General features: G+C 45.5%; 1 protein-coding gene and 1 long non-coding RNA gene across 14 annotated transcripts; one reads left to right on the forward strand and one right to left on the reverse strand.

Annotated features, from left to right (window-relative positions):
• Positions 1-120: 120 nt before the first annotated feature.
• Positions 121-45,824, reverse strand: LOC102164320. Of its 8 annotated transcripts, none has more exons than XR_002341239.1 (10): positions 45,654-45,824; positions 44,640-44,730; positions 41,851-44,457; positions 32,862-33,012; positions 30,130-30,210; positions 25,810-26,012; positions 25,017-25,256; positions 6,904-7,028; positions 4,253-4,333; positions 132-2,501 (listed from the first exon to the last, which is right to left on the reverse strand). It is a non-coding gene; the product is annotated as an uncharacterized LOC102164320 (long non-coding RNA). The 8 variants fall into 8 exon arrangements; XR_002341241.1 differs by lacking the exon at positions 44,640-44,730 and having other exon boundaries at positions 137-366; positions 2,372-2,501; XR_002341240.1 differs by lacking the exon at positions 44,640-44,730 and having other exon boundaries at positions 129-2,501; positions 41,851-43,198.
• LOC110255218 (myomegalin-like) lies at positions 25,818-48,104 on the forward strand. Of its 6 annotated transcripts, none has more exons than XR_297339.3 (11): positions 25,818-25,943; positions 28,686-28,875; positions 29,768-29,892; positions 33,305-33,547; positions 41,945-42,061; positions 42,628-42,860; positions 43,745-43,888; positions 44,960-45,098; positions 45,407-45,453; positions 46,310-46,370; positions 47,058-47,192. XR_297339.3 is itself a non-coding variant. In XM_003125807.6 (11 exons), exons 4-11 carry the CDS (start codon positions 33,448-33,450, stop codon positions 47,192-47,194), a joined length of 969 nt encoding a protein of 322 aa, XP_003125855.5. In that variant the 5' UTR covers positions 25,818-25,943; positions 28,686-28,875; positions 29,768-29,892; positions 33,305-33,447; the 3' UTR covers positions 47,195-48,104. The 6 variants fall into 6 exon arrangements, 5 of the variants coding, with proteins under 5 accessions (XP_003125855.5, XP_005653141.2, XP_005653144.2 ...); XM_003125807.6 differs by having other exon boundaries at positions 46,319-46,370; positions 47,058-48,104; XM_005653084.3 differs by having other exon boundaries at positions 46,319-46,370; positions 47,114-48,104.
• The last annotated feature ends 7,299 nt before the right edge of the window (positions 48,105-55,403 follow it).

A 55,403-nucleotide genomic window follows, 5' to 3' on the forward strand; every position in this document is an offset into this window, starting at 1 on the left:
AACAAATTATCAAAAAATCTGGAGATAGGCCTTGTGGTCCCCGAGGCATGGCCACCTGAGAAAAGAGTGGCTTGGTGGAAAAGGGTAGAAACAGACCACCATTTTGCAGGTGGCCGGTTGGGGTCATGTTCCATTCCCTACCCTGCCCCCCAAGACAGGCCAGTTCCAGGCTCCCTCCATTCCGACAAACCTTCATTGCAGCCATTCTGAGATCTGCCGTGCTTTCCCATTTGGGTATCCAGGATGTCATTTTGGACATCTTCTACTCTAAAGTGACTCTTCAAATCTTCTGCTAATTCAGAATTTACGGTGTCTATAATTTCTTGCGTGATGTGTAAAAGTTCTTCATATATTTTGGAGAAATTCCTTGTCAGATATATGCGTGGTAAATAAAATAGACTGCTGGTCAATGGACTGCCTTGTCACTTTTAAAATGGTAATGTATGATGACCTTCAAAATTTCATGTTTTATATAACTCAGCTGAATCATTTTTTTAGCCCATAGCGAACACCTTCATTTTAGAAGGAGAATGAAATTTCTGTCTATGCCTTAATTGAGAAAATAGTTCCACTATTTGTGAAAAGCTTTGAAATTTCAGTGAAACATCTCCAATTACCTTTAGAGGGCAGAGAAAAGTGGCTTTTAGTATTAGCTTATTCTAAGTGAAGAGTCATTTGTTCTAGGATTTTTTTAGAAAATACTTTTCATTACCTCAGTGAGGCAAAGTTCAAATTAATTGCACATGGGTGCGGGTCAATTTTCTATTCCCCAATCTTGTCTCACTGTTATCGCTGTGTTGTCTTTACTTGGACCAATACTACAATGTTTACATTATTATGGTTTTTACGGGCACACCTGTGGCACAGGGAAGTTTCTCGGCTAGGGGTCAAATGGGCTGCTGCAGGCCTACCCCACAGCCAGGGCAAACCTGGGTCTGAGTCCTATCTGAAGCCTATGCTGCAGCTTATGGAAAGGCTGGATCCTCAACCCACTGAGCTAGGTCACAGATCAAACCTACATCCTCCCAGAGAAAATGTCGAGTTCTTAACCCGCTGAGACACAACAGGAACGCCTCATGGCTATGGTTTCAACATGACTTTGGAAATCTCCTAGAGTAAGGCCTCTAACTTAATGCCTCTCCACAGTTGATGGGCCAATCCAGGTACCGTGGTTTCCATATATGTTTTATAAGGAGTTTGCAAATTATCCCCGGAATGCCTGGGGCAATATGATTTCAAATAATGTTGATTTCACATTCAAACAATATTAGGAGTTTCAATCTTTGAATATGATATGTATATTATATATATTTATTTAGGTCTTCTTAAATTTAATGGCCACACCCATGCCATAGGGCTGTTTGTGGGCCAGGGATTGACTTCAAGGTGCAGCTGTGCCAGTGCCAGATCCTTTAACCCACTGCAGCCAGGCTGGCATTGACCCTGAAGCTCCGCAGCAACCTGGCCGCTGCGGTCAGAGTCTTAACACACTGGGCCATGGCAGGACCTCCTATTTAGCTCTTTAATGTCCTCGGCAAGAGTTTTCAGGAGTCTTCAGTGCATATGTTCTTAAACATTTAATGATTAAGGATGGGAATCTCCAGTGTGTTCTATTGAATTTCATTTGCTAAATATTCACTGCTATTTAGTGAACATTCCTATATTCTGGAGGAATACAATACACTGTTATATGAATTCTCTTGAGGTATAATTCAGACACAACACACTATGTCACTTTAGAGTATACAATCAAGTGCACTTCGATAGCTGGTTACACTATGAAAACTACAGCTACCATCTGATACACGGTGTGTCCATGTCCTCACAACCTTTGGACCCCTTTGCTTTCCTTCACTCCCTCAACCCTCAGCCCCAGGCAACCACTGCCATGAGAGATGAATTTGCATCTTTAGCACCCTTATAAATGGAACTACGCACGGACTCTTTCCTGTCTGCCTGCCTCCATGCAGCTTGATTCAGAGAATCTCCACCATCTTACAAGCAACAGCAGTGCTTGCACATTTTTTTGCTAAGCACTATTCCTTTATATCGATACTTTGTGTCAGTTCATACATTCACCAACTAATGGATGTCCCTGTAGTTTCCAGAGTTCAGTTCTTTTGAAGAAACTCACTATGGATATTCATGTGCAGGTTGTTATGGGGACATACTCTGTAAACACCTAGGAATGGAAAGGCTGCTCACATGATGGGTGTGTGCTCCAACTGTCATTCAGCTTTTCAAAGTGCCTGAATGACTACTCATTCCCCCAAGTGTAAGAAACATCTGGTGGCTTTACCCCTTTACCACATGTGGTATTTTCAATCTCTTTAAATTTAACCATGGTAATGAATATATAATCGGAACTCACTGTAGTTTTAATTTGTTTCTCTGATCACTGACACTGAGTTGATTATCTTTTTATGTTCTTGTGGCCCATTTATGTATCTTGTTCTGGAAGAGTTTCTTCAAGTCTGCGACCAATTCTTGGACTGCGTGGCCTTACGAGAAAAAATATGTGTAAGAATAGTACGATGAACACCACAGATCATTACTTTCACAAATTAAACAATGAGAGAAATGGAGAATAATAAATGGAAAAGGTGCTGTAGATGAGAAACTCAGTAGGGCTCAATGTCAAGTCTCACTGTGATGGACACAACTACTGAATCCCAATCAAACTTCTAATAGGTATCTGGGAAGACATTCACACGCTAATTCTCAAATTTATATGGAAATTCAAATGTGCCTCATTTATCAAAGCAATTTACAAAAGAGGAATAAAGGTGGATGACTCACACTGCCTGGTTCCAAAATCACTACAGAAATCTTTTACTGCATTTAAAGGATTTTGTGGTCCTTTTAATATCAGTTTTAAGCATTACCAGAGAGTGTGCATTTAGGTCCTCAGTGGGGTTTGTGATTTACAAATATTTTCCACTATTTGCAACTTGACCTTTCATTTATTACCAGTGTCTTCAAGACCAATATGGTTTTTCAATTTTTATGAATATTTATAAATCAATGTATTTTCAAGCGGTTATATCTTTGGCCTCATCTAAGAAACATATTTCTAATCTAAACTCACAAATATTTCCCTCTAGGTCTTCTACAAATTTTATGGTTTCCATTTAATTTGGGGGATTTTTTCTCTTTTTTGGTCTTTTTGTATATTCTAGGGTCGAAACTGGGGTATATGGCAGTTCCCAGGCTAGGGGTCCAATCGGAGCTGTAGCCTCTGGCCTATGCCACAGCCACAGCAACTTGGGATCTGAGCCACGTCTGTGACCTACACCATAGCTCACGGCAATGCCAGATCCCCAACCCATTGAGCAAGGCCAGGGATTAAACTCCAACCTCATGGTTCCTAGTCAGATTCGTTAACCACTGAGCCATGAGGTGAACTCCTGGTTTACATTTAGGTCTATGATCTATCCTGAGTTCCTTATTGTACAAGGTATGAGGTATGGATTCAGCCCAGTAATATAACTACTTCTCACATGCATATAGACATCTATTAGTCAAAAAGCTGAAGTAGATCATTCTTTACCATCTGTTGAAAAGAATATGTTTTCTCCATGGGGTTACCTCTCTGCACTGGTCAAAAATATCAGTCTTGTTGTAGGTAAAGGTTTACTTTTGGACTCTTTATTCTGGTCCCTTGATCCCTTGAAGTATCATTGCAACAGTTCCATCCTGATTTGACCATGATGACTATAAACTAATTCCTGAGGTCAGGCAGAGCTAGCCATGCAACTTTGTTCCCTATCTTATACCAACTACTTTGACTAAGCTGTGTGTGGGTGTTTTGTTTGTTTGCATGTTTGTTTTCTGCAAGCGTAATGGCAGCATATGGAAATTCCCAGGCACAGCAAGACAGGATACAAAACGCATCTGTGACCTAGAGTGCAGTTTGGAGCAATGACAGATACTTAACCCACTGAGCGAGGCCAGAGATTGAACCTGTGACCTCATGGATGCTAGCCAGATTTGTTTCTGCTGAGCCACGATGGAACTCCAAAGTGAGGAAAACCAACATCCCCAACATACTGCCTCTTCTAACTCCTGAACAAAAACTCTTTCCATTGTGTTGCATTTGAGAGATTTGTTTCCCAAAGCTCCACCGTTTAGACTGGGCCCAAGACTCAGTATGACCATAGATTGCTTCTCGCTGGTTTGGGTTGAACCAACGTGAGAGTTAGGTCTTGCATGTCATTGTATACAGTGGGCTGACTGTCCCTTCCTCTTTTACCTCTTGCCAGTTGGGTGTCCGAAAGGTGGTGTCATGTCATTCCCCACTTCCACTGACAGTCCTGGATGCCACTGCAGCAATCTGTCAAAACAGGTGTTTCACATTGTTTTATCAAAATCATCAGAGCCCATGTTTAAGTCGGCATCATAGTCAGCATAGTAGTCTGACAGTCGAGTCTTCCGTTAGCTCAACAACGAAAATCAGAAAATGAGAAATAACTTCTTTATTAGTTTGACCTTTTCCCCAAAGACATACCACTTCCATTTCAGGTGTGTGTGCTGATATGAAGACTCCTGACCTCCTCGAACCAGTCACTACTCGTCTAATACAATAGAGCTTAGTTACATACACAATGACGGCAAATCATGGGATAAATATTTATAGAGCACGAGGTGCATAGTTTTGCTAAACATGTTTTCTCAGATGTGATGTCCCTCTGAGCCTACTCATGTGTGGCTTCAAAAGCCTCCACCATTTTTCTCCACCCCTTTGAGGCCATGGTCATAAAATCTCCTCTACCTCATCCTAGGTCACCTGCCATGGGATCTCCTTGATTCCATAGCCCTAGAGGAAGAGCCATGGTCCCAGCTTTTTTCATTAAACGGCCTGCTGTTCCCATAAGAACAGGGGAAGCCAGTGGCTCTCTTTGTTCTTTGGAAGGTAGGGCCATCACTGGGGTCACCTGAAGAAGCTGTTGCCTTCACAAGTCACCAGATGATGCTAACCGCATTGAATGCTCTCACATTACATGACACTAAAGCCCACCCATGCATTCCGTTCCCTGAAAGGTCACTTTCTGAGTGGGATCTTAAAATGTTTGAGATTCACTGTCCAACCACACGAGTCCAACTGTCCTAGTCCAACCCTCTGCTTATTCTTTGGAATGTGCTACACTCTACCCAGAAGCTATGAAATGAACACAGGGAGGGAGCCCACACGAACAACCGTGACACTCACCTAGGACAGTTGGCACGTGGGACACTTCCTGAGGGAGGGTCTCTAGAGGCCTGTGACCTGATGCTTCAGGAAGCAAAAGCCAGGCACTGTCACTGCTCCTGTTTATACCTCTCCTTTCACCAGGAGGAGCCTGGTGGTTTCTGCCATTGATGTTCTCGCCTACAGACACCCAGGCTGAGCTGGGAAATGCCATCTTCACACTCTTTTCAGGAAGGATTCCCACCCTCCCCTTCCATCCCCCGCAAGGGAATCAGCACAACACATCTCGCACAAGGGCGCACTGAATGCTTTCATGGAGCTCAATAGGGAGAGAATCTGCACGTGTGGAAAGTATTTAACTTCTCAGAGAGAAAACCAAAAATCACCAGTCATCATGACAGGTATGACCCTAGAAGACATACTAAACTTGCCTCATTATTTCTCCACTTCCCCAAGACATAGTCGGAGTTACAGATCTTTGCGGTTTTCTCTGGAGACCTGGGCAGTGTGGACTGCTTTAAGGCAACATGGAGTCTGGGTGTCATCTGCACCCTGAGAGCCTCGAATCTGGCTGGAATCAGGGCCATGGAGCCAGGAAAGGCCATGCAGCTGTTGGGAAAAAAGAGAAGGGAACCAGGACCACCCACCAGGTCATGCCTTGCCCAAACGGACCACTTGCTCCGTTGACCCCAACACCAATACACCGCTCATGAGTTCACTGCTACCAGACAGAGAACGCCACAAACACGGGGATAACCCTTTATCCACCTCTGTGTCCAAGAATCCTCACACCAGGTCAAGCACTGAGGACCTTCTCAGCAACATCCTGTCACTGATTGAATAAGACAGGTCTCAAGTCTCTGCTCACCTCAACTCCATTCCAACGGTCCTGACAGGGAGGCTCTGCTTTCTCCCAGGATGTAGCACGTCGCCCTCCGTAAAGAAGAGGCTGCCCTACACGCACCTTATGCCATCACCTTCACCTCGGGTGACTCTCAGGCAGACACACCTGTCCTCGGGGATTCCTCTCCTGGTTTCACTACCATCAGGAACAGATGGCCTCAGTCTAGCCTCCCATCCTCTGGGCTGCAGCAACGACCCAAGTCAGGGGAGCAGCAGGCACATTTTGGTGCAACTATGCACACTTGTGCCTTCCTCTCACTGCGGTGATCTCCCCAGGAGAAGCTTACTGAGAGCTGAGCTCCGAGGTGTTAACACAGCAGAAGGCACATTAAGCGCTCAGCATGTCTTGAAGAGACCCTGTGTGTAAAGCCTTCCAAACTAAAGGCACAAAAGGATGATTATCTCTGCTTCAGATGCAAGGGACCCCCTCACCCTGGCCCCTTCTGGCCATGGGGCAGACCTGTCTGAGCTGCCAAGGACCATCTCTAATTCTTCTCCAAACCTCATTTCTCTCTCTTAGCACACACTTCCGTAGAGGACGGCCACTGAGGGCAACCCCAAGGTTGTGGCTGAGGGCTCTAGGGCACAGCCTCCTGCTGCCTCCTCCTCCTCATGGAACTGGTGCTTCCCAGCAGAATAAACCAACCCTGATCCATCCTGAGCATTCCTGGGCAGCTGCACATGTTCACATGGAGACAGTGACTCTCCCAGCCTTCCCTGCTCAGCTCAGGCTGCACACGGAAACCTGGATGATGCTGCGTGCATCCCTCAGTTGCCTTGACTTTTTGAACTTATCTGGTCCTCAGTCTCACCTCTCTTGCAAAGCACCTCCTCTGCCATTACTTGGGTTCTTCTCATCCTCAAAACCTGTTGATTTTCTTTCTTCCATCTCCTCCTGCAGGTCTGTGAGTTCAGTGTGTGGACTCAGTTCAGGCTCCTGCAGGAAAAACACAGACAAGGGACCAAAGTCAAGACTTGGCTGCAGTTCCCAGGGCACATGCAACATGCATCTCAGACCCACAGGCATGCAGGGAAAGAAAAAACAAAAACAAAAAAACTCAGCAGGAGAGGAATTTCGAGTATTGGAAGGACTTTATCTTCCTGATGAAGACACTGTGGTTCATGGAGATAGGGAGATTCTCCCAGGTTCCCACACCACTTGGGGGCAGCAGAGCCATCCATGAGCCTTGGCCACAAGCTTTTCTGTCCAAAAGCTCCGGTATCTCACAGCTGAATGTCAGGGAACACTGGGTCAAACATACAATTGTTCACTCTTCAAACAAACAAACAAACAACAACAAAAAAAAAAACAACTGTGTTGCAAGACATGTTTCCTTGAAAACTCCATCTTGTCCTTCTTTACTTTATCCCATCTTCTTGTCTTATTTTATCCCATCTTCCTTCTTTGGAAAAACAAGTCACAGTGCTGGTAAATGACTTAAGCTTAAGAGCAAAGACCTAAAGGCATAAATGACTTAAGCTTAAGAACTGTTATGTGCCTAGAGGTCAGAGTAAGAGCTTAACCCTTTACCACCTAAGTGGCTTTTTAAATAGTAAAAGAACTTATATAATAGTAAACCCTGTATCATCCACCCATAGCCACTCCTCACTTAATCTCACAATAAAAGCAGTGTGGTTTCTTGAGGCAGTGCTCTTGGTCCCTGAGATCTGGAGTTCCCCGGCACTCTTGGTCCCTGAGATTTGGAGTTCCCCGGTGCTCTTGGTCCCTGAGACCTTGAGTCCCACGCTCTTGGTCCCTGAGACCTTGAGTCCCCCGGCTCCCACCTTTACTTAAGATAAATGTCTCTGTGTCTTGTTTTATGTTAACTATTTTTTCTTAAGTTCCACAGCACCCGTTCTTCCCCATCCTGCTGAGCTGGCCCCGGCAAGTGGCGCCCAACGTGGGGCAGGCTCACAAACAGGCAGGCACGAGGAACGAAGGACCGCGACTACAGTGGAAATTTTATTCTCTGGAAGTGCTGTGGAGCCCTGAGAAGAAGGGAGGAATTTTGTGTGGCCACACTAAAGAAATCCTGCAGATAAGTTCCCTCTCTCAGGTATTTACGGGGTAAAATGGGAAACTATAATCCTTACATTTGTTTGTTTGGACAACTCCTTAAAAAGGGGGGTGCAAAAACAAGTGAAAGTAAGCTTTTGAAACTTTTTCAGACTATTGAGAGACATTGTGATTGGCTTTTTACATCAGAAACATTATATTTAAAGATATGGGAAATGATAGGAATGGAATTTAGGATATTGCAGGATGAGGGCATTCGAATTCCTGAGTCCATTTGGAGTACTTGGAACTTAATTAAATCAGTTTTAGAACTTCCAGAGACCACAGAGGACTTAGAGGAAGAAGGGGAGTTTACACCTTTGTTGGAAGAATCTAAATATGCAGTCCCTGAACAAAATTATCATAGAGAATATCTGGCTCCTGAGCCTTCGGCTCCAATTGTTGATTCTGATATTCCTCAATCGCCTCCTATTAGGAGTAAGGTGACGAGGACTCGTCAAGCCTCTACTTCCAGGGTTGTAAAGAAAGTGAGCGCTATCCCTGAACACCACCTATCATCCATTCAACAGGGAATTTTACAGGCTCAAAGGGAAGGTGATTTGGATGCCATACATTTAGCCTTTCCAGTAACTGTCAGGGAGACAGTGGCTCCAGGCATTGATCCCGCCAACCCTGATGGAGTTTACGAGTTCATTCATGAGCCCTTTCCTTTTAAAATTCTTAAAGAATTAAAACAGGCCGTTAACGGCATGGGATAAAATTGAATCTACGGGTCAAATAAATATTTCTTTTCAAAAGATCCTACAAGGCCCTAAGGAACCTTATACTGAATTCCTAGCTCGTTTACAAGAGGCATTAAAACGACAAGTTACTAACTCTGAGGTGTCTGATACTATTTTTCAATTGTTAGCATATGAAAACGCAAACACGGATTGCAAAAAGGCCATAGGATTTTTAAAAGGAAAAGCTAACATAGCCGAATATATTAAAGCCTGTCAGGGAGTGGGGACGGAGTCTTTTAAGGCCTCAATGCTAGCCCAAGCAATGGCTAATTTAAAAGTTAAAGACAAATTTTCAGGAAAATGTTTTAATTGTGGTAAGACAGGACATATCAAAAAACAATGTCGTGCTCTTCCACGAGCCCGACCTTTCTTTCACGGAGCTTCAGCACCTTCTAGTAACAATAATAAACAGCCCCGACTATGTCCAAGATGTAATAAAGGAAATCACTGGGCTAACCAGTGCCGGTCCATCTTTCATAAAGATGGAACCCCCTTGTTGGGAACCACTGCTATTCCTTGGAAAATTAAAAAAGGGGATCGGATTGCTCAAATATCATAAATGGGAAGTCTTTTAGAGGATTGATTGATACTGGTGCTGATGTTTCAATCATTAGCCATTTACACTGGCCAGACACCTGGCCTCTTCAGCCAGCTGATATTGAAGTCACTGGGTTAGGAAAAGCAGAGGGTCTCAAAAAGAGTGCCCAATGGCTTAATTGTGAAGGACCAGATGGGCAGCCAGCTAGATTGAAACCTTATGTTGCTCAACTCCCTATCAATCTATGGGGGAGAGATTTATTACAACAGTGGCATGCAGAAATTTACTTACCACCAGTAGATCAATATAGTCATCCCAAAAAATGTTGCAGAAACAGGGTTACATTCCCGGATTGGGATTAGGAAGACATCATCAGGGGAGAGTGGCACCTATTGAATCTGAGATTAAAATGGACAAATCTGGTTTGGGATATCGGCCTTTTCATTAGCGGCCACTGCTTGTAAAAATAATTATGTTTCTCCTGAACCTATTCGACTGAAATGGACTACAGAAAAACCAGTTTGGGTTGAGCAGTGGCCTCTTTCTTCAGAAAAAATTAAAGGTTTTAAGTGATCTGGTCCAAGAACAATTAGAGAAGGGCCATATAGAAGAATCAAACCATATCATGAGCAAGCTTGTGAAGCATCCCTCGACTCTAGACCCCAGAAGGAAGATGATAAGGGCTCATCTTCCCACTTGAGGTCAAATCAAACATCTAACCCGAGAAGCTGAAAATCTACTAAGAAAAGGAAAGCCTCTCACTCCAAATAATTTGGTCCTAGCTCTCTTTACTTTGGTTTCCATTGCAGTGAGTATTCTCACAACTGGCATAGAAATCATTTTATTACTTGTATAGTACAGGGATTAAAAGCCTCATGAGTAAAACCCATTAAAAACTATTGAAGATTTAATGAGAGAGTCCATCAGCTTTCTTAGCAAGACTCAGAAGGGCATTGAGAAAACATACAAAGGAACCCAGAAACAATGGAGGGCCAAATAATTCTTAAGGATAAATTCATAGCTCAGCCGGTGCCAGATATATGGAGAAAGCTCCAAAAAATTGGCTTTTGGCCCTGATCAGGATCTGGAGCACCTCCTCAGAGTATGTTATAATCGGGGCCAGGAAGAATGAAAAGAGAACAAGAAGAGAGACTGAGAAAAGACTGAGGCTCTAGTTATGGCACTACAGGGAGTCAACCTGGGAGTTTCAAAGGTGAGAGGACTAGGGCAGAGACCTATGCCCGGAGTCTGTTTCCTCTGAGGAAAAGAGGGACCCTTTAAATGGGAATGCCCCAAGACTCAGATCACTGGAAGAGGGATTGCCCCTGAAGACGAAGGTCTCTATGGTTGACCCCTCAGGCCCAGGATCAAGACTGATGGAACATTTCCATAATGGCTCCTGTCCTTATCACCACTCAGCCCCAGGTGACTCTAAATGTAGGAATACAGAGCCACTTTTCAGTCCTCCTCTCCAATCCTGGGCCCCTCGCTCATGAATCTGCCACATTTATATTTCTGGCAAGCCGGTTACAAAATTCTTTACACAACCTTTGAGTTGTGACTGGGAATCCATTTTCTTTTCTCAATACCTTTCTGATTGTTTCAGAGTCCAACTTCTCTTTTAGAAATTCTTAAAATATGGAAGGTAACTACATACATGTTGTTACAGTTGTCAACATTAGGTATAATATATTATCGTACCTAGGTTTAATAGAAGTCAAATGAGACACTGAAACATCAGCTACTAAACAGAAACTAAAGGTCTTTAGAATGATTAACCAATATGATCAGTGCCACCCTGAAATGGTCTCTATAAGAAAAACTTGTTTTTAGAAATTATAAAAGTCAGTCCGTGGTTGCTTTAGAAAAGTAGGATATGAGTGTTTTCAATATAGAAGGAATGAGGAATGGAATTGCATCTTCAAAAGAAAGATAGTCTGTCTTCAGCTGATTGCTCTACTTGGAAAATAAGGGACAGACTAATATGGATAAGAGAATTTTGAACATGGTAGGGACTGTTTAGAATATATTTGAGTAAGTTAACTTTAAGGTGATGCCATAGATCATACTGTTCAAAAGGACATAAGGTAGCTTTCCATTGCATGCTGACCAAGGCATACAAATGTTTCATAACCAGCCAGAGAAATCAGAAGAATCATATGAGTTACCTGTGCTATTATAAAATCTAAATGTTGTATTCCTGATTGTTCACAGAATGTGTCTAATTCCCTGCTAGATCATCATCAATAGATTCATGAGCTGTCAATTCAGCTCCAGTTTTTGGAGCTGCCCTGTGGAACCAGCTGACCTCCTCCTCCTGGTGAAAATATTTCTTTGAGGTATCCAAAGCAATGTTATCAAAGCCCACTTGACCATTCCATGAGTGGAGACCTAACTGCTTTCCCTAACGACGCCCCTTTTCAGCAGGAAGAAGTTAGAGCGGTCGTCGCCCCTTTTCCCACAGTTAGAGTCTCCAACTCAAAGGGGGGGAATTAAGGTAGATTTTTAACTCAGGTAGTCAGTGTAGGGATATGGGCTTTGATACATTCTTTGTAGCTACTTATTAACATTTGTAAACTGAGGGTCGCATAGCAAGCCCAACTGCTATAAAGGTTGCGGGTATTGCCCCATGGATCCATCACATCAGAGTGAAGAAGGTTGCATCCGCTGCTGACATGGACACTGGGGAGGCTGTACAGCACCTCGAGAATCTCTTCATGGTCAAGTTCCAGAGACTCCTTTTGCCATCATCAGAGTGCTAAGCCCTGCTCTGGCCACCCGTGGAAGCTGGTCAGTCTATGCACAGCAGAAGTCCGAGGAGTTCCACGTGAGACTTAAAACTTGAACTCTGAGACTTAACTTGGACTGTGTTCTAAGCGAATAATTCAAGAAGAAGTGAAAAAAGTTTCAAGAACTATTTTTGTCTTCCCGCAAAAACAAAAAGGGGGAGATGTTGCAAGACATGTTTCCTTGAAAACTCCATCTTGTCCTTCTTTACTTTATCCCATCTTCTTGTCTTATTTTATCCCATCTTCCTTCTTTGGAAAAACAAGTCACAGTGCTGGTAAATGACTTAAGCTTAAGAGCAAAGACCTAAAGGCATAAATGACTTAAGCTTAAGAACTGTTATGTGCCTAGAGGTCAGAGTAAGAGCTTAACCCTTTACCACCTAAGTGGCTTTTTAAATAGTAAAAGAACTTATATAATAGTAAACCCTGTATCATCCACCCATAGCCACTCCTCACTTAATCTCACAATAAAAGCAGTGTGGTTTCTTGAGGCAGTGCTCTTGGTCCCTGAGATCTGGAGTTCCCCGGCGCTCTTGGTCCCTGAGATTTGGAGTTCCCCGGTGCTCTTGGTCCCTGAGACCTTGAGTCCCACGCTCTTGGTCCCTGAGACCTTGAGTCCCCCGGCTCCCACCTTTACTTAAGATAAATGTCTCTGTGTCTTGTTTTATGTTAACTATTTTTTCTTAAGTTCCACAGCACCCGTTCTTCCCCATCCTGCTGAGCTGGCCCCGGCACAACTGAAAGATATTTCCTGAAAGAACACTGTATCACTGTTCAACTGTCCCTTGTTGATACTCGGGCACTTGTCAGTCCAGCCTGGCGCATGGGACCAATGAACACAAAAGCATTAAGCACATCACAACCATATTTCAATATATATTATCTGTCAATATGCACCTTCTGTGCTAGAGATCATCTTTCTGACAGCAGGCACTCTCCCGGCCTGGTTCACCCCACCTCTCCTCCCCAGTGCCTCCTCAAGTGCCGGCCAGATCCAACATTTACTGCCCAGCAGATAAACACCAGGTACCAGGGCTACCTTTTATCCATGTCTTCTCGTCCCGTCACATTTCCAATCAGATCTTATCCTAGGTCGGTGCTAAACAGCGAAAGCACAGTCCTAGGAAAAGCAGTCCACCATGCAAATATCTGCTCCATCATGCACCAAAGTTACATGACATGAAGATTTCATCGCCCTCTGGGGCACAGTGATCTCATGGATAACAAACACGGAGGACCGTATAATGTGAAACAGACAAGGCCATATTGACCTGGGATGAGGAACCGTGCTGTCAGGCAGCCCACAGGCTCTAAGCCCTGGGCTCTATGCTCAGCTCAAGAAGGGCAACATCACAGTCGCTATGCAGCATGTGAAACACCTCAGGGCATAAGGCCCAAGAAACTGCATCCACATCAAGGGAAAAGCTCCACCATTCCAGGAAGAGCCTCAGCTTAAGTAAAGCCAGTCCCTTGCCCAGGTGCTCTCTCAAGGGGAAATGTCACCTTGTCCAGGATGGGTGCTCAGCCCTGCCCAGCCCTTCTCTCTTCAACCACAGAAATGGGTAGGGTCCTGCAGCCTGCACACCTGTGCAGCACTGGCCAGTGGGCCTTGATGTGGCCTCAGGAGGGCAGCATCCCTGGGGACCTGTCCTCAGGCTCCTCCAGCTCTCAGCTCAACTCCAAACCCACAGGTAAAGCACAAAGCCCTGAAAGGTCAGCCTGTTCACTGAAATCTCAGGTAGGATCCACCCTTTGCCTACCTGGCTGGCGTTTTTCATTTCTTTTCTAGTCCCTGGCCCGTGCGCAGAGGATAAAATGAAAGGGCCGCATCAATGATCAGTCCTTTCGAAGTGCATCCTTCATGCTCCCTGCCCAGGCCCTTGGTGCAGAGTGGGAGGTGTGAGAAAGTCAGAGGCCACCTCTGTGCTCTCACTTTCACGGCCTCTCTCTCCCCACATCCTGATCCCCTCACTGCTCCCTCTCAGACCTTCCAGAATGCCAGGCACGGGCCTTCACAGAATATTCCTCCATCAGTCAGGAGTTGTGACAGAAAGGGGGGCTGTTTCTACACACCTCCCCACCCACAAATAAATCCCAGTTCACACTCCCCCTCTCCCTCCTAGCTCTCCCAGCTCTCCTAGTCAGGTCATCTTCCCACCTGGAGCGGGGTGACTCTACAGGTAACGCTGGGATGCGGCTCAGGTCCAACAGGAAGAGAACTGTGATTTTCAGGACAAGGCTGCATCCAGAGCAAAGTGAGGCATCGCTGTGGTCTGTCGTTAGCACCCCTTCCCCTGCTCTCGACTGCACTGCTTTTCTTTCTCTGGGGGTGTTTTCTCCAACTCTCTGATGGGCTTTCAGATGCCGGGAGCAGAGCCTTACTGCCAAGATCAGGCCATCACGGGGAGATGTTATTATTCAAACACAGATGCAGTCATTTGTGTCAGTGAGGGTTGGGATGGAGAAGCACTGGCATTTCCTAATCACAGGTTCGTTGCCACGATGAAGGCAGAAGAGCCGAGACAAGCCATTTTAGTGATGTTTGCGAATGACGAGGACATCGAACAGGCTGTGACTCCCTGGGAGATGGCAAATTCACTTGGGTTACCTGCTTCAAGGACCCAAGATGGCAAATAGTCACAACTTCAGCAACCCAAGGCACTGGCCTTTAGGAGGCAATGGAATGGTTAGTGGAAACACTAAAGATCAGACAGAAATGCAGTCACTTCCGCTCCTCTCAAACAAGACCACGTCACATGTCCCACCAGAAAGAGTTAAGGGGGCTTTGCGCCTGCCGTTTCACTTATTAATCACCTTTTAAATTTGTATCTATTTGTTTTAGCTTTTTAGGGCTGCACCTGCGGCACGTGGACGTTCCCAGGCTGGGAATCAAATAGGAGCTACAGCTGCCGGCCTACTCACAGCTCCCACAGCATGGGAGACATGCTGCCTATGCGACCAACACCACAGCTCAGAGCAACACCAGGTACTTATCCCCTTGAGTGAGGCCAGGGATCGAACCCCCATCCTCATTGATACTAGTCGGGTTCGTTAACCACTGAGCCATGAAGGGAACTTCTGTGCTTGCCATTTTCAACGTGATTTGAGGAGTTCCCTGCTGGCTCAGTGACTTAAGGATCCAGCGAGGTCCCTGGCTCAGGTGACTGAAGTGCTAAAGGTTCAATCCCTGGCCCTGGAACCCCGCAGGCCGTGGGTCAGGAAACAAAGGTGCTTTGAGGGGAGCAGTCATTAACCACATAGGATGAGCTGACATAACCGACTAGCCTTTACCTTAGGTCTTCTCTCGAAGGGTGAAGGAAGGGCTTGTCTCTTGCTAAAGAACATCCATTCAAGGGGCAGTAAGAGGAAAGGTAGGATCCTAGGGTCAGGCCTTCCCTACCACACTCACTGAGCTGCCCAGGATCTTGTGAACCAGATGTTCTGGTCCCTGGGCAGAGGTTCCCGACTTTTGGTCACACATCCCGGGGGTTGGCCTAAGCCCAGTGCTGCCGAGCTTGGCCGTGGAGGCTGAGCTCCTCAGGCACAGCCATCTTATTCTCTCTCCTCTAAACAGGACCTGACCAGAGATGAAGGTTTTCCCGCATCTTAGTTCATGGGGGAAAATAGTCCATCATCGTCTCACACGGGGGCAGCCCCATCCTTCCCTGGCCTGTTGGGTGTGTGACTGGCAGGGATGGGTGAGGGGCTGGAGAGGAGCAGGGACAAGGAGACCTAGAAACAATAAAAGGCTGGTTGGAAGACAGAGGAGGTGGGGGAGGGGGAGGGAGAGGGGGAAGCAGACAAAGGAGGATGACCAGAGCTTGAATGTCACCCTCATCAGCTCTCTGGGCCCAGAAGGGCCTCGGCTCTCTCTTCAACTTCCCCTGACCTCAGGCTGGACACACACACACACACACACATCACACAACACACACACACACACCCAGGCTCCATCTCCTCCTCCAGCCTCCTCTATTCCCACAAGAGCAGCCTCTCATCTTCCCCCACCCCCTCCCATACCTTGACTCTGGGGAGTCTTTCCTTTGTCCCTACAGCTAGGCACACACTCCCCTCTAGAATCCAAACCCTTCTCTGTGCTTCTGGGGAGTCCAAGGCACAGAACTCTCCCAGGAGAGGTGGAACCACAGGCCCCGGGGGGCCGGGGGGGTCATAGGGTCACTGCAGAATCTGAATCCAGTGGTCCCAGTTCACAGTAGGCTGATTTTTGTGAAGATGTCAAACGTGCTCAAAAGAAAGAAAGCAGAACCTTGGTGCAGGTCATTCTTGCATGTCGCACATCATCCTATGGAATCCTCAGCCCCATGATCACTCCCCACTCCAAAGTCACAGAGGAGTCTTAACAAGGGCAAAGCAGGGCTGTAGGGAAGAAGTAGAGGAAATGAACGAAACCTGGGCCCATCCCAGAAAGGCCCAGGTAGATAAGCTACTTAACGCCACTGGCTTAGCAATCCACTGTACTAGTCAGCTCAGGCTGCCATTAAAAAAGAAAAAGAAAGAAATACCATAGACTGGGTGACTTTGGCAGAAATGTGCTTTCTCCATGTTCTGGAGGCTGGAAGTCCAAGATCAAGGTTGGCGGGTCCCCTAACTCACTTCCTGGTGACAGCTCCCTTCCTGGCTTGCACATGGCCATCGCCTCATGTGTCCTGACATGGCCGCTTCTCCTGGCTTGAGCTGGGCTAGGGCAGGAGCCCAAGCTCTCCGGTGCCTCGGCTCATAAGGACACTAACCCTATCAGATCGGGGCCTCAAGCCTGTGATCTACCTTAGTCTACGGGACTCCCTCAAAGGCCCCATCTCCAACGACAGCCCCACTGGGAATGAGGGTCCAAGATAGGAGCTGGGGGTGGGGGGTCGGATACACACACTCAGCTCACAACACCCTCCCCAGCTCCTCGCCCCCTCCCCCCAGGAAGGTCTTGGCAGCTCAGAGCTCTGGTGCCTGGGACCCTCCCAGGCCCTGGGGCCTCAGATGCCTCTCCCCACAGACTTGTCTCCTCCTCTCGCCCCGACTCAAATGCCCTAGCACGGGCACAGCTGTGGACTGGCAGGGCCTCACAAGCAGTGCAGGGAGAGGCTTTCCCCTGGCTGGCTTTCAGCAGGGAGGGGCTGGCGCCGACCCACAGGCTTGCAGAGGTGTGTCCACTCAGGAGAGTGGCTGTGCTAGCAGAAGAAGGCTTGCCCACAGACGTCCACGGCCGAATCCCTGGATCGCGAGACTATGTCATGTGACGTGGCCCAAGAGACGTTGCAGGTGCCATGAAATTAAGGACCTTGAGATGGGGAGATGGTCCTGGAGGGCCCAAAGGAATCCCAAGGGTCCAGACACAGAGGTGAAAGAGGGAGGAAGGAGAGTCGCTGTCAGAACAACCTGATGTGAGAATCACTTGATCAGCCATGACGGCCTGTGAGGATGGGAGGGGGCTGTGAGCCAAGAGCCTGGGCATCTTCCAGACACTGGAAAAGGCAAAGCAACAGTGTCTGCCCTGCAGCCCTCACAAGCAACCTCAACCCTGCTGGCACACTGACTTTACCTCAGTGAGCTGCATCTTGCATTTCTCATCGCCAGAACCCTGAGATGATAAATGTGTGTTGTTTTAAGCCACTAAGCACATGGCACAGTAACCACAGGACACTCCTACAGTGGTCGCTGGTGGATAGAGAGGATTTAAACCCTGCTCTGGTGGCTATTTGTTACCATGGCTTTAGAACAGCTACTCTATCCCCAGAAAGGAGAACTTTCAAACCTTTCCATCCTCAGTGGACAGGACTTCAGTAACGCTGGATGACAGAACATCATGCTGGGCTCAGGGATAAACCTCTAGCACACTCCGAGGTTGGGGTGTGGACGTGTGTTTGGGTGTTCGTTTGGGACAGGGCTGGGGGAGGGCTTGGGCACTGGAATTATGGCATTCTCCACAAGGCTGGCTGCATGGTGCTGGGCACAGCCTGGTCTTCGGTCATCGCCAGGCCGTCTAGCATCTGAACCCCCTTCCCATGTGTGAGGAACTTCCCACACTCTGGGTCACATACTTGCTTTCTTGGTTTTCCTCGGGACTCAGATGTGGGTCTAGTACCAAGGGCTGGCCAGTCCCCAGCAGTCACAAGGACTCCAGCTTTTGACGTGAGTTGAGAGACTCAAGGAGGAGGCCCTGGGGACATTCACCTCTAGAGCCGTAGTTTAAGACTGACCAGGTGCGGCAGAAGTCACTGGAGCCACTGGCGGTGTGTCGCCTGTGCAGGGCCGGTAGTGTCACCTGTGCAAAGTGACAGGGGTTGCCACTCAGCAGGGGACAGTGGTGTCCTTCCCAGGTAGTGCTACAGTGTGGCTCCGTCTGTGTGCTCCCTCTGATTGGCCTTTCTTATTCCTGTCTGTACAGCCTGGTTCTCACATTTCCTGGAGATTCTCTGAGCTCTTACTATCCCATGATACTAAGAATATTTCCAATGACTGAGTAGATTTCCACATCTACTTCTGAAGGTTGCATAGAGGAAGGAGGAGGAAAGGGGGAGAAGAGAAGATGAAAGGGAGGTGCCCCCCTGGAAGTCAGCTGGGGGCCCTCCGTACATCTGCTGTCAGCTCCATGCTTCCCCTCAAGAGTCAGCTTCCCCCTCAGCCCAGAGGCACCCCCAAGGATCAAGCTAGTCCACTCCTTGCTCTCTGGTCGGAAAACTCAAGCCCGCGGCCTTCTCCAGCCTCCCCCACCCCCTGACCTCAGCTCTCCCCCAGACTGTGATAGAAAATGACACAAACAAACAAGCAATCCAAGTTCCCACTCTTCAAGGAAACATGTCACCTTGCCAGCCCTTCATCTAGGCAGCAGCTCTTTTTCAGAATCTTCATTTCTTGTATTCTGAATGGTGAGGAAAGAAAAACAGGGTCCCTGGGATACAATGATGAGAATGAAGTAGGAAGGACGTGCACAGAAAAGACACTGAGCAGCCCTTAGTGATGTGACCCTGAATCTCTATGTCTCTGCACCTGACACATACTTAGACTCTTGTTCCTATTTGTAGCCATTGCTTTACGTGTGTGTGTGTGTGTGTGTGTGTGTGTGTGTGTGTGTGTGTGTGTGTGTGTGTGTGTGTGTGTGTGTCTTTCTGTTTAGGGCCGCACCCGGTGGCATATGGAAGTTCCCAGGATAGGGGTCAAATGGGAGCTCCAGCTGCCGGGCCACACCACAGCCACAGCAACTGGGGATCCGAGCAGCGTCTGTGACCTACGCCACCACTCACCGCAACGCCGGATCCTTAACCCACTGAGCGAGGCCAGGGATCCAACTGGCGTCCTCATGGGTACTGGTCGTGTTCTTTACCGCTGAGCCACGACGGGAACTCCGACGACTTCCTTATTCCTTAAGAAAGTTTTGGATCAGCGTAAAAACTCAATTCCAGAATTCCCTCCCTGGGCGCTTCACCCAAGAATACAGATAAGGAAGGACTCTAGGCGGCTGGCAAAAATCCGCCTTCACCGCAGAGTTAAGATCCGAGTTCCTTTGCCGCTGGTCGAAGGGCTCGGCCAGGTGGGCGGGATCGTGACGTCACTCCCCTATTGGGCCGCCGCCCCGCCCCTCTGCGGTCGGGCCGGGAGGGGCGGCGAGGGGAGGGCCCAGGGGCGGGGCTTGGAGGACAGGCGCCGTCTCAGAGGTCGGACGTGGGGGCGTGGGGGTTGGCTTATGTAAATCGGCGGCAGAGTCGGGTAACTTCCCGCCAGCCGCTTCCCCGGGTGTGGAATCCTCCGCAGATGTTGCTCCTTTTTCATTTAGAAGCGGTGTCCGTGGGGTGCTGAGAGGCACGGAAAAGGAGGGGCTGCGTAGGGTGGTGGAGGGGGTCGGGAGGGACGGGGAGCAAAGTGAGCGTGTGTGTACAGTGCAAGGCTCCGGCGGCCGCGCGGGGGGCGGGGGGAGAGGCGCTCATACTTACCTGGCAGGGGAAACACCATGATCAGGAAGGTGGTTTTCCCAGGGCGAGGTTCACCCATTGCACTGCGGGTGTGCTGACCTCTGCGATTTCCCCAAATGTGGGAAACTCGACTGCGTAATTTGTGGTAGTGGGGGACTGCGTTCGCGCTCTCCTCTGGCGTTTCTGCGTTTAAATGGCAGAGTAGTCTTTTGCGCCCAGTGTGCGCTGCAGTGAGTAGCGAGCCCCGTTACCGAGCAAAGATCCTTTTCCCAAGTGTGCTTTTTCGTTTTTTTTTGTGGGCAGGCCTGCCGGGCCGCCTGATTTCTGAGACAAGGGGCCGGGGGCCATGGTCCCAGCTAGTTAGCAAGCCCGAGAGCACTGTCCATTCTTCGCAGCGAGAACGTACTCCTCGCCCTAGACCAAGCACTGCCCTGGACCTCTTAGCACATCATACAAGCAAGGCCCGACAGGATCAAACTCTTTGCGAAGAACTCATGCATCCCTGAACCGGAAGCCCGACGTGTACCACAACACAAAACTCTCCGGCCTCCAACAAGGTAAAGTTCAGTGTCTGGCACTCCATCAAGAGATCGCCGAGTATCCAAAGAGGCAGCAAAAAGGACCCGTCATGAGGAGACGAATCCAGCATTTGCAAGTGACCCAGAGCTCACACAGATGTTCGGATCACCAGAGAAGAAGATGAAAACTTTGATTCCAACGGTGTTCATTCTATCAGTTCAAACAGTTATTCAGACACATGGGAAAGAGCAAACCAACCAACCAACAACAACAACAAAAAACCCAACAACAAATAAAAAGACCCAGTCAAACTTGAAGGCAGGAAAACCACAATGTCTGGGAGGAAAGGTACTGCAAGGGATCAAGGGTGTGCAATTAGAACGCGCAGAGGAAAACATTTTGACAGGAACTGTATTGACTCTGCACATCCCACTTTGAGTAGTACTACTGGCCTCTCAACTGCACTGAATCTTCCAGTCCCTGAAGCCTGTCTTTCCATTTCCTCGGGTCTTCTTTCATCTCTTGCAGCAGCAGTTTTCAAAACTATTTCGCAGGTATTTCATTCGTTGGGGTGCTAATGTAAATTGAATTTTTTTTTAACTGTTTTCTTTCAGATTGTTCACTGGTGATGTATAGAAACACACCTGATTTTTGCCTGTCGTGTGCCCTGCCACTATACACAGTTCGTTTGCTGACTCTGGTAGTTTCCTTGTGCGCGGGTTATTGGGGGTTTTTTTTTTCGTATGGGAGCACGCCATCCGCAAAGGTGAAGACCGACAGGAGATTCCCTCCTTTGGGTCTCTGCAGCCCCCCTGCGTCTTGGATCAGCACCCACAGCCTAGGCCGGGGAAATGGAAATCAGAGGGAGCCCTCTTTCTTTGCAAGCCAAGTTCCAGCTGGCAGGAACCAGGCGACCCCTCAGGCCCCTGCAGATCAGTGCTCAGGGCCTCCGGAGTTGCCCGGAAGCCTGAGGGCAGAAAAGGGCGAGAATTCCGGTAAAGGCGGCCAAATGTTGCGCTTTAGAAAGGGGCCGGGGGTGGGGTGGGGGGTGGAGGTGGGTGGAGAGCAGAGTTCCCGGCGCTCTTCTCCGGAGTCTGGGCCACCTCTGTTCTTGAGTCCTCGGGTGAGGTGCGCCTCCCGCTACCTTGCCCACCTGCTCTGTGGGCGGGAAGGAGGCAAGCCACCTGGTCCAAAAGGTAGAACCACACGGTGCTGCCCATGGTTATCAGGCACTGGCAGTGGGTTCTCCGTTAGGATTCGATGTCACACCCAAGCTGCCAGGGTCCCACAGCCCACACCAGTCTCAATCTCTCGCTCTCTCACTCTCTCCCTGTCGATCTCTCCCCCAATACTCCTAACCCTCTGCCTCCTTGCCACCTTTCCTCGTTCACCCTTCTCCCTGACACCTGCGTCCCCTGGCTGAGGCCGCCGCACCACCATCTTGGGTGGAGAGCCTGAAGAGCGGGTCGAGGGGGTGCCCCCTTAGCCTTTCTAAAACTTTTTGTCTGGCTCTAAATCTGCTGCTAGAATAAAGGTTTGGAAGAAGAGCCGATCTGAAAAATCTAGGTTCCTTTGGGACTAAAAATCTTAGAGGTGGCATAAGAATTCTTGTTCTGGATCCTGAGGTGGTGTGCATCCTTGGCAGAGCGTTTACTGGGTGGTTGCTGGGTGTCAGGCGTGCTCCGGGCGAGGGGCTGCGTGGCGAGGGAACGCTGGAGGCGCCAAGAGTGCGCGGGGCGGTGGGGACACAGCTGATTGGTGTCCTTCCTCTGCGCGACCACCCGGGCTTGGAGGGACTTGCGGTGAGCACGACGAGTGAGGCCGATGGCGAATGGGAAATGGGCGGTTGCGTTCGTTCACACGTTGAAGGGCCGCTCTCAAGGCGGCCAGGAGCAGAGGAGTATGGTCTGGGGCCTGGCGCTGTTTCGCTGGAGCCCCCAGCTCCCTTAGGTCCCTCGGGCTCCGAGTCAACTCCAAGACGTGTCCGACGACCAGGCTCAGTGTTCCCGGTGTTCGTGAGGTTGCACAAAATAGGAGACATTTGAATCTTTTTCCTGCTGGGGTGGGAGGCGACCGGGAATACATTCTGATTCCATGACCTTATTATAACAGGCCCTTGAGGCGGTGTGTCTCTGTGGCGCAATCGGTTAGCGCGTTTGGCTGTTAACAGAAAGGATGGTGGTTGGAGCCCACCCAGCCCACCTCTCCTGCACAGCACCTCCTCTGCTATTACTTGGGTTATTCTCATCCTCAAAACCTGCTGGTTTTCTTTCTTTCATCTCCTCCTGCAGGTCTGTGAGTTCAGTGTGTGGACTCAGTTCAGGCTCCTGCAGGAAAAACACAGACAAGGGACCAAAGGCAGGACTTGGCTGCAGTTCCCAGGGCACATGCAACATGCATCTCTGACCCACAGGCATGCAGGGAAAGAAAAAAACAAAAACAAAAAAACTCAGCAGGAGAGGAACTTCGAGTATTGGAAGGACTTTATCTTCCTGATGAAGACACTGTGGTTCATGGAGATAGGGAGATTCTCCCAGGTTCCCACACCACTTGGGGGCAGCAGAGCCACCCATGAGCCTTGGCCACAAGTTTTTCTGTCCAAAAGCACCAGGATCCAACAACTGAATGTCAGGGAACACTGGATCAAAAATACAATTGTTCACTCTTTAAAAAACAAAAAAACCTGAAACATGCTTCCTGAAAAAACCGTGTGTCACTGTTCAACTGTCCCATGTTTATACTCAGGCACTTGTCAGTCCGGGCTGGCATATAGGACCCGCGAACACAAAAGCACTAAGCACATCACAGTCATATTTTAATATGTATTATCTGTCAATATGCACCTTCTGTGCTAGAGATCATCTTTCTGACAGCAGGCACTCTCCCGGCCTGGTTCACCCCACCTCTCCTCCCCAGTGCCTCCTCAAGTGCCGGCCAGATCCAACATTTACTGCCCAGCAGATAAACACCAGGTACCAGGGCTACCTTTTATCCATGTCTTCTCGTCCCATCACATTTCCAATCAGATCTTATCCTACGTCGGTGCTAAACAGCGAAAGCACAGTCCTAGGAAAAGCAGTCCACCATGCAAATATCTGCTCCATCATGCACCAAAGTTACATGACATGAAGATTTCATCACCCTCTGGGGCACACTGATCTCATGGATAGGGAACACGGAGGACTGTAGAATGTGAAACAGACAAGGCTGTATTAACCTGGGATGAGTAAATGTGCTCTCCTTCAGCCCACAGCCCCTAAGCCCTGAGCTAAAGATCGGACAGATATGCAGTTACTTCTGCTCCTCTCAAACAAGACCACATCACATGTCCTACCAGAAAGAGTTAAGAGGGCTTTGTGCCTGCCATTGCATTTATTAATCACCCTTTAAATTTGTATCTATTTGTTTTAGCTTTTTAGGCCTGCGGCATGTGGAAGTTCCCAGGCTGGGAATCAAATAGGAGCTACAGCTGCCGGCCTACTCACAGCTCCCACAGTATGGGAGACATGCTGCCTATGCGACCAACACCACAGCTCAGAGCAACACCAGGTACTTATCCCCTTGAGTGAGGCCAGGGATCGAACCCCCATCCTCATTGATACTAGTCGGGTTCGTTAACCACTGAGCCATGAAGGGAACTTCTGTGCTTGCCATTTTCAACGTGATTTGAGGAGTTCCCTGCTGGCTCAGTGACTTAAGGATCCAGCGAGGTCCCTGGCTCAGGTGACTGAAGTGCTAAAGGTTCAATCCCTGGCCCTGGAACCCCACAGGCCGTGGGTCAGGAAACAAAGGTGCTTTGAGGGGAGCAGTCATTAACCACATAGGATGAGCTGACATAACCGACTAGCCTTTACCTTAGGTCTTCTCTCGAAGGGTGAAGGAAGGGCTTGTCTCTTGCTAAAGAACATCCATTCAAGGGGCAGTAAGAGGAAAGGTAGGATCCTAGGGTCAGGCCTTCCCTACCACACTCACGGTCAACTCAGGAAAGGGCCACCCCTTTCCAGGGCCTAGGCTGAGCTCCACGGTCCTCAGTGGCTTTTCTAAACCCTGGGCAACCCCGGACACTTCCCAGTTACCCTGGTAACTGTACACCTACACTGACAGCTCCCTTTCAGGTACCCCTGTATGGGAGGAGGCCCATGAGGCTGCCTTAGCACCCACTGTCCTGCATCTGAAGCCAATTGGCTCTTTAAACAGAGTCAGCTCAGCTCCTGGGTGCCCAGGTGAGAGGAGGGTGATGCTCAGGGAAGCTGCTGAGAGGCCAGGGAGAAGCCACACCCCCCACGTGGCCCCACTGTGACCAGAATCCTCCATCTCCCACCTCCTCCTGTCCTGGAGGGATGGCTGCAGGGGCTCACCTGCCACAGGAGCATCTTGGTGAAATCTGGAACCTTTGCCAGCGCCTGGAGGAGTCCATTGTATTCATGACCACCTGAGGGAGCAGCTGCAACACAGGCTTAGCTCCACTGCCCCCTGAACAGGAAGGAGAGGCCCAGGGCTTCCCACTCCTGGTCACAATGAGGGGGCTTCTGAAGGTCACCCTTAGGCTGAGCTTCACAGATGGCAGAGCACTGAGGTCTGCTTTCCTCCACTTGCTCCTAACACACAGACAGTCAGCAAGGCGGGAGGGGAAAGGACCATTCTCCTCCTTTGTAGACACATCTGAGCTGAGAGGTAACTCTCCTCAAGCCAGAACTAACCAGGCCTGGTCCCCAGAATCCTCTGACTTCTCCACCCTTCTTACTTAATCTGCTCACAGGCTGCCTGCTGACCTCTCTGTACCCTTGTCTTGTGCTTGGCTAGTGGCAGAGTCAGGTCTGCAGGGGCCTCCCCCAGCCTCTCCCCTGCCCCTGCTGGCTTCCTCCCCTCCCTCTCCCCCAGGCTGCTGACCCTTGCAGGCATCCCTCCCACCTGCCTGGGTCCTGCCCACAGCACAGCAGCAGCTATTTAAGGGAAAGAGCCTCCGGAGCAGCTGCAGCCAGGGCAGGAGATCAGGCAGGCAAAGAGCCCCCTGAGAGGAGGCACAGCCAAGCCAGGCATTCGGCCCCTCAGGCTCCAGGCCCAGGCCTCGAGTCCTCGGGGTTTTCTGCTGGCTGGGACAGGATCTTTGAGGTGCAGAATGGGCAGCAGCATTGAGCCTCTCTCACCCACCTGTGTAACCTGCCTTCTTGCATGTTCTGGGTCGGGATTCCCCTCGACCTTCTCCAATCCGGGCCTGGAGTCCACACCTCAGCTCTACAATGAGAACCAGAGCCTTCAGGCTCAGCTGGGTCACGTTTCCAGAGGTGAGTGTCAATAGCTGCCACGAGTGTTCAGTGTTGGGCCCCTTCTTGCCTGGCCACGTCAATCACCCTCTGGGGAAGCAAAGAGACAAGGTGGAGAGGACAGCCCTTCCCAGACCCACCACCCAAACTCCCAGAGCTCTTCTCAGCCTCCAAAGGATGCCTTCCTGACACATCCCAACCACGGGCCCTCAGGCTCCTGGGCTCCTGGGCTCCAGGGACAAGGAGCTCTAGGAAACCCACCCCTTCTGGGCAAACCTCCCCACACATACTCAGTCGTTAGCTAGCCAACTGGCCACCACTTAGTGTCTGTTCTACCTGCCCACCACCCACAGCTACTCTGGAACCAGGCAAGGAAGGGGCCTAAGGGCCCAGACACACTCTCCGGGTTCTCCAAGCTCTGTTGCAGCTCTGTGTGTCCCTCCTCGAGCTGGTCTGCTCTCCCTATGTCCCCTCTCCACCGCCTACTCATACACTCAGGCTCCTGTTAGGTCACTGATTCTCATGACTGTGTCTGGAGGTGATACAAATATGTCCTGGCAGACTGACCTCTTTAAATCTTACTATTTATTGGGCATCAGTACATGGGCATCATTTTCAGTGTGGCCTGGTGGGCAGCTGACCTTAGTGTTAACTGACTTAATGAAACCAATATATTTTTGATTAGAACTTATTTTTATTTACAAATATTTGTTCAATAGCCAGAAGACAGAAAGAATACTGGCTAAGAGGATTACACCCAGAATGAAAGAATGCTTGTGGGAAAGGATAAAGTTATCAAGAGATATCTCTAAATTAGCCCCCTCTGGAGTTGTCACTGTGGCTTAGTGGTAATGAACGCAATTAGTGTCCATGAGGCCACATGTTCAATCCCTGGCCTCGCTCAGTTGGTTAAGGATCCCACATTGCCATGAGCTGTGATATTTGTCACAGACGCAGTTTGGATCCTGTGTGGCTGTGGCCGTGGCCAGCAGCTGCAGCTCTGATTTGACTCCTAGCCTGGGCACCTCAATATGCTGCAGGTGTGGCTCTAAAAAGCAAAAAAAAAAATTTCTAATTTAATGGCATATGGCTTATAGAGGCACATGGAAATTCCCAGGCTAGGGGTCTAAAAGGAGCTGTAGCTGCCTGCCTACGCCAGAGCCACAGAAAGCCAGATCCGAGCTGTGTCTGTGACCTACACCACAGCTCAGGGCAACACTGGATCTTTAACCCACTGAGCGAGGCCAGGGATAGAACCTGCAACCTCATGGTTCCTAGTCAGAATTGCTTCTGCTGCATCACAATGGGAACTCCTAAAAAGAAATTCAGTAAAATAAAAAATAAGTAAATTTTTTTTCGTAATAACTAAAAATTGTCAGAGGAAAGGTCATTGCTCAGGAAGATAACAGAAGCCATATAGATAAGGGAAAAGGCAGAACTACTAAACTACCACTGTATGCACGGCAAGACCAGCACAGTCCTCACAGCTGAGATTACAGTAAGATTTAAAGAGGTCAATCTGCCAGGCCCAGGTGATGCCACCCCAGACAACTGACAGCACCAGAGCTTTCTTTTCAGAGTTCTTATTAATAGTCCTTGAGAATCATGAAGATCAGAAAGATGTTCCAAGACAACAGGTACCCCTGATTTTCAATATGATGAAAATGATATATACTAGTACTGCTGATGTTGATCTTTGGCAAAACTCAAGAATGGAGTATTTCATAGAGGGTGTGTGAGCACTCAGAAGATAGCATTAGAAACCAGAATGTTTTCTCTAAATGCAAGACAGGCTCTATTAAATCAGAGGATTGGGAGTCCCCTTGTAGCTCAGTGGTCAACTGCTGTGTCCTGTGCTTCAGGGCAACAGGAGATCCTGAAAGAGGGAAGGTGAGGCCTAAAAAACACACAAGACTCTTTTGCATTTTAAAAGGAGGGGGGGACCAGAAGGCACTCTATTCCACAGAACAAAGGCCCCTAGGCTTTAGCCCACAAGACTTTTATTAGGGAAAGTGACCTGTTTAGATTAGTGAGCAAAAATAGGCATGGGGAGTGGCTAAGCCATCTCTTAGATTTAGGGAGACTACTAGCAATAAAAGTCACAGGCCTATACATCCAGGGTGTATGTAGTGCAGCTGCCTAAAGAACAACATAGTTAACATATAAGCCCCTTATTTTATTTTGACAGGAGACCCTGCACTTTAGAACGCTGGGTCGGCAGACATGCTTATCTGGCTTTTGCCACCAGGAGCATTCCTTGGCTTATCGTGCTTTTGCACATTCCAAGTTTGCTTTCTGCAGAGTTCAGCAGTTCAGTGGTCTCCAACAGTTAACGAACACAACTAGTACCCATGAGGACTCGGGTTTGATTCTTGGCCTCGCTCAGTGGGTTGAGGATCCCCTGTTGTCGTGAGCTGTGCTGTAGGTCACAGATGCAGCTTGGATCTGGCACTGCTGTGGCATAAGCTGGCAGCTACAGCTCTGACTGGACTCCTAGCCTGGGAACCTCCATATGCTGTGGGTGTGGCCATGAAAAGACCAAAAAAAAAAAAAAAAAAAAAGCAGGATCAAAAGCATTGCCAAGAAAGAAGTTCCCCATTCATTGGCATTTGTAGGTAAAGTGAGCAGACACTTGCTTTGCCTCCCCCGGAAGCTACAGCATAAGCTCCTCTTAGTTCACTTTATCAGGATGGCTGTGTTGGGGCTCATCTTCCTTCTGAACTTTGCCCTACAGCATAAATACTCCTGTGTTTTGCTCAGCAGAGCACTCCCAGGAAACAGAATGCCTGAGGGAGGCTCTGTTGACCTCTCAATCCCGGCTTCAAGAACTGGAGATGGAGCTGGAGCACCAGAAGGTGGAACGGCAGCAGCTTTTGGAAGACTTGAAGGAGAAGCAGCAGGAGATCTTGCATTTCCAGGAGGAACGACTGTCTCTCCAGGAGAAAGACTCCAGGTTAGAGGGAGCCCATTGATAGGGAAGGCAGCCTTGTTTTCAGATTTAGGAGAAGGGATTTTTTTTTTTTTTTTTTTTTTTTTTTTTTTTTTTTGCTGTTCCATTTTAGGGCCATACCTGCTGGCATAGGGAAGTTCCCAGGCTAGGGGTTGAATTGGAGCTGCAGCTGCCAGCCTACACCACAGCCACAGCAACACGGGAACCAAGCCACATCTGCAACCTACACCACAGCTCATGGCAACACCAGGTCCTTAACCCACTGAGCAAGGCCAGGGATCGAACCGGCATCCTCATGGATACTAGTCAGGCTTATTACTGCTGAGCCACAACAGGAACTCCCGAGAAAGGATATTGGCAAGACAATTAAGAGTCCTTTTTGAAAACCTCAATATCCCCTCTGCTATTCTAGATTTACATGTGACTGGGCAGAAGGAAGGACTTCTCTGAGAATGCCTTTTCTACTCCAAAGCTGAGAGAGCAAAACCCTGTAGAGAGGGCCTCAGCATACCGCATTGTGGACAGAATACGTTCTTGTGCTTCCCGTTAGTTTTAGGGTATTAGTCTTATCATAACCTAGGGAGCTTACATACCAGCTGTGAGGCTAGTCCCTAGCAGAAACCCTACAGCTGCTTGTCAACAGGAAAAGAGCACTGTAGAGGCAGTAAGAATATCAGGTGGTGTGTCCTAAGTATGGTAGCTAATGGCATAGCTCCAAGCAAAATTACTTGACCTCACCAAGCCTCTGGTGCCACATCTGCAAAACAAAAGCGATGGTCCCCAGGACCCCTGAGTTTACACCTAGGTCTAAGATTCTGTGATGCAAAAGTTGGGTCACAGCCTCTCGCCCTGGTGTGGCCCCACCAGCTCTGCAGGCTTGCTTCTCTCCTGACAGGCTGCAGCATAAGCTGGCCCTCTTGCAGCAACAGTGTGAAGAGAAACACCAGCTCTTCCAGTCCCTCCAGTCAGAGCTACAGATCTACGAGGCACTTTATGGAAATTCCAAGAAGGGGCTGAAAGGTATGTTTTTCCTCCTCCCCGCACCCTGTGAGCTTCCTGCTCTTGCTAAGGATCCTGGTAAAGTCGTTACCTTGGGATCTGTGGAGATGCTGGAAACCTACAGAGTTCTGTCTCAGTCACTGGAGATCTCAATAAGAAGACAGGGGAGCTCACACACAAAGCACAGGGCTTGGTGACATGAGCAAGATCTGCTTAGACAGCCTTAAACATAGGCCATGAGAGTCAGATTTCACCTACCTGGATGAAAGTCCAGATCATGCAATAATTTTTTTTTTTTTCACAAAGAAGTGCAAAGAACGGTCCTGGTCATGTCATCATCTGAAAACATACCGCATGTCATGAATTCTCCACCCATACAACCAGTATTGCAGGCAACCTGCTCCCATCATGACTCTTCCCCAGTGATTAAAAAAAAAAATTAAATCATAGAAATAACAGTATAGAACCCACATATCCAGCCTGGATTTAAATTTTAAACCTCTTGTTGAAGACGTTTGCTCCCTCTAGTATTTGAGAATCTTGTGATCCTTCCTCATTCTTCTTCCAGTGGGAAAAGGCATTCTAAGCATTGTTAAGCCAGGCAGGCTGGAGCAGAGGACTAACACCGGTGTGATGAAATTTAGCAAAGATTTAAAAAAACACCCTGACTGTGGTTTAAAAAATCAGTGTAGATATACCAGATGGGGAGACCTGGCTCTGTAGCCCCTCATGGGCTTGAGGATGGGAGAGTGAGGTAGAAACGCATGTACACAAGGAAGCTGTAGGCCAAGATTGCTAGAAAAGCTAACTTAACCTGAGACCACTGTAGTGTAGCTGTGCTGTCCGTATGGAGAGACCACGGTAGAAATATTGTTAGACTGTGGGACACCATCTTATAAAAGGGACATTGACAAACAAGGGACACAATAAAGACAGGGACCACAATGTTGAGGGAACAGAAATCTCAAACTGGCTGAAGAAACTAAAATAATTTAGGCTTGGAAAAGATCATAAGAATATAAGAACTGCGGGGCACAGTCTTTAAGGCATTAGCCTGCTGCGGCACCCTTTGCCTGGAAAAGTAATAAAGCTATCTTTTTCTCCTTCAAAAAAAAAAAAAAAAAAAAGAATATAAGAACTGGCTTCAACGGTCAGGTGGAGAAGAGCTGATGTGTTTTGTATCCCTTCCCTCCCAAAGGCTGAACAAGGGCCAAAGGATGAAGGGCAATGGAATCAGGATCTGCATAAGGAAGGCTTTCCTTCCCACCTGAGCCTTCTGGTGATGGAACAGCTGATTTGTGAAGGAGTCAGTCCTCTTGAAATAGAAAGGGACGATTTGTCTAGGATTCTGCTGAAGCAGTTCTTGCTTTGGATGTGATGTTGACTCCCTGAACATCTCAACTCTTAAGTTTTTTTATACATATATTTAAAAGTTCTTAAGTGATATGGTTTATTAAGTTTTACTATTCAGCCAAATTTCAATATTCATAAAATGTGATTGAGTTTTATCATTTTTTTTTACTTTTCCAGGGCCACTCCTATGGTATATGAGGTTCCCAGGCTAGCAGTCGAATCGGAGCTGTAGCCACTGGCGAACACCAGAGCCACAGCAACGCAGTTTCCGAGCCACGTCTGCGACCTACACCCCAGCTCATGGCAACGTCGGATCGTTAACCCACTGAGCAAGGGATCGAACCCGCAACCTCATGGTTCCTAGTCAGATTCGTTAACCACTATGCTATGACGGGAACTCCATGAGTTTTACAATTTTCTGATGAGAAGGTGAACGTCAGGTTCTAACTTGAAGGATTAAAGCAGCACAGCAGGCTGTAGAATAGCTCACCTACAAAGTTGTGGAAGTAGCGGTTCTGGGGGAGACCAGCCTGCCTAGAGGAGGGCATTGTATCAGAGGGCGTGAGAAGTCAGGTTAGTGGAAAGAAGAGCTGCCATATGTAGAAGGCCTCCGCAGTAGGATGACAGTTTACATTCTGTATAGTAGGCAATAGGAAAGAGTGTGTCTATTCCAAGTAAAACATGTGTATGATGGACACATTTTAAGATGGTAAGACAGGTTGCACATACTGGAGTTGGAAGATATTACAATCAGGGAAACTTACTGAATAGGTGTAGTGATACTCTTCTGGGCATCAAGTGATGAGTTTCTAATATAAGATGCAATCAGAAGTTAAAGGGGAATGGGGAATGGATAGATGAAAGAAGTTTTAACCAATGAGCAAAACTTTGTTAGGAGTTCTCTTGGTGGCCTAGCAGTTAAGGAGTCGGCACTGCCACTGCTGTGGCTCGGGTTCAGTCCCTGGTCGGGAATGTCTGCATGCACAGGTGCAGCCAAACAACAGCAACATTGTGAGAATTTGGATTTCTAGAAAAAGTGAGATGGAGGAGCATCATGGAACTTTGGGGCTAGTCTCTAGAAACTAACTTTATCCTGAACTACCCTCCCCTTTCATGTCTTTCTCCCTTTTAGTAGGTCTTTTTGGATTCATCTCAAAGTTCCCACCATTACAGCGCCATAATCCCTTATCCTTAACTCCATTATCCACTAAGAACTCAAATCTTTTTACGCTCATTGGGTGACAAAACCGAACTGAGACAATACAGCATTCATAGTCTTCGTTTATCCCATTTAGTGGGAATATTCACATAGTTCACTGCAGCAGTACTAATGTGTCTGGTTAAGGCTTGTGGCCCAGATACGCCTGGGTACAAGTTTAATATGGCATATGCATCCTCTTGCCATACTAAAAAACAAAACAAGTTCTACCTTTTAAAATACATTTGGCTTAAAAAAATACATTTGGTGTCCGAGTTTTTAGATGAGAAACTGTGGTTTTGTAGAATATTTCTTAGATCTTTTCTTCCCCGGTATATAGAAACGGACCATGGCTCATGAGTGGAGATAAAAAAACAAGATGCTGAGAAGTCAGATTAGTCATGACCTCTGGTCTTTGGTACCCCACTCCCATTCTTACCTGCTGCCTAAAGAGCTGATGGCGTCTTCCTCCTCCCCTCTTTGATCCCTGAGTGTGGAAGTCATCATATCTCCTCCTCCCTCAGCCTCGGCCCTTCTTGAGTTCAGTTCTGACCTCCTGTCTTGAAGACCCTGCTCTCTAGCCTGCAGGACTAGGGTTAACAAGGAGATGGAATACCAGGTTTGACTTCATTTGCCAATCGCATGCCTCCCTGATACACAAGGGTCATCTGAGCCTCAGGGAAAGGTCCAGACTGGAGTGTGTGCTACCTCAGTGTATGCCAGGCCCTGCCCAGGAGAGAGACATCTCTGTCACAGGTGTGTTGCTTGGGACCCTGAGATTACAGTGGGGTCCCTGGCAGAAAGGAATGACATGGGAGTGTTATGACAAATGCCTGGAAATACCGGGATCAATGCAAACAGACCCTTCCTCCCTCCTTTCAGCTTACACCTGGGATGCCTGTCACCAATCACTTTAAGCAGTGACTTGAGCCACCTGGTGGCAGAGATCCGAGCTTTGAGAGGCCAGCTGGAGCAGAGCATTCAGGGAAACAACTGCCTGTGACTGCAGCTTGAACAGCAGTTGGATGGTGGCTGGCTCCAGGAAAGCCAGCCTCAGCCTCTCCTCCGTCAACCAGAACTTCCCTGCCAACACTGACTCTGGAAGCAAGCAGCCACTCTTCCAAGGTAGGAAGGAAAAGGGAATCAGGAAGCCCTCAGCCAGTGGGGAGGTCCCCAGGATGTCTGTCATGGAAGGGACAGTCTTGCTTCTTCCACACTCCTTAAGGTCAGGGTGAAATCAGAGATGCCTTAGAACAGTGCCTTGAGTAAGAGCACAGGATTTAGGGGCAGATCTGGCTCCAGATTCTGAGTTTGCTACTTGGGCAAAGTGTTTGATCTCCTCAGGTATTTAAGCCTTAGTTCCCTCATCTAAATGATGAAGACAGTAATAATATATACTGTGCATAGTTGTATATATGTGGAACATTAAATGAAATAATTTACAGGTGCCTGATACAGTAAAAATACAAGAAAGGGAATGTATATATACATACGACTGGGTCATAGCAGGAATTGGCACAATATTGTAAATCGAGTATATTTAATTTTTAAAAAAGTGCTCAACAATTAACAGCTGCATATTTTAATGGCTATTCCTTTAAAATTTTTTAATTTTTATTTTATATTGAAGTATACTTGATTTGCAATGTTGTATTCGTTTCAGGCATACAGCAAAGTGAATCAGTTATACATATACACATGTCCACTCCTTTTCAGATTATTTTCCCATACTGGTTATTACAGAATATTGAGTAGACTTCCTTGTGCTATACAGTATGTCCTTGTTGATTATCTATTTTATATACAGTAGTGTGTATATGTTAAACCCAAACTCCTAGTTTATCCCTCCTCCACCTGTCCCCTTTTGTAACCATAAGTTTGTTTTCCATTTTGTAAATATGTTCATTTGTATAATTTTTTTTAGATTCCACATATGGGATATCATACGGTATTTATCTTTCTCTGCCTGACTTCATTTAGTATCATAAACTTAGGTCTATCCATATTGCTGCAAATGGCATTATTTCATCCTTTTTTATGGCTGAGTAATATTCCAGTGTACCTTAGAAGATACACTACATCTTCGTTAGCCATTTCTCTGTTGATGGACATTTAGGTTGCTTCCATATTTTGGCTATGGTAAATAGTGCTACAGTGAATGTTGGGGATGCATGTATCTTTTCAAATTATGGCTTTCTCCCGATATTTGCCCAGGAGTGAGATTGCTGTATCCTATGGTAGTTCAATTTTTAGTTTTTTAAGAAGTCTCTACACTGGTCTCCGTAGTGGCTGTGCCAGTTTACCTTCCCACCAACAGTGTAGGAGATTCCCTATTCTCCACCCCTTCTCCAGCATTCATTGTTTGTAGACTTTCGATGATGGCCATTCTGGCTGGTGTGAGGTGGTACCCCACTGTAGTCTTCATTTGAAATTCTCTAATAATTAGCGAAGTTGAGCATTTTTTCATGTGCATGTGGCCATCTGTACGTCTTCTTTGGAGAAATGTCTGTTTAGCTCTTATGCCCATTTTTTGCTATTCACCTTTCTAAAATAAATTTTATTGGAGTATAGTTGACTTACAAAGTTGCATTAGTTTCAGGTGTACAGCAAAGTCAATCAGTTATGCATTTACATAGATCCATTCCTTTTCAGTTCTTTTCCCATATAGGAATACTCAGTACTCCAAGTATTGTGTAGATTTCTCTATGCTACACAGTAGCTCAGTACTTACCTATTCTATATACAGTAGTATCTATATGTCAATCCCAACTCCCTAATTTATCACTCCCCCCCTCCCCAAATTTGCCCTTTGGTAACCATACATTTGGTTTCAAAATCTTTGAGCCTGTTTCTGTTTTGTAAGTCCTTTTGTATTATTATTTTTATTAGATTCCACATGTTAGTGATCTTATATGATACCTGTCTTTCTCTGACTTAGTATGGGAATGTCTAGGTCCATACATATTGCTACAAAAGGCATTATGTGATGCTTTTTATGACTAAGTAACATTCCATTGTATATATGTACCATAACTTCTTTATCTAATCCTTTCTTAAAGGACATTTAGGTTGCTTCCATATCTTGGCTGTTGTAAACAGGGCTGTGATGAACACTGGGTTGCAAGTATCCTTTTGAATTATGGTTTTCTCTGGATATGTGCCCAGGAATGCGATTTCTGGGTCATATGAGAGTTCTTTATTAGTTTTTTAAGGAACTTCCATACTATTCTCCATAGTGGTTGTAGCAGCTTGTATTCACACCAACAGTGTAGGAGTGTTCCCTATTCTCCACACCTTCTCCAGCATTTATTGTCTGTAGACTTTTTGATGGTGGCCATTCTGACTGGTGTGAGGTAATACCTCAGTGTAGTTTTGACTTGCAATTCTCTGATAATTAGTCATGTTGAGAATCTTTTCATGTATTTTTTTGGCCACTGTCTGTCTTCTTTGGAAGAATGTCTGTTAAGATCTTCTGATCAATTTTTAATTGGGTCGTTTGGGGTTTTTTTTTTTTTTTTTTTGCATAAAGCTGTATGAGATGTTTGTATATTTAAGAGATTAATCCCTTATTGGTCACTTCATTTGCAAATATTTTCTCCCATTCTGTGGGTTGTCTTTTTGTTTTGTTTAGAGTTTTCTTTGCTGTGCAAAAGATTTCAAGTTCGATTAGGTCCCATTTGTTTGTTTTTTGTTTTTATCTTTATTACTCTAGGAAGTAGACCAAAAAAGATATTGCTGAGGTTATGTCAAAGAGTACTCTGGCTATGTTTTCCTCTAGGAGTTTTATAGTATCCAGTCTTATTTTTAGGTCTTTAATCCATTTTGAATTTATTTTTGTGTATGATGTTAGATTTCGTTCTTCTACATGTAGCTGTCTAGTTGTCTCAGCACCACTTACTGAAGAGACTGTCTTTTCTCCCTTATATATTCTTGCCTCCTTTGTCATAGACTAATTAACCACAGGTGCCTGGGTTTAGTTCTTGTCTTTCTATGCTGTTCTACTGATCTATATTTCGGTTTTTGTGCCCATACCATACTGTTTTGATGACTCTAGTTTTGTAGTGAAGTATGAAGTCCGTGAGCCTGATTCCTCCAGCTGTTTTTCTTTCTCAAGATCGCTTTGGCTATTTGAGGTCTTTGTGTTTCCATAAAAATTTCTAAAATATTTGTTCTATTTCTGTGAAAAATGCCATTGGTAGTTTGATAGGAATTGCACTGAATCTATAAATTGCCTAGGGTAGTATGGTCATTTTGATAATGTTGATTCTTCCAGTCCAAGAACACGGTATATCTTTCCACCTGTTTGTGTCACTGCTTTCCAACATCAGTGTCTTACAGTTTTCAGAGTACAGATCTGTTGCCTCGTTATGCAGTTTTACTCCTAGGTTTTTGATACCCTTTGATGTGATGGTAAGTGGGACTATTTCCTTAACTCCTCTCTCTGATCTTTTGTTGGTAGTATATAGAAATGCAAGAGGGAGTTCCCGTCGTGGCGCAGTGGTTAACGAATCCGACTAGGAACCATGAGGTTGCGGGTTCGATCCCTGCCCTTGCTCAGTGGGTTAACGATCCGGCGTTGCCGTGAGCTGTGGTGTAGGTCGCAGACGCGGCTCGGATCCCGTGTTACTGTGGCTCTGGCGTAGGCTGGTGTCAACAGCTTCGATTAGACCCCTAGCCTGGGAACCTCCATATGCCGCAGGAGCGGCCCAACAAATGGCAAAAGACAAAAAAAAAAAAAAAAAAAACTTTAAAAAAAAAAAAAAAAAAAACAGAAATGCAAGAGATTTCTTTTTGTTACCAAAAAAAAAGAAATGCAAGAGATTTCTGTGTATTAATTTTGAATCCTGAAATTTTATCAAATTCATCGATGTGCTCTAGTAGTTTTCTAGTAGTATCTTTAGTATTTTCTATGTATAGTATCATGCCGTCTGCAAACAATGACAGTTTTACATCTTCTTTTCCATTTGGATTCCTTTTATTTCTTTTTCTTCTCTGACTGCTGTGGTATAATGTGTCTTTTAAGGCCTGTGTTTCCTTATGATTTTCTGTCTAGCTGATTTTTCCATTGGTGTAAGTGGAGAGTTAATCGTCCACTATTATCGTGTTAATCGTCCACTGTCAGTTTCTCCTTTTACAGGTGTTAGCATTTGCCTTATATATTGAAGTGCTCCTGTGTTGGGTGCAATATTTATAATTGTTGGAGTTCCTGTCATGGCACAGAGGAGATGAATCCGACTAGGAAGCATGAGGTTGCAGGTTTGATCCCTGGCCCCACTCTGAGGGTTAAGGATCCAGCATTGCCATGAGCCATGGTGTAGGTCACAGACGCAGCTCGGATCTGGCATTGCTGTGGCTCTGGTGTAGGCTGGCAGCAACAGCTGTGATTAGACCCCTAGGCTGGGAACTTCCGTATGCTGTGGGTGTGGTCCTAAAAAAGACCTATATATATATATATATTGTTATACTTCTTCTTGGATTGATCCTTTGATCATTGAATTGTCATATGTAGCATCCTTCTTTGCTTTTTTTAACCATCTTTATTCTAAAGTCTATTTGTCTAATGAGAGTATTGCTACTCCAGATTTCTTTGTTCTTTTTTTTTAGGGCTGCACCCACAGCATATGGATGTTCCCAGTCTAGGGTTCAAATCGGAACTGCAGCTACCAGCCTACACCACAGCAACAGCAACGAGGGATCTGAGCATGTCTGTGACCTATACCACAGTTCACAGCAACACTGGATCCTTAACCCACTGAGTGAGGCCAGGGATCAAATCAACATCCTCATGGATATACTAGTCAGGTTCATTACTGCTGAGCCATGATGGGAACTCCCCAGATTTCTTTTGGTTTCCATGTGCATGAATTACCTTTTTCTACCCTTCACTTTCAGTCTGTATGTGTCCTTAGATCTAAGGGGGTCTGTTTTAGACAGCATATATATAGTTCTTGTTTTTGCATCCATTCAACCAATCTGTATCTTTTGGTTGGAGCATTTAATCAATTTATATTTAAGGGAATTAAAGATATCTATACTTTTCTTGCCACTTTTTAAATTGCTTTGGGTTTGTTTCATAGGCCTTTTTTCTTTTCTTCCTCTTGGTTTCTTCTCTTCTTCAATAACTATTTTCAGTGTTGTGTTTGGATTGCTTTTCCTTTTGTGCATGTGTGTGCATCTAGTATAGATTTGTTTGTGGTTACTGCATGGTTTTGATATAGCAGTCTCCCTTCTCTGTCTCTCTCTCTCTATGTACGTGTGTGTGTGTGTGTGTGTGTGTGTGTGTGTGTGTGTGTGTGTACATATTACACGATTGTTTTAAATTACTTGTCCCTCAATTTCAAATGCATTTTCAATATCCTACATTTGTACTCTCCTCTTTGGACGATTTCCAGTTTGATATCATATTTGTGCGTAGATGATTTCCTACCTTCACTATGTGTTTGCCTTTTACGAGTGAGCTTTCTCATCTATCATATTCTAGTTTCTACTCATGGCCTTTTCTTTTCCCCCTACAGGAGTTCCTTTAGCATTTGTTGTAAAGCTAGTTTGGTGGTGCTGAAACCTCTTAGCTTTTGCTTGTCTGTAAAACTATTTTTTTTTTGGCTGTGCCTGTGGCATCTGGAAGTTCCTGGGCCAGGGATCACACCCACGCCACAGCAGTGACATGAGCTACAGCAGTGGCAATGCCAGATGCTTAACCAATAGGCCACCAGGGTACTCCTGTAAAGCTTTTGATTTCACTATTGAATATGAATGAGAGGCTTGCTGGGTAGAGTTCATGGCTGTAGCTTTTCCCCTTTCGTCACTTGATAAACATATCATGCCACTCATTTCTGGCCTGCAGAGTTTCTGCTTAAAAATCAGCTGATAGATAACTTATGGGGATTCCTTTGCATGTTATTCACTGCTTTTCCTGTGTTGCTTTTATTTTTATTGGTGTATAATTGATATACAATGTTGTGTTAATTTCTGCTCTACAGCAAAGTGATTCAGTTACACATAGATATACACACTCTTGTTGATTTTAATATTTTCTTTTGTCTTTAAGTTTTGTCAGATTAATATCTGTCTCAGCAATGTTCCTCCCTGGGTTTATCCCATATTTTAAGACTCTGTGTGCTTCCTGGACTTGTGGTTCCTTTCCAATGTTAGCGAAGTTTTCTGTTATCTCTTCAAATATAGTCTACAGCCCTTTCTCTCTTCTCCTTCTGTGACCCCCATGGTGTGAATGTTCTGCACTGAAACATGTACCAAAGTTCTCTTAGATTGTTCTTATTTCTTTTCATGCTCTTTCTTTTCTTCATTCTGCTCCATGGCAGTGATTTGCACCAATCTGTCTTCAGGCTCACTTTTTAGTTTTTAGGCCTCATTTATTCGGTTATTGATTTTTTGTTTCAGTTAATGTATTTGCACCTCTCTGTTCTTTAAATCTTCTAGTTCTTTGTTAAATATTTCATGCATCTTCTTGGTCTCTGCCTCCTTTGTCTTTCTGAGATCTTTGATCATCATTACTCTGAATTCTCTTTCAGGCAGACTGCCCACTTCCACTTCAATTAGTGGTTTTCCTGGGGGGTATCTTGTTCCTTCTGCTGGAATGTATTTCTCTACCATTTTATTGTTTCTAACTTTCTGCATTTGTGGTCTCCATTCTGCAGGCTGCAGGACTGTAATTCTCCTTCTTGTGTCTGTCTCATGGTGGGTGAGGTTGGTCTAAGGGCTTGTGCAGGCAGTATAGTGGGAGGACTTTTGCCTACCCACCAGTGGGGGGAACTGGATCTTTTCCCTCTGATGGCCAGAGCTGTGTCAAGTGGTGTGTTTAGAGTCAGCTATGGGCTCAAGATAACTTTAGGCAGCTGTCTGCTGCTGGGTGGGTCTGTGTTCCCACCCTGTTGGCTTTTGGTCCTCAGAGGTCCCAAAACTGAAGTCTGCAGGCTATTGGGTGGGACCAGGTCTTGGTGCTACATGATGACCGCTGGGAGAACTCACACTGATGAACATTTCCTGGTGCCTCTGCCACCAGTATCCTGCCCCCACAGTGAGCCACAGCCACCCCCCAACTCCCCAGGAGACACACCAAGACCAGCAGGTAGGTCCTGCCCAAGCTCCTGTGGAGTCATAGTTGTGCCCTGGTTCCCAGTGCACATAAAACTTGTGTGTGTCCTCCAAGGGTGGAGTTTCTGTTTGCCTCAGTCCTGTGGTGCTCCCACACTCAAGCCCCACCGGCCTTCAAAGCCAAGGCCTCTGGTAGCTCTTCTTCCCAATGCCAGACCCCAAGGCTGGGCAGTCTGGTGTGGAGCTCAGACCTCTCACTACTGTGGGAGAATCTCTGCAATATAATTATTTGCCAGTTTGTGGTGCACCCACATGGTATGAGATTTGCTATTGTGAAATTGCCCCTCCTACTGACTCTTTGTGGCTTCTTTTTTGGCTTTGGATGTAGGATATCTTTTTTTGTACGATCCAGGCGTTCAGCAGTTAGTTGTGATTTGGTGTTTTTTTGAGAGGAGGCAAGCTCAAGTTCTTTGACTCTGTCATCTTCTCTCCTCTCCCTAATGTCTATTCCTTATGTGTGCAGGGTGCTTTAACATTCACCACGTTTTCAAGTGCTTTTTCAAATAATTTCATCAGAGATAGGACAGGTTTTATTGCCTCTGTATTTCACATGAGAAAACTTCAGCATTGAGACAATTAAAAGACATTCTAAGTTTCCTGGAGTTAGAGGCCAACCCAGAATTCAAAGCAGAAGTTTTGATTTCCAGTCTCTGTTCCTTCCACCTCACTATGCTCTGTCTCAGTACTGCTCATCTTTCCTCTAACCAGGCTTTCCCTTCTGACTGCCTCCCCACGACACCAGCCAGGACTCAGCCCCATTGGCCCAGTCACTCCTCCTTCTCCTCCAGCATGAGACCTGAGCTGGAAAGCAGGCTCTAAGCCACATTAGCTTGACCAGGATTATTTCAGTCTCCTGGTGGGATTTTCCAATTCCTCCCTGGAGGTTTGCTGCCTGGGCTCCATTAGGGCATCTCAAACTTACCAGGGCTTCTATCTCCTATTCTTCTCATACTACTCTATATTTCACTCATCAAAATGGAGATTAGAGTGCTGAGTTTAATCACACATAAACCCATTCATTCTTTGATGAAATATTTATATATATATATATATATATATATATACATAGTGTATATATCTAGGTATATTTCTATTTAGTTATAAAGCATGGTAAAAGACATACCACATACAAAATTATATTCAAATCTGGGGTTAGAAAAACATACCTAATCATTTTTCAAACTGGAAGTCACTTTCTCATGGAACACCCTTCAATTATAGGAACATCTTACTTTTGCAAAATAAGTGATTTATTTGCCATTGGTTTTGACTGTGGGTACATGGATGACGATTAGGTAAGAAGAGCACGATGTTACCTTAGATTTCCAATGGCAAAGCCTAAGCTGTGCATGCGTTTGGGGAGCAGCATTTTCCAGGGTTCCTAAAGCTGTGATTATCTTTACTTGCTAGATTCAGTTGCCTCCCCTCCAGTTCGGGATGTGGGCATGAATTCTCCAGCTCTGGTCTTCCCCAGCTCTTCTTCTGCTCCTCCTGGCTCAGAGACCACAACCTTCAATAGGACAAATGGTAAACAGCGCAACTACAGGGCTCAGGGTCTAGTGATGGAAAGTTATTGATGCAACTAATAGTTGGCTCTCTATATGTACATTATCTGAATTTAGAGAGTTTTTTCTGCATGTCCCAAGGCCCTTAGCCCTACTTATTGCACCTTCTGTGGCTGCCTTTTTTTGTCATTTTTCTTTCTCCTATGGCTTTCCTATTGCTCTGGTACTGCCTCATTGCACTATAATCTCTGCCTTCTTAAAAGTGCTCTCTATCCAACTTAATTTCCTTGTCTGGGCCTTCTCAACCCCCAAATTTAAAAGTTTTTATTAATAATATCTGCCCTGAATATTTTATTGGTCGATAAGGATAAAAGCTGCCTCCTGGCAATCTATCATCATGAGGTGATATAAGAAAGATTATAGAATATAAAACCCAGAGTATCTATGGACTTCACACTTGTGCTTTCCAAGACTGTCAAGATTTCTTGTTTCTGGCCTCTCTCACTACTTGATGTCCTTTTTGGATTGAACTGAGAATATGCTTATGAATAACAGTGGATTCTGTTGTGTTGTGGTATTATTCCTCAGAGCTGGGTTTGGATGCTTCTCCAGTGAAGAAGAACCCTCACCCTCCCAAGCTGGAAGGTGATGCTACTGACGGCTGCTTTGCCAATAAGCATGGCCGCCATGTCATTGGACACATTGATGACTACAGTGCCCTAAGACAGCAGATTGAGGAGAGCAGACTGCTGGTCAAGAAGATAGCATCTCTCATGAGATCAACCTGCAACTTTCCTGGCCTTGAAGCTCCAGGCCCAGAGGTAATCATATCATAGCTCTCAGGTGCACCTTTTTCCTCAGGGCCTTTCTTCTTCTGATTTTAGCTCCTTCTCCTGCTATTTCTTTTCATGCTCCAGATCTCCAAGCCAGCTCCAATCTTCCATTTTCATCTGCTAAGTTCACTATAAGCTCTGCTCTGTTCTATATGTAGCTGACTTGATATATCCCCCTCAGAACCACAGAAAAGCTTTTACAGCATTGCCATCCTCATTGCCATCCTCATCAGTAGAGCATGTTAAGTGTCAACATACATGTGGTGCTGTACTGAGTACCTTTTATTTGCTTATTATCTACTGAAGCCATGCTTGCACATGACCATCTGTAGGCAGAAAAGAAAAAAAAAATGTCAGTTGGATAGAAATTGAGAATTTGAATCCATATGGGCAGGCGTGATATCAGACGTGCTGTGGGAGTGACAGCATGAACCCAGAGTCAGCTGTTATCCCAAGCAGGGAAAGTAACAGGTCCACAGGGGGTGCATAAGTTCTTTGGGGAGTAGAAATACCAGACAAAGGGAGTGGCACCTCAGTCCTACAAACAGTGCAGCTCATCTGATGCATAAGCTGTGATTTAGGGAAGGGCAAGATGGGGCCAGTGCAAAAACTAAGGACCTCAGATTCTAAAGCACAAAGCAGGGCTAGAAGTTAAAGAGTATGGGGGAAGCTGGAATCAAATGAATTCCTGCCATAGGAGGTTCCTGCTGAGATCAGAGTAGCTCACTTTCTGGGCTAAAAAACGGATTTCACAGGGTCAAGTAGACCACGTCTGCGCCTCACTCACAAAAGAAGCTGAGGCTTATGCTCAGGAAAAAAGAAGTGATTTCTCAGCCCCAGGGATACCCATGGCTACCTCCCCCTTTTCCCAGGAGATGGGCAGCAAAGGTGTCCATGAGCTCCTGAGCAGCACCAACACTCTGCACCAGCGGCTGGAGGAGTCGACCTCCCTCCTCACCATGTTCTGGCGAGCAGCCTTGCCAAGCTCCCAAGGCCCTGCACTGGCTGGCAAAGTGGTAAGAAACCAGCATCGTCTACAGGTCCTGCCCCCAGATATCCTTCTGCCTCCTTGGTCTGCACATCCTGAAGTTTGGGAGCCAAATGGTCAGTTGGGACAGAGGGAGCTGATGGGAGTGTCCCTGGAGGGAGACTTCCCCATGATGGCCGATTTCAGTCTATCTCTGACTGTATCTCTTCGCCTCCCACCCACAACCCCTCAAATAAGTAATCAAAGAGAAAAAGGAAAAGATATGGAATAGGCAGACATGAGAGCCCGGGTAACCCATAAACCTTTGGTTTCTTCACTTTTCCAAAGTTTAGCTGAGCTGAAGTTCTTGGCCATGTTGAAACATCAATACTTCCTTTCCCATCCCCACCTTACCCCCAGGTCCACATAGTCAGGCAGGATCACAGAATGTCACCAGAAGTCAACTGGCCTCTTTTAGCCACCCACTGGAATCCCAGAAAAATCACTTAAATCAGCTTCTCTGGGTCAGTCCTAGGGAGAGTCCGCCTCCCCCAGGGGCTTTCATATCTCAGGCTGGCTCTCTGGTTGGTGATCTCGGATACACAGCTTTCAGGATCCCTGCAAAAGGGTGTAAACTCCAGACTAATATCACTGACACCTTAGGGGACCCAACGATGCTAATTTCATAGAAGGGGTTGTTTTGCCATCTTAAGGCTGGCCCAAACATGTACAAACTTGCTGACTCTCTCAGCCAGCTCTGTCTCCCCAGACATAATACTCCTAAAGTAGCCAAGTCTTACTTGGGATGCCAAAGTGAGTTAACTATGTCAGCACCAAATCTGAGCTCTTGTTCATAGCCGGGAATGTCCGTGTGGCCTGGAGTCAGATTCTCTGCAACAACAGGAGCGTCGTCTGTGCTAAGCTGCACCGGGGCTGCCAGGTCCTCAGTGTTCCCACCTAACGGCCCGTTCAGAGCCATCATCACCTGGAGGGCTTTAATGAGGGGAACCCAGTCCAGAAATAGTTGGAAAAATTGTAAAATCCTGTTTGGGGTTGTAAAGAGCCACAAGGCACAGGGTGCTTTAGGCCTTCTGACCATTGACAGTCTTTTTCTCCCCAGGGAGAGTCCGTGAAAAGGGAGCTTCTGGAACTGAAAACCAAACTATCCAAACAGGAGAGTCTACTTCAAAGCACGACCGAGCGTCTAAAGACTGCCAACCAGCAGAAGGAGAGCATGGAGCAGTTCATCTTCAGCCAGTGTGGGTAACCCCCAGCCGGGGAATGCGACAGGAAATGGAGGGTGGGCAGATTCCCCACTTGCGCGGTGGATGGACAGTGACCAGAGAGGCTCAGGGACAGGGGAGACTGATGTGACATTCCTGAACCTCCTGTGCCATCAGCAATCAGGGAGGCAGAGGGAGGGCGTGGGGGACAAACTCCAGACTAATATCACTGACACCTTAGGGGACCCGAGCCGAGTGTCCAGAAAGGACGGCCTTTAGAACATATACCCAAGGCAATGCCCTGCTGGTAACTGCTGCCTTTGGGGGCCGTTTTGTTGTTTCAGTGACCAGGACTCATGATGTTTTGAAGAAGGCAAGGACTAACTTGGAGGTAAGGAAACTACTAGACCAGTCAGAGCCATAGAGCTCATCCCAAACCCATCACCAGCTGTCATCAGAGTCTGCAGGTAATCCCTGAACTGCTCTGACCTTCCAGGAGATTACTGGTCCACTAGTGGGAGCACAGGGCCTCAACGAGCATCCCTCTATCTCTGTCCCCATCAGCCTCCCACCCCAATTAACCTTCTCTACCTCGTGGCTCACTCTCACTCTGTCATCATCTTCTCTCTTGATTCCAGTTCTCTCTCCATTGTGCCAAGGACAAATGTGGTTCAGTTGATTGTCAAGGCCAGAGGTCATAGGGTCTGCTTCTGATGAGCTTCCAGTAAAGGGGTCCTGAAGCCCGTCATATGCTCTGGGCTTTCCTATACAAATATAGGGGAAAATAACAGTAAGATGCAGCCTAATTAGTTGATTTCACTGCATACCACTGGGTTAAGAATAGCAATTTGATTTTGACTTATCTTTTTCTTTAAGCAACAACATGAAAGAAGGTCATTGGGCCTGTTGATCTAAAGGAGAATTTGGTAATAAGTAAAAACTGAACCTTAAAGGGAAAGAGCTCATTTCTCTGTTTATTTGAAACACTAACACACTGCCTAGCAACCACTTTGAAGAAAAACTTGAGGTGTAGAAATGGCTTAAAAAACAGAAACTAAATCTTTTACCATGGACTTTAAAGCTTTGCCATAAGCAATTGAGCGCATTCCTAGGAATGTTCCTAAATTATAATCTAAGAGAATGGTGACCCTACAGTATGAAAATGGGTTGGGCCATGATTTATCTTTTTTTTTTTTTTTTTGATAATTCCTTTTGTTTTTCTCTGATGAATTCCTTTCTTTCCTGAGCCTCTTTAGAAGAACACTTACAAGATTGCCTCCATAAAGCCTTATTCCTGTCCCAGCAAAGGTAACCCAACTGCATCTCTTACTGCTGGCTCCCCAGTTTAGAATTCCTCTCTACTTCCCCTAGGCATTGGGAAGGGCCCAAAGCCTGGTTTCTAATTCCAGGCTTGTCACTAACTGGCTGTGTGGCTTTGGCTGGCCCCAGTCTCGGTGATCCTGCTGCCCCTCATCTGTAGGAGGTGGGACTAGACTTAGATGATGCTGACTCGCCCCCCCGCCCCTTTTCTCATCAAGTAAATGAAACAAAAACTGAATAGGAGGACCTCCCTGTCCTCTTCTTCCTACAACAGGCTGTTTGTACATGTGCATGTTTCATACCAAGCACGTCTTGTCCTGGGAGATCACAAAAGCCATCCTTTTTCTCCAAAGTGAATTGGAGAGTGACCTGGTCCCTGAAGGGGGAGCATAGCATCCAGCCACCTGATGTGCAGTGGCTTTGAGCAGAGGTATCGCCACAGGAGGCGGTGGGAAGCTTTTCCTCTGACCTGTGGCACCAGGCGCTCCTCCAGACCTCAGCACATCCCCTTAGCTCATCGTCTTAACAGCCTCTCACTGTGCTCCTGGCTCATGTCAGCACTCAGCTCTCTCTCCAGCCTCAGGAGCTGTCGCCACTCAGCTCTCTCTCCAGCCTCAGTCAGCCACCAGCAGGGCCTGATAATGGGCTCTTACTTTGTGTTATTTTGGTCTCCAGGTGAAATCCCTAAGGGCTCTGCCATGCACTCCAGTCCCGTGACCCTTGCCTTTCAGGAGCCATACAAGACTCGAAGCCACTCAAAACAGCAGGAAGGATGGGCCTGCCCGCCTTTTGCACAGCTCCCTGTCTGCTGAGGAGGACCAGGGTCCCCTCCTCTACACCTGATGAAAGAAGTCAGAGATGTAGCCTGGTGGGGCAGGGCGAAAGGCAGAGGGCCTTCCCTGTACTTGTGGCATAACTAGCCGCAGTTGCGGAATAACCTGGCCCACTTGGCCCAGCGCTAAGCAAAACATGCATAGCTTGTAGAGGACCTCGTGACACTGCTTCTGAACACGCCTAAGGCATGGGAACCAGCAACAGCACATTTCTCACCTCAGCACCCATCCTCAGCAGGTCAACTCGGGGGGAGGAGGGCCTGCCTCCTAGGAATGGGACATGAGGTCCCGACACTGGAGCTCCTGGGCAGATCTAAAAGCACAGGACTGAGCAGCAGTGCCCTGCTGGACAGTGTGGCCTGGGCCCTACGACCTAACTGGGGGCCAGCACAGCTGAGTCACAATCAGGCTGGGCATCAGTCTACACTGCAGCACCTGAGTTATTTGAATCCATGTGGTGAGAGGTGACTCCGAGATGCCATCTCATGCTCAGCCTGTACCTCCTGTTTCTATTCCTTCGTGATCTCCAAAAAAGTGTTCTGACCTCACTCTGAAGATACTGTCCCATTTTGTCCTCCTACCTTCTCTCTGGAACTGGGGACTGATGGCCACACCAAGCCCACTGAAAGTCTTGTGTAAAGCAAACCAGTGATCATTTTAAGTGATATATCTGAGGGCCCCAATTGTGCTAAAGCATAGTCTGTACCTTTACAGTGCTTTAGAATGTCTGTATGTGTGTATAAATGTGTCATACATATTTATATATGTTGCTATAGCAGTATGTGTATAAGCTAACATAACTGGTGGACAGGGTCAGGGAGAGAAAATGAAAACGTCTTGTTGGGGGCTATTAAAGGAAAATATGTATACAGAAATAAAATTTCTTTGCTTAGTTTCCAGTTTCTGCTCCAGTCACCACAGTGAGGATGTAAAAACAGAAAAGACAAACTGTCATTAAAAAACTCAAGATCTCTGAATAACCAAAGCAATCTTGATAAAGAAAAACGAATCTGAAGGGATTCAGGCTCCCTGACTTCAAACGATATGGTCTCTTCAATTAGCGGTGCTGGGAAAACTAGACAGCTACATGTAAAAGAATGAAATTAGAACACCCTCTAAAACTGTTCACAAAAATTAAACTCAAAATGGATTAAATGCCTAAATATTAGACCAGATACTATAAAAGTCCTGGAGAAAAACATAGGTGGAACACTCTTTGACATAAATCTCAACAATATCTTTTCTTTGTCTTCCTCCTAGACAATGAAAATAAAAACAAACAAATGGGACCTAGTTAAACCTAAAAGTCTTGGCACAGCAAAGCAAGCCATTACCAAATTAAAAGACAACCCGCAGAATGGCAGAAAATATTTGCAAACAACGTGACCAAAAGGTGATTAAGCTCCAAAATATATAAACATCTCACACATCTTTATATCAAATAAACAAGCAACCCAATTAAACATTGGTCAGAAGATCTAAACAGTCATTTCTCCAAAGAAGACAGACAGATGGCCAAAAAGCACATGAAAAGATGCTCAACAGCACTAATTATTAGAGAAAGGTAAATGAAAGCTATAATGCGGTATCACCTCACACCAGTCAGAATGGCCATCATCAAAAAGTCTACAGGAGTCTCCAGTGTGGTTCAGCAGGTTAAGAACCCGACTAGTATCCATTTCAATCTGGTGTTGCAGCAAGCTGTGGCATACGTTGCAGATGTGGCTCGGATCTGGCATTGCTGTAGCTGTAGCACGGGCCAGCAGCTGCAGCTCCAATTCGACCCTTAGCCCAGGAACTTCCATATGCCACAGGGGCAGTCCTAAAAAGAAAAAATCTACAAACAAGAAATGATGGAGTGGGTATAGAGAAGAGGGAACCCTCCTATACTCTGGTGGCAATGTAAGTTGGTATGACCACTGTGGAGAACAGTATGGAGGTTCCTTAAAAAAATAAATATAGAGCTGCCATATGATCTAGCAATCCCATTCCTGGGCATATAGCCAGCAAACACCATAATTCAAAAAGATACATGCACCCGAATGTTCATTGCAGCACTATTTACAATGGACGCAAACTAAATGTCCATCAACAGAAGACTGGATAAAGAAGATGTGGTACATACACACAGTGGAGCATTAGCCATGAAAAAGAATGAAATGATTCTCTTTTTAGCGACAGGGATAGACCTAGAAATTATCATACTAAATGAAGTAAGTCAGACAAAAGACAAATATCATATGAGTTCACTAATATGTAGAATCTAATAGAATTGACACAATAAAATCACAAAACAGAAACAGATTCAGAGATCTCAAAACCAAACTTATGGTTACCAAAGGGGAAACATGGAGCGAGGGATAAATCAGGGTGTTGGGAGTAATATACACACACTACTATACATAAAAGAGACAGCAGGTAACAAGAACCTACTGTATAGCACAGGGAAGTTCACGCAACACTGTGTAATAATCTGTATGGGAAAAGAACCTGAAAAGGAATATATGTATACACACCACTATATATAACTTTGCAGGCCAAAGGAGCAGCATCAGCTATTTGAAGTTTGAAAGGGAAAACCCTGCAACCTAGGATACTCTACTCAGCAAAATTATCATTTAGAATAGAAGGAGAGAAAAGGAATTTCTCAAGGAAGTAAAAACTGGAAGAATTCAGCAAGGCTAAACCTGCCCCTAAAGAAATACTGAAGGGTCTTCTATAAATAGAAAAGAAGCAAGAATCTATGGGAACAGAAAATCATAATAAAAGAACCGATCACTTATAAGCCAGTGGAGATAAAAAATAAATAAATAAAAAGTGGGGCTTCCTGTCGTGGCTCAGTGGTTAATGAACCCAACCACTATCTATGAGGATGCGGGTTCAATCCCTCGCCTTGCTTAGTGGGTTAAGGATCCGGCGTTGCCATGAGCTGTGGTGTTGGTTGCAGATGCGGATCAGATGCCATGTTGCTGTGGCTATGGTGCAGGCCAGCAGCTACAGCTCTAATTCGACTCCTAACCTGGTAACTTCCATGTGCTGAGAAAACATTTTTTTAAATAAATAAAACAATAAAAACTGTAAAAGCAAGTATAAACACAAATAACAGAGGATGAGCATGAAGGTGTAAAATAGGACACCAAAATCACAAGATGTGGGGGAGGGGAGTATAAAAATGTATATCCTTTAGGATGTGTCTGAAGTAGTATGACTTCCAGTTTAAACAAGTAGATATAGTTATAGATCAACACACCTGAGAGCCAGGGTAGTAACCACAAATAAAAAATACACAACAGATTCACTAAAACCACTAAGAAAGGAACTCAAGCATACTATAAATCATCAAACCACAAAGGAAAAACAGAAGAAGTGAACAAAGAAGAACTAGAAAAGCAACTGGAAAACGTGGATTAAAACGGCAGTAAGTACATACCTATTAATAATTACTTTACATGTCAATGGATGAAAATCTCTGATCCAAAGACAGAGTGGAAGATTAGATTTTTTTTAAAAAAAAGAACCTACAATATGCTGCCTACAAGAGACCAATTTCAGGGCAAATGATAAGAGACTAAAAGGAGGGAATGGAAAAAGATATTTCATGCAAATGGAAACAACAAGAAAGTGGGGATAGGGAGTTCCCATCATGGCTCACTGGTAATAAACCCAGCTAGCAACCATGAGGATGCGAGTGCAATTCCTGGCTTTACTCAGTGAGTTAAGGATCTGGTGTTGCCATGAGCAGACATGGCTCAGATCTGGCATTGCTGTGGCTGTGGTGTAGGCTGGCAGCTGCAGCTCCATTTCGACCCCTAGCCTGGGAACTTCCACATGCCCCAGCTGCAGCAAAAAAAAAAAAAAAAAAGAAAGAAAGAAAAGAAAAGAAAAAAGAGAGTAGGGATAGCAATGCCCAAATCAGACACGATAGACTTTAAAACAAAGGCTATAAAGAAAGATAAAGAAGGACACTAATAGTGAAGGGATTGGGTGCATATGTTACACTCTTTAACATATATGCACTCAATATAAGGAGTACCCAAATACATAAAATAAACAGTACCAGACATAAGAGAGAAGTTGCCATGAATACAGTAACAGTAGGAGACTTTAACACCTCACTCACATCAAGGCACAGATCTTCAGATAGAAAATGTCCTAAGTGATACAATAGACCAGTGGAACTTAATATCTATAGGATGCTACATCCCTAAAAACCTCCAGAATACACATTCCCTCCAACCTTGCATGGAATGCTCTCTAGGATGACTACATACTACGTCACAAAACAAGCCTCAACAAACATAAAAGCACAGAAATTATTTCAAGCATCTTTTCTGACCACAATGGTATGAAACCAGAAATAAGTCACAGGAAGAAAAGTGGAAAAACAATGAACACATGGAGACAAAACAGCATTATGAAAAACCCAATGGATGAATGATGAAATTAAAAAAATAAAATAACCTCAAGAAAAATGAAAATGAAAGCAAAACCTTTCAAAAATCTATGGGATACAGCAAATGCAGTTCTAAGAGGGAAACTTATACTGATACAAGCCCTTACTCAAGAAACATGGAAAAATCTCAAACAACCTAACCTAACACTTAAAAGAAAGAGAGAACGAACACATACAACCTAAAGTCAGCAGAAGGAAGGACATAATAAAGATCAGAGAGGAAATAAAATAATGATTCAAAAATCAGTGGAAAAGCTCAATAAAACTTTAGAGCTAGTTTTTTGAAAAGATAAACAAAATCAACATATATCTACCTATGCTCACCAAGAAGAAAAAAGACCCAAATAAAATTAGGAATTAGGAGTTCCCATCATGGCTCTGCAAAAACAAATCTGACTAGTATCCATGAGGATGCAGGTTCAATCCCTGGCCTTGCTCAGTGGTTTACGGATCCGGCACTAACATGAGCTGTGGTGCAGGTCGCAGACAGGGCTTGGATCTGGCAGTGCTCTGGTTGTGGCCTAGGCCAGCAGCTGCTGCTCCAATGAGCCCCCTAGGCTGGGAACCTCCATATGCCACAAGTGCTGCCCTAAAAAAGCCAAAAAAAAAAAAAAAATAGGAATTAAACAGGAGAAATAATAATTGGTAGCACAGAAGTCCAAAAAAAAAATTAAAATACTATGAAGAATTGTATGCTAACAAATCAGACAACTGAGAAGAAATAGACACATTTCTAGAAACACAGAGACTGACAAAACTGAGTCAAGAAAAACCATTATTTGAAGAGACAAATCACTAGAGGTGATACGGTATCTGTAATTTAAAAAACAAAAAAACTCCTTCAAACAAAAGTGCAAAACCAAACAACTTCACTGGGGTATTCTACCAAATGTCCAAGGAAAAATGTATAACTATTCTCACACTATTCCAAAAGATTGAAGAAGAAGGAACACATCGAAATTCATTCTATGAAGCCAGCATCACCCTAATACCAAGACCAGTCAAAGATAATACCAAAAAAGAAAATCACAGGCCAGGAGTTCCTGCTATCGTGCCACAGGATCAGTGGCGTCTCTGCAGCACCAGGGTGCAGGTCAGATCCACAGCCCAACACAGCTGGTTAAAGGATCCAGCATTGTTGCAGCTGAGGTATGGGTCACAACTGTGGCTCACATCTGGTAGCTGGCCTGGGGACTCCATAAGCCTTGGAGTGGCCAAAAAAGGGAAAAAAAAATTACAGGCCAATATCTTTGCTAAATGTAGATGAGAAAAGCCTCAACAAAATATGAGCAAATCTGGAGTTCCCAGTTGGCACAGCAGCTTAAGGATCTGGTGTCATCACTGCTGTGGCATGGGTTTGAACCCTGGCCTGGGAACTTCCACATGCGTTCTGTGGCAACAAAAAAGAAGAAAAATAACAGCAAACCAAATCCATCAACACATGAAAAAGATCATTCACTACAATCACGTTGGATTCATTCCACGGTCACAAGCATGGTCCAATATATACAAATCTATCAATATGATACACCACTTTAACAAAAGGAAAGACAAAAACACAATCATCTCAACAGATGCAGAAAAATCATTTGACAAAATTCAACATCCATTCATGATAGAAACTCACCAAAGTGGGTATAGAGGGAATGTATCTCAACATAATAAAAGCTTTATGACAAACCCACAGCCAACATAATACTGAACAGGGAAAAGCTAAAACACTTCCCACTAAATTCAGACAAGACAAAGATGCACATTCTCACCACCTTTATTCAGCATAGTATTCAGAAGTCATAGCTACAGCAAGTAGCCAAGGAAAAGAAATAAACGTATCCAGATTTAAAGGAAGAGGTAAAACTAGAAGATGTCTATATAGAGATCCCTAAAGACTCCACACAAAAACTATTAGAACTAATTAATGAATTCAGCAAGGTAGAAGGATACAAAGCATACAGAAATCTGTTCATTTCTTTTTTAACAATAAAACAGCAGAAAGAAAAGAAAAAAATCTTATTTAAAATCCTGTTTAAAAAACACCCTACAAAAGCTTATGAATAAAGACTTATCCAAGGCAGTGAAAGACCTATGTGCTGAAAACTATAAACACTGATGAAGGAAATGGGAGATGATTCAAAGAAATGGAAAGCTAGTCCATGCTCTTAAGTTGGAAGAATTACTATTTTAAAAATCCTCACACCACCCAAAGCAATCTACAGATTTAATGCAAACCCATGCAATTTTAAACATAACTAGAACAAATAACCCTAAAATGTATATGGAACACAAAAGACCTAGAATTGCCACAGCAATTTGGAGGAACAAGAAAAAAGGAGGAGGCATAACCCTCCCAGACTTCAGAGAGTACTCCTAAGCTACAGTAATCAACAATGCATGGTACTGGCACAAAAACGAACATATAGATCAATGGAACAGAACAGAGAACCCAGGAAAAAACCCACACACCTACAGCAATCTTCAACAGAGGAGGCTAGACTACACCAATGTAGGATATATCTCTTCAATAAATGTGGCTGGGAAAGCTGGACAGCTCCATGTAAATCAGGGAAGTTAGGATACTCTCCCATGTCATACACAAAAGTAAACTCAAAATAGACTCAGGACCTAAATTTAAGTCATGATACCGTAACATTCCTAGAAGATACAATAAGCAAAACTTTCTTGGATGTCAATCATGGCCATATTTTCTTAGTTCAGTCTCCCGAGGCAAAATAAATAAAAGGAAAAATAGACAAATGCGACCTAATTAAACTTAAAAAGCTTTCGCATAGCAAAGGAAACCATGAACAAAATGAAACACAATCCTCAAAACGGGAGAAAATACTTACAAATGATGCAACTGACAAGGAGTTAATATCCAAAATACACAACAGCTTCTACAACTCAATATTGAAAAATTGATGACCCAATCAAAAAATGGGCAGAATATCTAAATAGACATTTTTTTCCAAAGCAGATATAAATGGCCAAGAAGCACATGAAAAGATGCTCATCACTAATTATTAAAGAAATGCAAATCAGAAGTACAATGAGGTATCAGAATGGCTATCAACAAAAAGTCGACAAATAAAACATGCTAGGGAGTGTGGAGAAAAAGGAGCCCTCCTAAACTGTTGGAGGGAATGTAAATTGGTATGACCACCGTGGGGAAGAGTATGGAGGTTCTTAGAAAATAAAATAGAGCTACATATGATCCAGCAATCCTACTGCTGCATGTAAATTCAGGAAAGACGAAAACTTATTTGAAAAGATACAAGCACCCCCAATGTTCACAGCACTACTATTTACAGAGCTAAGACATGGAAATGACACATATGCCACAGTTTAACAGATGACAGCAACAGGATTGGCCTAGAGATATACACTTAGTGCAATATGTAGAGAAGGATAGTATATCACTTAGATGTGGAATCTAAAAATTATACAAATGAATCTATTTACAAAACAGAGAGAGATTCACATAACAGAAAGGAAACTTATGGTTAGAAAAAGAATAGGGAGGAGGGGAAGAATAAATAAGGAGTATAGGATTAACAAATACAAACTAGCATCAATAAAATAGATAAGCAGAAGGATTTACACATAGATAGGGAACTATATTTGATATACTGTAAAACCTATAGTGGAAAATAATCTGAAAAAATACGTTATATTCACTCTGGTACCCGAAACTAACACAATATTAAATTGTATTTTTAAAAAGCAGCTAGGAGGAAA

The sequence above is a fragment of the Sus scrofa genome, unplaced genomic scaffold (assembly GCF_000003025.6).
Source record: "Sus scrofa isolate TJ Tabasco breed Duroc unplaced genomic scaffold, Sscrofa11.1 Contig344, whole genome shotgun sequence".
Lineage (NCBI taxonomy): Eukaryota > Metazoa > Chordata > Mammalia > Artiodactyla > Suidae > Sus > Sus scrofa.

Excerpts from the sequence above, each read along its gene's own strand:
- LOC110255218 (XM_005653084.3), top strand. The coding sequence starts at position 33,448 with ATGGTGGCTGGCTCCAGGAAAGCCAGCCTCAGCCTCTCCTCCGTCAAC. Across the intron at positions 45,099-45,406 it reads GCAGTTCATCTTCAGCCAGT|TGACCAGGACTCATGATGTT; the intron begins GTGGGTAACCCC and ends TTGTTGTTTCAG. Across the intron at positions 46,371-47,113 it reads TTATTCCTGTCCCAGCAAAG|GAGCCATACAAGACTCGAAG; the intron begins GTAACCCAACTG and ends CTTGCCTTTCAG.